The 72,089-nt window shown below is 37.7% G+C and overlaps 4 non-coding genes across 4 annotated transcripts; 1 reads left to right on the forward strand and 3 right to left on the reverse strand.

The window, feature by feature from the left end:
• Positions 1-10,410: 10,410 nt before the first annotated feature.
• LOC148544718 (small nucleolar RNA R71) lies at positions 10,411-10,518 on the reverse strand. The gene has a single exon (XR_015902047.1). It is a non-coding gene; the product is annotated as a small nucleolar RNA R71 (small nucleolar RNA).
• Positions 10,519-20,996: 10,478 nt separating this feature from the next.
• Positions 20,997-21,103, forward strand: LOC148544719 (small nucleolar RNA R71). The gene has a single exon (XR_015900660.1). It is a non-coding gene; the product is annotated as a small nucleolar RNA R71 (small nucleolar RNA).
• Positions 21,104-38,012: 16,909 nt separating this feature from the next.
• Positions 38,013-38,120, reverse strand: LOC148544720 (small nucleolar RNA R71). The gene has a single exon (XR_015902048.1). It is a non-coding gene; the product is annotated as a small nucleolar RNA R71 (small nucleolar RNA).
• A 15,831-nt stretch (positions 38,121-53,951) lies between these two features.
• LOC148544721 (small nucleolar RNA R71) lies at positions 53,952-54,058 on the reverse strand. Its single transcript, XR_015901491.1, has one exon. It is a non-coding gene; the product is annotated as a small nucleolar RNA R71 (small nucleolar RNA).
• Positions 54,059-72,089: the final 18,031 nt, after the last annotated feature.

The following is a 72,089-nucleotide window of genomic DNA, read 5'->3' on the forward strand; positions in this document are numbered from 1 at the left end:
AGTTGGTGTACCACGCCTTCGATACCAAGTGGCACGCTCAGTGTGTGTCCTCTTCTGGCATGCCACGCCCACAAGTTCAAGTGGCACACCCATGGTGTACAATGGAGTTGGCGTGCCACGCCCCCTTTGTGGCCTTCAACTTTGCTCTCTGGAAAATGTAACTGGCGTGCCACGCCCATTTTAAAGCTTTGAGAACCTTTTCTGGAAAATACAACTGGCGTGCCACGCCTGGCTCCTGGCGTGCCACGCCTGGCTCCTGGCGTGCCACGCCCATACACTTTCATGGCGTTTGTTCCAAGTGGCACGCCCAGCTCTACACGCCCAGCCTTATTTTTTGTTTTCTTCCATTTTTATTGCTCTTTCCACCTGAAATTCAGCACAAACCCACTTCAAAGTAATGTACCATAATATTCATCATTTAGTTCATGAATTGCAATGATTTAATGAGATTATGTTCTTTTATGGTCCTTTTTAGATAAGAAAAAAAGGGTAGATGATGCAAGTCATCAAATGTGCACTATCAAACAATGAGGAAGGTCCCAACAGAAGGATGCCTAGGGGATAGAAAAACAACAATATCCCCACTGAAGGCTTCTCAGCAGGGATGAGGGTAGTATTCCCTGCAAGCCCAATCCTGTCTCTTGAGCATATTAAATTGATCCATGAGAGCACAGGAAGGAAGCTCCCAGTGAGGAGTGAGGATTTATTCCTCTATGACTATCTTCCTCCTTAAAGGAACTGACCGTCAAGCTAGTGACGGTAAAGAAGCGCTTGTTGGGAGGCAACCCAACCATAAGTAGCCCATTGTATTTTCTTTTCTATTTTATTTCAGTTATTTTAGTTTGATTTAATATTATTTTATTTTCTCTTGTTTTTCATAGTTTTCTTAGTTTTTCTAACGTTTATGATCATGTGTTGCCATTAGAACAGAAACAGGAACGCATGGGAGAGAAACAGAACATCCTGGAGGGCATCCCCTTTCTGGCATTCAATACCAGAAAGGAGAAGAGAGTTTAGGCGTTCAACGCCCATAAGGGAAGCAGTTCTGGCGTTCAATGCCAAGAGGGACCAAGTTTTCTTTGCTTAGGGATAAGCAAACTTTTTAAGTTTAGTGTTGCAGAGCAAGCTCTAGGTGTATAGTATCATCAATAGCACCAAAGGGAGGTGAATCATCTTCATAGAAGAGCACAGCCTGAGCAACCATCAGCTCTAAGGTGGTTGAGTTTTATTCTCCCTTTCTTTCTATTTTTCAGTATTCTATTATATTTTTTGTTATCTATTCTAGCTCTTGCATGATCACTATTAAGATTTCCTTTGCTTTCCAGTCTAGTAGTTCAATTTTGAAAATTCAAAAAAAAAAAAAATTGGGCAGAAGATATCTCACGCATTACTCATTAAAGCTTAAAAAGAAAATTTTTTAAAATGAAGTAGTAAAATACATAAGATCTTGAGTTATATCATATGTTATTCCAATTACTTTGATGTGGTAGCCTTGCATTTACTTTCTGAATGTATGAATTAACTGTGCATAATTGATATTGAAGTTGAGCATATTGGCTCTTGAAGAACAGTGAATTTAGAGAAGTACTATTGGTTCTCTGAAAATTCAAAAATATTGATTTTTGAAGCAAAAAAAAGTAGCAAAAAAAAAATAAAAGAAAAAGAAAAATAAAAAGCTCAAAAGAAAAAAGACAAGAGCAAGGATCCAAGGGTTTGAGCATCAATGGTTAGGAGGGTCAAAAATTGGCCTAAAAAGCTCAAATGAGTTGCTATCCCTAACTATATGCTTGTGGTGCAAAGGTGTCAAGTAAAAAGCTTTATACTGAGCAGTTAAAGTCGTGATCCAAAGCAATAAATGACTACGCTTAAGAACTATGGGCACCACTGTCTGGGAATTTAAGCAAAGCTAAATTCGAATCAAAAGGGTTCCCTCAGTTAAGTGCCTGTGCCGTTAATGTATCCGGTGGTAATACTTGAAAATAAAATGCTTAGAGTCACAGCTAGGTCTAAAGGTGAAAAGCACAAAAAAGAAGCTGTGTTCAAGAATCAAGAGAATCAATAATATCATCCAGATTCTAGTTCCAAGAGATGCCAATACTTCTGAGCTTCAAAGGAAAGTGAAATACCAAAACTGTTCAGAAGTAAAGAGCTAATAGCCCCATTCAATATTTGGAACTGAGCTTCATTGACAACTCTGAGACTTTAATGACCACGAGCCATTACTTAATCACTTACAGCCTTGCCATTGAATGAATCACTCATCATTAAAGTAGTGAGTAAAAAGTATTAGTCTGGAAGAACAAGCATCTCCGAGGCCTTAACTGATTTCCTATCATTGTTTCAACGTCTTTTTATTATTGTTTTGTTTATGCGCCTACAACAACAACAATCAACTTTTTATTCGCCTTACTCAGATTTGCAGGATAACCACAACTTGCTCAATCCGGTAATCCTCGTGGGATTCAACCATCACTCACCTGAGGTATTACTTGGATGACCTGGTGCACTTGCCGGTTCAGTTGTGCAAGTTCTAATTTCACGAACCAATTATTCACAAAATGAATTACAAGCATGATTCTGAAAACCAGACTTGACCAGCCGGTCAAATTGGTCCAATGTAAATCGGTAGCTATTTGTTGCGTAAGCATCTTATACCCTTTTTATAGTTATTTTTATATTGTTTTTAGTTAGATTTTATTAAATTTTATTATATTTTAGTGAAAAATTCATCTTTGGATGCTACTTTGAATTTTTCTCATGTTTTTATGATTTAGGTGAAATTCGGAGCAGTTTGGAGAAGCCTGGAATAAGAAAGGAAAATGTTGTTAGCTCCCCCCTGGGTGCTGAACTCCCAAAGTGGCGTTCAATGCCAGCAGAGGGGCATCAAGTCAGAGGCGCACTTCCCTTCTGGGCATTCAACGCCCAATCCTGGCGTTGAATACCAGCTTGCTGTCTGAGTTGCACACTTTTGGGCCTCCAAGTGGATTTTGGCACTTGTTAGGCTTATCTTATTTTATCTTTGTAATATTTATATTTAAAATAATATCTTTTAGGTTTATCATTTATTATTAGGTTAGTATTTATAGGAGAAGATCAATTAGGTTTAGGAGATCTTCTTCCTTCCGCACTTTTCAGAACCCTATTTTCTCTGTAAGTTATGAGTAACTAAACCTCTACGTTAAGGAATTGGGAGCTCTATTTATTTCTATGGATTAATATTATTACTCTTCTATTTTAATATATGTTTGATTCAATTCTAAGGTGTGCTCTCATTCTTAATCTAATGAAACTGGGTGGAACGGAAGTATGACCCTTTTTCTACATGAGTTCTTGTGAGACTCGAAAGAGGTATCAAGAACTATAGCTTGAGAACACACCTCCTAGACGTCTAATCCACAACCTATTGGGGACATGGGAACATCTATTCAGCGAGGATCTGGGGTGATTAGGGCCTTTGTGGTATAAACTAGTTTTTTGAATTTCACCCTTTAATTCGAATTGGATGACCACGGAAGTGGCATTTGATGAGGATTAGAGGAGATTAAATTGCTAAGGAATTAGGGTTTAATCACTTACTGTTTACCATAGAATGAATCATTCATTATTAAAATAGTTAGTAAGAAGTTTTGATCCGGAAAGATAAACATCTCCGAGACCTTAACTGTTTTCTTATATTGATTTTACACCAATCTTTTATTGCTTTTCTTATTTATCTGTCTTATGATTTTTCAACAACAACTTTCTTTACTGTTCGCCTGACTAAGCCCAGCAAGATAACTACTACTTTTCAATCCAACAATCCTCGTGGGATCGACCCACACTCACTTGAGGTATTACTTGGATGACCCGGTGCACATGCCGGTAAAGTTATGTGAGTTCTAATTTCACACACCAAGTTTTTAGCGCTGTTGCGGGGGATTGTTCGTGATTGACAACTACCGGTTGTCTTGTGGCTTAGATTAGGTATTTTTATTAGATTTGATTATTTACTTTCTCTTTCAAGTTTCGATTTTTTACTTTTACTTATTTTTCTCTATTTTCGAATTTTTCCTTATCTATTTTCTCTTATTTTTAAATTTTAAGTTTGGTGTCCCGTTAGTGATTTTCTCTTTTTTTGGTTTAATCAATTTTCTTTTTAATTATTGAATCCGATCTTGTTTATTTTTCTTGATTTTTGATCTTTGTTTTATTTATATTTTCCTTGATTTTTGAATTTTATTTTATTTATTTTCATTCAATCTCAAAAATTAAGTTTGGTGTCCTTTAACATTTCCTCTATCTTTTTTAATTTGAAAGTTTTTTTTTTAAATCCTTTTCTTTCTACATTTCGAAAGATTTTTTTAGTTAATTACTCACTTTATTTTATTTTATTTTATTTCTTTTTTAGTGAAAACATGCTTTTTAGGCCTTAAATTCGCCAATTTTAATTCACCTTAATTCCATTCGATGCCTTGATATGTTTGTTGAGTGATTTCAGATTCATAAGGCAAGTATTAGATGGAAGAATTGAAGACAAAACATTGCAAAGTGGAGAATTCATGAAGAAATGAGCATTTGGAGAATTAAGGGCCACGCGCATGTGTCATCCACACGTACGCATGAGAAGAATATCTGAAACCCACGCGCATGCATGATGAGCGGATAATTTATATGCTTTTTGGCATTATTTTTAGTATATTTTAGTTAGTTTTTATTATGTTTTTATTAGTTTTTAAATAAAAATCACTCTTCTGGACTTTACTAGGAGTTTGTGTGTTTTTCTATGATTTCAAGTATTTTCTGGCTAAAATTGAGGGACCTGAGCAAAAATCTGATTCAGAGGCTGAAAAAGGACTGCAGATGCTGTTGGATTCTGACCTCCCTGCACTCAAAGTGGATTTTCTGGAGCTACAGAAGCCGAATTGGCACACTCTCAATTGCGTTGGAAAGTAGACATCCTGGGCTTTCCAGAAATATATAATAGTCTATACTTTTCCCGAGATTTGATGGCCCAAATAGGCGTTCCAAGTCAGCTCAAGAATTTTGGCGTTTAACTCCAAAACTGGCACAAAAGCTGGAGTTAAACGCCCAAACTGGCACAAAAGCTGGCGTTTAACTCCAAGAAAAGTCTCTACACATGAAAGCCTCAATGCTCAGCCCAAGCACACACCAAGTGGGCCCAGAAGAAGATTTCTACATTAATTACTGATTTCTGTAAACCCTAGGCTACCAGTTCTCTATAAATAGGACCTTTTGCTATTGTATTTTACACACTTTTCATATACTTTCATAAATCTTTTCACATTTGGGGGCTGGCCTCATGGCCATGCCTAGACCTTGTTCTTATGTATTCTCAACGGTGGAGTTTCTACATGATGGTATTTTTGTGGAAAACTGAATTTTCCAAAACACCCAAAACTAACCGGCAAGTGTACTGGGTCGTATCAAGTAGTAAAACTCACTTAGAGTGAGCTCGATCCCACAGGGATTGATGGATCAAGCAACTTTAGTGGGTGATTAGTTTTGTCAAGCTAACATTGAGTGATTTGAGTGACAATTGAAGCAGCAGAAAGTAAATGACAAGAGAAATTGAAGTTGCAGAAAATAAATTACATTGAAACTTAAAGAGCAAGAAATGTAAATTGCAAGAATCTTAAATGACAAGAAATGTAAATTGCATAAAATGTAAAGGGCTGGGTGCTGGAAGCAATGTAAACAGAGAAGCAAAATTTCAGTGAATAAGAACTTAGAGCAATTGCAAGAGTTGTAAATTGCAGGAAATGTAAATTGGAAGCAATGCAACAGAAAGTAAAACTGCTTGAAGAATGAAAACAGAAAGACTATGCTTAATTTGCAGCAATTTAAAAGAAGGTTGAAGATCTCAAGAGTGGAAGAGACTAGAAAACAAGTCTAGATCTCAAATCCTTCCTTGATCCAACAAGAAAACAATATTGCAGAAGAAAAAGAAGATGAAAGCAATAAAGGAAACTCAGATTTTATGCAGAAGAGGAACAAAGAGATTTCAGATCAAGTGAAACAGAATTCCTTCAATTCTTGATCCAAAATTTAAAACAGAAATGAAAACTAAGAGAGAGCTCTCAAATTCTAATGCTCCTCAGTGGAGCCAGCCTCCTCCTCTCTCTAATGGAGCTCCTTTAGTGAATTGAAGCAGATGCCTTTTTATAGGCTTTTCACAAAATGAAAATGAAAATGAAAAAGAAAAATAAAATTCTAAACAAATTACAATTAAAAATAAATTCCTAAGCTAACTTGTTCTTGTGCCTTGAAGTGATGGTGTGGGCTTTGCTTGCTTTGGATTTGAGGAGAAATGGGTTTGGTTGGCCTTGATTCAATTTGGTGAGGAATTGAATTTAAATGGAATTTTGGTTGAATTTTTAGCCCATGGGTGTTGCTCCCAGGGCAAAGCTCGGCTCTTGGCAAGAGCTTTGGCCAAGAGCTTTGGTTCCCTTCCTTGCCAAAGTGTGCGCACGTTCCTTCCTTGTGACAAGAGAACAAAGCTCTTTGCAAGAGCTTGAAAGCTCTTGGCAAGGGCTTTACTTGTCCTTGAGGTCCTTGGTTCAAGTCTTGGGTGGAGCACTTTGTGGAGCAAATTTCCTTGGCACAAGAGTAGCGCTTAGTGTCTTCCCTTGGTATCCCTCTTCGAATCCTGGTGGAAGCACTTTGATTCATTTTCGCTTGTTTTTGGCCCTTAAAGATGCCTTTCACCCGTGCCTCAATTCTATGTCAAATATAGATTGCCATATATCGTTGGAAATCTCTGAATGTCAGCTTTCCAATGCAACTGGAAGCACATCAATCAGATATCTGTAGCTCAAGTTATAGCCCTTTGAAGGAGGCATGGTCATGCTGTGAGCGCCCAAGTTTAACTTAGCCAAAATTTTTGCTTCCAAGCTCATTTCCCTTGATTTTTCCTTGAAGAAGCCCGAAAAAGCTCTTGGGCAAGAGCTTTTAAGCTCTTGGCAAGAGCTTGGCTTTTGATTATTTGAAGTAAAGCTCTCCACAAGAGCTCTAAAGCTCTCGGCAAGAGCTTTGTGCTCTTGCTCCTTGTTTTGAGCCACGCTTTTCTTCCTTTGGGCCATGCTTCTCTTCCTTGATTTGGTCATGGGCCACGCTTTTAAAAGTGTGGCCTAAGCCTCTAAAATGTGCTCCAACTTCAAAGTGTGCCCAAAATTCCTCTTTTCTTCTTTTTAGCTTATTTTGTGCTCTTTTTTGCTTCTTTTTCTTCTTATTTCCTACAAAGTTTATCAAATCAAAAGATCAAAGAAATATACCATTTAAGCACCAAAGAATGCAATATTTAAGCACTAATCATAAATTTCTTGTATGAAAAAGCATAGAAAAACATGACATGGTGACATGTCATCACTACATACCATAGATTATGGTGTGGAGCTCTGCTGTTCTTCATGAATTAATACAAAGTACTATTGTTTTTCTATTCAACTCAAGTCTATTTCTTCTCCAAGATATTCATTCGTTCTTCAACTTGATGAATGTGATGATCCGTGACACTCATCATCATTCTCACCTATGAACATGTGCCTGACAACCACCTCTGTTCTACTAGCAATGGCTTGAATGCATATCTCTTGGGTGTCTAATCTAAGATTGGAACCTTCGTGGTATAGGCTAGAATTATTGGCGGCCATTCCTGAGATCCGGAAAGTCTAAACCTTGTCTATGGTATTCCGAGTAGGATCTGGGAAGGGATGACTGTGACGAGCTTCAAACTCGCAATTGTGGGGCGTGTGACAGGCGCAAAAGGATCAATGGATCCTATTCCGACATGATCGAGAACCGACAGCTGATTAGCCGATGTTGTGACAGAGCATCAGGACCATTTTCACTGAGAGGACGGGATGTAGCCATTGACTACGGTGATGCCCAACATAAAGCTTGCCATGGAAAAGAGTATGAATGATTGGAAGAAGGCAATAGGAAAGCAGAGGTTCAAGGGAAACAAAGCATCTCCATACGCTTATCTGAAATCCACCAATGAGTTACATAAGTATCTCTATCTTTATTTTATGTTTATTTTCATCACCTTAAACTCCATAATCATTTGAATTCGCCTGACTAAGATTTACAAGATGACCATAGCTTGCTTCAAGCCGACAATCTCCGTGGGATCGACCCTTACTCACGTAAGGTTTATTACTTGGACGACCCAGTGCACTTGCTGGTTAGTTGTGCAAAATTGTGACAAAGTGTGATTCACGTTTAAGAGCTCCAAGTCTTTGGCGCCATTGTTGATGATCACAATTTCGTGCACCAAGTTTTTGGCGCCGTTGCCGGGGATTGTTTGAGTTTAGACAACTGACGGTTCATCTTGTTGCTTAGATTAGGTACTTTTCAGAATTTTTAAGAATGAATTCTAGAGTTTCAAGGTGATGTTCTTAGCATCACGAAAGCTGATTGATTCTCATCAATTTAGCTGCTGAATGTAATGTCTTGCTGAAGCTTGGCCAAACATGTCTAATCTTTTTAGACTGAAGCTTTAGACTAACATTGCATGATTCCTGGAATTCTCATTAAAAGTTTTGAATCCCGTTATTTTCTTTTCCATATAATTTTTGAAAATCACAAAAAAATTTATAAAACCATAAAAATCAAAACTATTTTATGTTTCTTGTTTGAGTCTAGTATCAATTTTTAAGTTTGGTGTCAATTGCATGTTTTTATTCCTCTTGCATTTTTCGAATATATACATTATGTTCTTCATTAATCTTCAAGTTGTTCTTGATGATTTCATTGCTCTGATCTTTAAATTCTCTTGTTTTGTGTATTTTATTGTTTCTCATATGCATTCTCAATTTGTTAGTGTCTCTTATATGAAAATTTTTAAGTTTGGTGTCTTGCATGCATTGTTTGTTTGATTTGAGTTTCCTAAGATTAATTATATTTTGATTGTTTCTCATCATTAAAAATTCAAAAATACTTTCAAAATTGTGTCTTTTCAGGTCAATAATACAGAGAATTGAAGATTCAGAACATTCAGCAGAGGAATCAAACAGAAAAAGCTGGGCGTTCAAAACGCCCATTGAAGAAGAAAAACTGGCATTTAAACGCCAGCCAGGGTACCTGGCTGGACGTTTAACGCCCAAAAAGGTAGAGATTTGGGCGTTAAACGCCAGAATGGGCACCATTCTGGGCGTTTAACGCCAGGATAACACTAGAGGGAAGATTTTGTTTTTAATTCACATTTTTTTTCAAGTTTTCATAATTTTTCAAAATCAAATCTTTTTCAAATCATATCTTTTCAATCATATCTCTTTCAAAATCAATTTCTTTCCATTTTATATTTATTTTTACTATTTTCAAAAATCCTTGCTATAATTAAAGATTTACTTCAAAATTTTCAAGTTGTTACTTGCCTATTAAGAAAGGATCAAACTTTAAATTTTAAAATCATATCTTTTAATTTCTTGATAGTCAAGTAATCAACTTTAATTCTAAAAATTTTTCTTTTTCTAAATTGATTTACAATCATATCTTTTCAATCACATCTTTTTCAAAATTAATTTTTTTCAATCATATCTTTTTCTAATTTCAAAATCTTTTTCAAAAATCACTTTATTTCTTTCCTAATCTTAGTTTTTGAAAATCTCAATCAAATTTTCAAATTTCTTTTTAATTATTTCAAAATCTTTTTAAATTATTTTCGAAAATTCTTCCCCTCTTTTCACATCCTTCTATTTAAAGGACTAAGACTCCTCATCAAGGTGAAATTCGAACTCTGTCCCTCTTGATAAGTTCGAATTCCCTCTTCTCCACCTCCTCCTTCTATTCTTCTTTTCCTCTGACACCTCAAGGAATCTCTATACTGTGACATAGAGGATTCCCTATTTTTTTGTTCTCTTCTCTTTCATATGAGCAGGAACAAAGATAAAGGCATACTTGTTCAAGCTGATCCTGAACATGAAAGGACCTTGAAGAGAAAGCTAAGAGAAGCTAAAGAACAATTCTCTTTAGAGGGCCTAACAGAACTCTTCAAAGAAGAATAAACCATGGCAGCCGAAAACAACAACAATGGCAACAATGCAAGGAAGGTGTTTGGTGACTTTACTGCACCTACTCCTGATTTCTATGGGAGAAGCATCTCTATCCCTACCATTGGAGCAAACAACTTTGAGCTTAAGCCTCAATTAGTTCCTAATACAACAGAATTGCAAGTTTCATGGACTTCCATTGGAAGATCCTCATCAGTTCTTAGCTGAGTTCTTGCAAATCTGTAACACTGTCAAGACCAATGGGGTTGACCCTGAAGTCTACAGACTTATGCTCTTTCCTTTTGCTGTAAGAGACAGAGCTAGGACATGGTTGGATTCACACCTTAAAGAAAGCCTGAACTCTTGGAAAAAGCTAGTCAATGCCTTCTTGGCAAAGTTCTTTCCACCTCAAAAATTGAGCAAGCTTAGAGTGGAAGTCCAAACCTTTAGACAGAAGGATGGTGAGTCCCTCTATGAAGCTTGGGAGAGATACAAGCAATTGATCAGAAGGTGCCCTTCTGACATGCTTTCAGAATGGAGCATCATAGGAATCTTTTATGATGGTCTGTCTGAACTATCCAAGATGTCATTGGATAGCTCTGCTGGAGGATCTCTTCATCTGAAGAAGACGCCTGCAGAAGCTCAAGAACTCATTGAAATGGTTGCAAATAACCAATTCATGTACACTTCTGAAAGGAATCCTGTGAATAATGGGTCAACTCAGAAGAAAGGAGTTACTACAAGAAAATGGAACATTTGTAACAAAAAATTTGTATCAAATTTAAAATTGTTACAAAAAAATAGTATTTTGTAACTATAATTAGTGATTGTTACAAAAGGATAATGTTTTGTAACAAAGGAAACAAGTTGTTACAAAACATGATAATATTTTGTAACAATCTGTTTTATTTTGTTACAAATAATGTTAGTTTTTGTAATGAGATTGTGTTTTGTTACAAAATATAGTAATATTTTGTAACAAAAAAAAAATAAGTTGCAAAAATTCAGAATATTTTGTAACAAAATAACTTTCTGTTTCAAAAACTCTAATTGTTTTGTAACAAAAATTTAATTTGTCACAAAATTTAATATTGTTTGTAACAAGTTAATTATTTGTCATAAAATATAAGTATATTTTACAACAATTTTTTTTCAAAATGTTAAACACTTTAAGAATAAAAAAAATTGTGTATATATTTTTTTCAAAATAATTTCATTTTGTTTCAAAAAATAAAATTTTAAAAATTATAAATATTATTTTAGATTCTTCTAAAATATTAATATACAATTTTTATTAATAATCAAATTTTAAAATTAATTAAAATTTAATTCATGGAACTTAAAGAAATTTTAAGTTAAATTATAAATATAAATAAAAGTAAATAAATATAAAAGAAAAAAAAAACTACATTACTAAATGCTGAAAGTAAAAAGAAGCTTAGTAGTGCAGTTACTCAGATTTTGAAAAATTAATAATAAATTATTTATGATTTATTTTATTTATTTGAGAACATATTTTTAGAAATTTTTGTGTTAATTAAGTACTTTTTTTATTGATTTAAAACTTTAATGATTTAAAAACAATGAGGATTTTATATGCACTAATTTGAATAATTAGATTTTGAAGATTATTTTATAATTTTAAAAAAAATTAATTTGATTATATCTAATTATTGAATTAGAGTGTTTATTTGAAAATAAATTAAGTTCATAATTAAATAAATATTTTTATAAATATTAGTATTAGATTAAAATTAGTTTTCAATTACTCTATTACCCTAATTTTATTAAAATTATTAAATTATCTAAAATTTCCAATTTCACACACAAAATCCTAATCCCCAAGTTAAAATCCTAACCCTTTTTACCCAATCGACACACACGTAACCTCCCCTCCACTAGTTGTTCAATCTTCAATTAGCCACGTTCAGCCTTTCATCACCGCCACACCGCTTCCCTTTCTTTCAAAATGTTAACACCCAGCAACAGAAATACAAAGAAAGAAAGCAAAGAGAGAGAGAGATATCAGATACGAGAGTGAGGGAAACAGAGGAAGGAGAAGGCTGCTGCACCGGCGTCGCGCCTCACCGCCGTTCAGCTTCCTTCTGCTCACATCTGGTCCGCCGTAGGGGAAGCCGTTCGCGATGTCGCCATCGAATTGGGCTTGTCACTACCGCTGCTGCCGAGCCGCCATCGATGCAAGAAACCGCGCGCGAGAGAGGGAGGACTCGTCGAGGGAGAAGAGGTAGCGCAGAGGAGGGAAGCGTTGCTGCCTGCGCCGCTGCCTTGCCTCCATCGCCGCTGGAGCTTCATTGTCGCCGCCGTGGTTGTCGCGGTGTGCAGGCTTCGCGAAGAGAGAGAGAGAGACGAACGCGAAGGACCAGGGTAGGAGCGAGGCCCTGTTCCGCGCCGCCATGCCTTCACGCCGTCAAACCACCACCGCCACTGCTAGGGTTTGACTCCCTCATGTCCTATTGCCGCCGGAGTTAGCCGCTATTAGAGCTGTTGTTCTGCTATCGTCAAACTTGAAGGAGGACGTCATTGCTGTTGTTGCCAGTAGCACTATTACTATTCTGGTTCTGGTCTATTCTTTTATTTAATTCTGTTTCATTTACACACTTCAATTTGTCACTGCCATGCTTGTGAACGATTTGATTTAGTATATTCCTTGTCCTAAATTTCCAGAGTTGTGTTTGCTCTTGATTTCTATTCAATTCGAATCCTTTGTCCTGGTACAACCATCGTCGCTGCCTTAGGAAATTGACACTGTTGCTATTCTGGTTATGTTGGAATGTCGCCGCTGCTGCAAATTTAGAACAAAAGAGGGTTTGTCATGTTTAATTTCTGAGTTCGACTAGCTGAGGTAGGGGATTTGTTTTGAAAAATAAATGTTTTAAGTTATGAATGCCAATAAAATTAAATGAGTAACTGCAAATGGTTTATGGTTTCTTTGTGTGAATAATTGTTGGAATTGAGTTGAATCATGGCTGTAGTTGGTGATTGGTTTAATGATTTAATGTAGTAATTATTGACGATGTTGTGTATTTTGAAGTTATACTTGCTGCTAGTACTTATTGATATTGATTTTGTGTATGGAATGTTGCTATGGCTGCTGGAAATTGATTTGATGAATCAGAACTTGAGATATGTTATAGATGAGATGCTGAAGAATAGATGTTGTGATAATATGGTTACTTTGCACCTATGATATGAAATTGTGATATATTGAATTAAGAGTTCTTGGGCAACTTTGGTTAGTCAAAATAAAGTTAGAAATGTGATTTTAGATGAATCCTAGGCTTGAATATAGGATTTGGTATGTGATATATGGAATTTATGTTTGCATGCCTTGCCTAGCTTCTTAATCATGCCATTTTTTGTTTTGTTTTGTTTGTATTCTCGCAGTCCTGATTATTCGATGTGTTTTGCTATTGGAATTGGAATACTTCACTATTGCTCTAGTTCTTAGTCTTAATCTTACTATATTTTTCTGCTGCCGTCTAAAATTAGAACAATTGGATGATTAGTATTTTAAATATGGACTGGTAACTGGCAATATCGCAGGGCTTATGTTTTATTGGGTAAACTTTCAGTTTTTGCATTGTTGACGAGGAAATCTTAGGTTCATTTTAAATTCTTAACCATGGAACATCAAGATTTAGTGGATAAGAATGAAGAGAGCGTTCAATCGATCGAAAAGGTTAGCAATACTGAAGATCGGGATAAGATGAATGAGGTTGAAGGTGTGAAATCTGAGTTGATTAATGTTGATGAGAGCAAGGATTTGCAATTTGAAACTAGTTCTATTCAAGAAGTGCAAGGGAGTAATTCCAAGGGATTTGAAGCTGAAATTAAAGTCAATACTAATGCACAAGAGTACTCTTGTCTGAAGGCTAGTATCTAGAAAGCCCAGAGGTATGGATTTAATTACCCTATATACAACTAAAACCCATGCAGAAATCCTCATATATAGTCTTTGTTTCATATTCTTTGATCATTTTATATTTGTTAATCATATGATCAGACAAATCTGCTGAATATTTTAATTGATTATCTTGGTACAATTCTTAGGTGTCATTACTATCTTTGTAATTGTTGTCTGGTGGTGTAGGCTGTTGAGTTTGGACGAAAGCTTGCTAGCAAACTCTTCTTTTATCATGTTCTATGGTGCCTTATTATTTTACTCTAGTGCCTTATTATTTTGATTCTATTTTTTGCATTTTTTTGGTGATTTTGATACTTTTTGTTTTCTTAAATTTTTGTGTTTTTAGGTAACTACATCATCATTATTAACATAGAAATATTAATTCAATTTTGTTATTGATTTTGTGTTTTTTACAATGCATTGAATTAGGATAGTTTGTATTGTGGAGTTATAGAGAACCGCCTTGGAATTTAGTTTACATAGAGCCCTTTGAAAGTGATAGTCGCTGTGATGCTAGGTTATGGCATAAAGGCTTAGAAATCTAAGTTAAGGATTCAATTACAATTTCAAGAGGCAATGCAAGACCGTGAGGAGCTAACAAAGAAAATAGATGTGCTCAAAGAAAAACTTAAAAAGCAACAAACATGCCAAAAGGAAGAATAAACTCGAGTGAAAGCTCAATTGGAAGCTCAACAAGCTATTGTGAACTCTCTCATAGCGCGCTTTGACAATGAAACAAACTAGACCCTAAAGGTACTCCTAAAGTTGCTTATGGTTTTAATACATTTTCGTAGATGATTCCCATTTTATATTAGTATACTTTAATTTGTATATGGATCTATTTATCACATTTTACTTGTGTCATGGTTGAAAAATGACAAATGTCCTATTATTTGGTTTGATAAATTTGGTTGGGTATGGCTAAGACATAAGTTGTGAATTGGTTGTGTTTGTTGGAACTGTGGACGGTGGAAATATCCAAGTTTTAGGGGAGGTTCTGCCGAAATTTTTCTAAACATTTTGGATAAAACTTAGTGAAAAAATTATAATTAGTGTTATATTTTGTTTCTAACTTTTTTGTTTCGGTTTTTCTTATTTTGTTTCACTAAAAATCCACTTGACTCGGTAGCCTCTTCCTCTTGTTTTTCCTCCATCTTCGTTGCACTCACCAATTGAGCTAGCTGCACTTCCATGTTTTTGAGGGAGTTTTCTTGTTCTTTCCAAACTTTTGTTGTCTTCTCCTCATATCTTTTGAGCATGGATTCAAACTTTGAGAACCTTGAGTGGTTCATGGAAGTTTGTGTGGGTGGTGAGTTTTGAAAGGGGCTTTCTGTTGAAGCATGGTCAAGTGATGATAACTTTGGATGAATATCATATGGAGCATTAGAATTCCCTTCCCAGCCACCATTAGAATCATGACTTGTATCATTTTGTGGTGGAAGAAAATATTCCATATGGTTTTCTTGCTCATCTTGTGTCTCTGAAGCAAATCTCCATGAATTGGAGTGCTCAGAATGTGTATTCTCTTGGTGATATTCCCAGTCACCATTAGAGATTGATGATGGTGGGTAATATCCCATAAAACATGTTTGATCATAAGATGAGTTGAACTCCATTTGAGTTTTGTAACACACACAACCAAGGAAAATTGAAATTACTCATATCAGATATGAGAATTTCTTAGTGAGGCAAAAACTCAAACACCTTGGTTTCACTTTGAAACAGAAAACAAAAACAAAGAAAATGCTTGATCTAGACTTCTCACCCACTTAATCATTGTCGATCTAAATCAATCCCCGGCAACGGCACCAAAAACTTGATGGTGTTTTTGTGGAAAACGAATTCCAAACACACAAAACTCACCGGCAAGTGTACCGGGTCGCAGCAAGTAGTAAAACTCACTTAGAATGAGGTCGATCCCACAGGGATTGATGGATCAAGAAACTTTAGTGAGTAATTAGTTTAGTCAAGCTATCATTGAGTAAATTGTGTGAATTTGTAGCCAACAAAATGTAAATAACTAGGAATTTAAAATTGCAGAAAGTAAATTGGACAGAAACTTAAAGAGCAAGAAATATAAATTGGCAAAATATTAAATGACAAGAAATGTAAATTGCATGAAATGTAAATGGGAGTGGGTGCTAGAAATTAAATAAAGTAATAGATCAAGGCTTAGAGCAACTACAGAAAGCTTAAATTGCTGGAAAGTAAACTGAGAGCAATGTAAATAGAGAAGCAAAATTGCAGTGAATCAGAATTTAGAGCAATTGCAGAGGAATTTAAAATTGTGCAGGAAATGTAAATGAGATTTGCAGCAAGCTTAATGTAAATTGAATTGAGGAACCAAACAGAGAGTGAAATGCAGCTCAATTGCAATAACTAAAGGAAAGTTGAAGATCTCAGGGGTTGGATGAGACTAGAGACCAAGTCTAGATCTCAATTCCTTCCTTGATCCAATAGAGAATAATTGCAGAAGAAAATAGAGAGGAAAGCAGTAAAGACAATTTAGATCCAAATCACAATTCCTTGAAATTATGCAAACGAGTAAACAGAGAGAATTCTCAAGGAGAGATTGAAACATAATTTCTTCAATTCTCAACCCAAGATTCAAAACAAAAATGAAAACTAAGAGAGGGAACTCTCAAATCCTAATGCTCCCTAGTGCTCTCTGATGGAGCTCGCCTCCCCTAACAAAGATGAAAATGATGCCTTATATAGGCTTTACAAAATGAAAATGAAAAATGAAATTGAAATTAAAAACAAATTACAATTAAATGAAATTCCTATTTTAACTATCTCTTGTGCCTTTGAGTGATGGTAATGGGCTTAGCTTGCTTTGGATTTGAGGAAGAATGGATCCGGATGGCCTTGATGGAATTGGGATCATTCATGTTTGAGTCAACGTTTAAGGCAAACGTTGACTCAAACGTCTTGTAATGGCATTATGCAGAATGGGGGTTTGCTGTCACTCACGTTTGAGGTCAAACGTGAGCTCAAACGTTAAGTCCTCCTGGGTGTGTTTTTAGCCAACATTTGACCTCAAGTTTGAGGCAAACGCTGGCGCAAACGTGGCTTCCTCCAGGGTGTATATGCTATGCCAACGTTTGCCTCCAAGTTTGAGACAAACTTGGTCGCAAACATTGGTCCCCCCGGTACCCATGCTATGCCAACGTTTGCCTCCAAGTTTGAGGCAAACTTGGACGCAAATGTTGGCTTCCTCCAGGCCTTTTTTTTTTCTTTTTACTTTCGTTCATTGGCATTTAAATGCATGCTTTGAATAATGCTTTGCTTAATGTATGCATGCTTTACCGTGAAGCTTTCTTTTATCAATTCATGCATGCATGTATAATGCTGTTAACGACTTGGCATAAATTTAAATTATGCATTCATTTCTAATTAGCATTAAATGCTTTATGCATGCATGGCCATGGCATTCATTCATTAAATGAATAAGCCAATGAATATATAATGCCAATTACTTTATATTAATGCGTGAAGCTTGATTGGCATTTATTAAATGCATGTATGCTTTAATGAATGCATAAGGCATTACTAAATGCCACGGTTTCATGGTCATGGGCTACGCTTTTAAAAGCGTGGCCTAAGGCTCCAAGGTGTGCTCAATCTTCAAAGCGTGTCCAAAATGTCTCTTTTCTTCTTTTTAGCTTATTTTGTGCTCTTTTGCTTCTTTTTCTTCTTATTTCCTACAAAATTTATAAAATCAAAAGATCAAAGAAATATACCATTTAAGCACAAAAGAATGCAATAATTAAGCACTACTTATAAATTTCTTGTATAAAAAAGCATAGAAAAACATGACATGGTGACATGTCATCACTAATATTATTTTGTTTCAAGACAATTTTAGCTAAAAGGATCTTTTTTGACTTATGTATGTTTTTGCATATTATATAAATGTAAACTTGCATATTAAAATCGTTAATATATTAGATAATTTAAAAAATAATTTAGTAAATTATGCATGTAATTTGTAATAAAAAAAAGTTGTTATAAAATAATTAATTTGCTTTCGTAACTAAAGAAAAAAAATGTTACAAAATCATGTTACATTTTGTAACAAAATTTTTTTATAGGAAAAGAATTGACTGTCACGAAAAATACCTTCAAGATCAAAATTTGTTACCACTTTTGTAACGGCTTTTGGTTTTTTGTATCAGAAAAAATTGTTACAAAATATGGTATTGAATTGTAATAGTTCCATTTTTCGTTACAAAAACTTTTTGTAACGGGACTTACAGCAATGGACCCTTTTTTTGTTACAAAAAAACTTTTGTTTCAAAATTTCGACGTTTTGTAACAATATTTTTTGTTACAAATGCGCCTTTTTCTTGTAGTGAGTTCTTGAGATTGATACTCTGAATGTCATATTGGCTCAGAATAAAATATTGACCCAACAAGTCAATATGATTCCTCAGAGTCTGTCTGGAATGCAAGCAGCAACAGGCAGTACTAAGGAAGCTTCCTCTGAAGAAGAAGCTTATGATCCTGAAAACCCAGCAATGGAAGAGGTGAATTACATGGAAGAATCCTATGGAAACACCTATAATCCTTCATGGAGAAATCATCCAAATCTCTCATGAAAAGATCAACAGAGACCTCAACAAGGTTTCAGCAACAATAATGGTGGAAGAAACAGGTTTAGCAATAGCAAGCCTTTTCCATCATCTTCTCAGCAACAGACAGAGAATTCTAAGCAAAACCCCTCTGACTTAACAACCATTGTCTCTGATCTAATCAAAACCAGTCAAAGTTTCATGACTGAAACAAGGTCCTCCATTAGAAATTTGGAGGCACAATTGGGTCAGCTGAGTAAGAAAATTACTGAACTCCCTCCTAGCACTCTCCCTAGCAATACAGAAGAGAATCCAAAAAGAGAGTGTAAGGCCATAACCACAACCCACACGGCCAAACTTGGAGAGGAGGAAGAAGCAGTGATTCCCACAGAGGAAGACCTCAATGGATGCCCACTGACCTCCATGGAGTTCCTTAATGAGGAACCATGGGAATCTGAGGCTCATTCTGAGACCATAGAGATTCCATTGAATTTACTTCTGCCTTTCATAAGCTCTGATGAGTATTCTTCCTCTAAAGAGGATGAAGATGTTACTGAAGAGCAAGTTGCTAAGTACCTTGGAGTAATCATGAAGCTAAATGCCAAGTTATTTGGTAATGAGACTTGGGAGAATGAACCTCCATTGCTCATCAAAGAACTGGATGACTTGACTAGGCAGAGATTACCTCAAAAGAGACAGGACCCTGGAAAGTTCTCAATCCCTTGTACCATAGGCACCATGACCTTTGAGAAGGCTCTGTGTGACCTAGGGTCAAGCATAAACCTTATGCCTCTCTCTGTAATGGAGAAGCTAGGGATCATTGAGGTACAAGCTGCAAGAATCTCACTAGAGATGGCAGACAATTCAAAGAAACAGGCTTATAGACTTGTAGAGGATGTCTTGGTAAAGGTTGAAGACCATTACATCCCTGCTGATTTCATAGTCCTAGAGACTGGGAAGTGTATGGATGAATCCATCATCCTTGGCAGACCCTTCCTAGCCACAGCAAAAGCTATGATTGATGTTGACAGAGGAGAATTGATCATTCAAGTGAATGGAGACTCCCTTGTGTTTAAAGCTCAAGGATATCCCTCTGTCACCATGGAGAGGAAGCATGAAGAGCTTCTCTCAATACAGAGTCAAACAGAGCCCCCACAGTCAAACTCTAAGTTTGGTGTTGGGAGGCCACAACCAAACTTTAAGTTTGGTGTTGAACCCCCACATTCAAACTCTAAGTTTGGTGTTGGGAGGTTCCAACATTGCTCTGAACATCTGTAAGGCTCCATGAGAGCCACTGTCAAGCTATTGACATTAAAGAAGCGCTTGTTGGGAGGCAACCCAATCGTTACTATTCTATGTTAAATTTCTATTTTCCTTTGTTATTTTATGTTTTCTGTAGGTTGATGATCGTGTGAAGTCACAAAAACAATTGAAAAATAAAAAACAAAGTGAAAAACAGAATGAAAAATAGAACACCCTGGAGGAGAACGACCCGAGGTTTAAATACTCTCGGTTTATATTTTGTACTAAACTTATTATTTGATGGTGAGAATTCATTGTTGGTTTGGACTATGCTACCAACAAATTGATTCTAGTTTTGATTGATTCCAAACTATACAAGAATTTTCTCATCCCGTCGTAGGCTTTGGTATTTGTTTAGACAAGCTCCCTAGTTGTGCTTCCAGTTTTGGAATTGCTGCTGCCCCTTGGTTCCTTATGTTGGATCTGAACTCCTCTTGGTTTGCATCTATCTTCCTATCAGCCTACATTTGTTTCTCCAAAATAGTGGAAACGGTCCCTGTTTGTTGTGCTATGGCAGCCTCCAATTTTGTAAAATTTCTGCTGATATCACATGGTTGCATGGTTGAGGACGATGTATCTTGATGGTGGTTATTGTGTGGTTGTTGGGTGGAGTGGTATGATGCATTTTGTGAGTTGTGGTAGGGTGTATTTTGTGAGTTGTGATAGGGTCTGTTGTTGCCTGATTGATGGTTGGGGTTGTGGTTGTTGTATTGGTTTGATTGGTATGGTTTGTGATCTTGGCTGTGGTTTTGTTGGTTTCTCCACCCAAAATTTGGGTGGTTCTTCCAACTTGGGTTGTATGTCTTGGCATTGGGATCATATGGTGGTCTAGAGGGATTGTTCACAGAGTTAGCTTGCTCCCATTCACATTCAACTTCTGGTGTATCTCCTTCTTGTGGAGGTGCTTGGGCTTGGATAGCTGAGACTTGGTTCTTCTCCATCTTCTTGGTTAAGGCTTCTAGTTGTGCAGTGATCACCTTGTTTTGAGCTAACAAGGCATCCATAGAATTGAGCTCCATCACTCCTCTCTTTTGAGTTCTTTCTAAGGCATAGAAGTACTCATTTTTAGCTACAATCTCTATGACATCTATGGCCTCTTAAATGGTCTTCTTCTGGTTAAGTGAGCCCCCTGAAGAATGATCTACTGCCTATTTTGACTCATATGATAGCCTCTCATAGAAGATGTGCAGTTATACCCACTCATTGAACATATCCGGAGGGAATTTCCTTGTCAAGTGTTTAAATCTCTCCCAGGCCTCATAAAGGGTTTCACCATCTTGCTGTTTGAAGGTTTGCACCTCATCTCTTAATCTATTAACTCTCTGTGGAGGGTAGAATCTTGCTAGAAATTTGTTCACAACATCATCCCAAGTTGTCAAGCTATCATTGGGAAATGCTTCCAACCACTTTGCTGCCTTATCTGTGAGAGAAAAGGGAAACAAAAGTAGTTTTGTAGGTGTCAAGATGTACACCATTTAACTTTACAGTGTAACAAATTCTCAAGAATGTAGTCAGATGTTGGTTAGGGTCTTCTTGGGCACTCCTTCCAAATGAGCAATTCTTCTGGACAAGTGTGATGAGTTGAGGCTTCAACTCAAAGTTGTTAGCATGAATTGTTGGCTTTAGAATGCTACCGCCACAGTTTCCTGGATTTGGGTTGATGTAAGAGCCTAGAACTCTCCTCTCTTGTCCAACATGATTGTCAGCATCCTCTCCAACATGGTTATGCACCTCTTTCTCCATAGTAACTCCCAGATCTTCCTCCACTACTTCCTCTCCAACTATTCCTTTGCCTCTTGCTTCCCTCCTTAATCTAAGGAAGGTCTTCTCAGGTTCACTATCAAAAGAGGATGAAGTTTCTCCTCTTCTACCTGTCATACATCCAACAAACAGCAACAGAGGACAAGTAAAGGAATCACTCCTGTTAAAACTGTTGGTTACTTTGGCTGATGCAATTAATCAAACAGTTAATAGAGCAGTAAAAAAATGGAAGTATAAACAATGAACAACTGAAATGATCAAACCGAAAAAAATAAGAAAATTAAAGAATTGAAATTAAAGTAATTAACAAGGTAATTAAAAGTGCTTAATCTAGCTACCCATCAATTTAATCATTGTCAAATTCAAACCAATCCCCGGCAACAGCGCCAAAAAACTTGATGACCGGAATTCACTCCCCATATAAAATGATGAATCCGTTCTTTTGGCAAGCGCACCAAAAATATCGTCAAGTAGGAAGGAGGGCGCCCCTGCTACTAGTTCTATCCGGGATAGGTGATTAGCTACCTGGTTCTCTGTCCCTTTTCTGTCTCTTATTTCTATATCAAACTCTTGCAGAAGCAACACCCATCTTATGAGCCTGGGTTTTGAATCCTGCTTTGTGAGTAGATATTTAAGAGCAGCATGGTCAGTGTACACAATCACTTTTGATCCTACTAAGTATGATCTAAACTTGTCAATGGCATAAACCACTGCAAGTAGCTCTTTTTCTGTGGTTGTGTAATTTTTCTGTACATCATTTAAAACACGGCTAGCATAATTAATGACATGCAGAAGCTTGTTATGCCTCTGTCCCAGTACTGCACCAATGGCATGGTCACTGGCATCACACATTAGCTCGAATGGTAATGTCCAGTCTGGTGCAGAAATAACTGGTGCTATGACCAGCTTAGCTTTCAAAGTTTCAAACGCCTGCAGACACTCTGTGTCAAACACAAATGGTATGTCAGCAGCTGGCAGATTGCTCAAAGGTTTTGCAATTTTTGAAAAATCCTTTATAAACCTCCTATAGAATCCTACATGCCCCAGAAAGCTTCTGATTGCCTTAACATTGGCAGGTGGTGGTAATTTTTCAATTACTTCCACTTTAGCTTGATCCACCTCTATTCCCTTGTTTGAAATTTTATGCCCAAGGACAATTCCTTCAGTCACCATAAAGTGACATTTTTCCCAGTTTAAGACTAGGTTGGTCTCTTGGCATCTTTTTAGAACAAGTGCTAAATGGTCAAGGCAGGAGCTGAATGAATCTCTAAATACTGAAAAGTCATCCATGAAGACTTCCAAAAATTTCTCTACCAAATCAGAGAAGATAGAGAACATGCACCTCTGAAAGGTTGCAGGTGCATTGCACAGACCAAAAGGCATAATTCTGTAGGCAAACACTCCAGAGGGACATGTGAATGCTGTTTTCTCTTGGTCCTGAGGATCTACTGCAATTTGGTTGTAACCTGAATAGCCATCCAAAATGCAGTAATATTCATGACCTGCTAGTCTCTCTAGCATCTGGTCTATGAACGATAAAGGAAAGTGATCCTTCCTGGTGGCTGTATTGAGCCTTCTGTAATCAATACACATATGCCACCCTGTAACTGTTCTTGTAGGAACCAGTTCATTCTTTTCATTATGAACCACTGTCATGCCTCCCTTCTTGGGGACAACTTGGACAGGGCTCATCCAGGGACTATCAGAAATAGGATAAATAATCCCAGTCTCCAGTAACTTGATGACCTCTTTTTGCACCACCTCCTTCATGGCTGGATTTAGCCACCTTTGTGGTTGAACCACTGGCTTAGCATCGTCCTCCAATAGGATCTTGTGCATGCATCTTGCTGGGCTGATGCCCTTAAGATCACTTATGGACCACCCAAGAGCTGTCTTGTGTGTCCTTAGCACTTGAAGTAGTGCTTTCTCTTCCTGTGAATTTAAAGCAGAGCTTATGATCACCGGAAAAGTGTCACCTTCTCCCAGAAATGCATATTTCAGGAATGGTGGTAGTGGTTTGAGCTCGGGTTTAGGAGGTTTCTCCTCTTCCTGAGGAATTTTCAGAGGCTCTTTTATTTCCTCTGATTCCTCCAGATCAGGCTGCATATCTTTAAAGATGTCTTCTAGCTCTGATTCGAGACTCTCAGCCATGTTGATCTCCTCTACCAGGGAGTCAATAACATCAACACTCATGCAGTCTTTTGATGTGTCTGGATGCTTTATTGCCTCAACAGCATTTAGCCTGAACTCATCCTCATTGACTTTTAAGGTCACTTCCCCTTTTTGGACATCAATGAGGGTTCATCCAGTTGCTAGAAAAGGTCTTTCTAGAATGAGAGTTGCACTCTTGTGCTTCTCCATTTCCAGCACTACAAAGTCAGTGGAAAAGGCAAATGGCTCAACCTTGACAATCATGTCCTTAATTATGCCTGATGGATATTTAATGGAGCCATCAGCAAGTTGAAGACATATGCGGGTTAGTTTGACCTCTTCGGTCAAGCCAAGCTTTCTGATAGTGGATGCAGGGATTAGATTGATACTTACCCCAAGGTCACAAAGAGCTATCTTGGTAAAAGTACCCTCTAATGTGCATGGTATCATAAAGCTTCCGGGATCCTTAAGCTTTTCTGGTAAGCTTTTTAGAATGACTGCACTGCATTCTTCAGTGAGAAAAACTTTTTCTGTTTCTCTTCAATCCTTCTTATGACTTAAGATCTCTTTCATGAACTTATCATAAGAGGGTATTTGCTCAAGTGCCTCTGCAAACAGAATATTTATTTCAAGAGTCCTGAGATAGTCTGCAAAGCGGGCAAATTGTTTATCCTGTTCCGCTTGGCGGAGTTTCTGAGGATAAGGCATTTTGGCTTTATATTCTTTAACCTTAGTTGCTGCAGGTTCATTTCCTACAGAGGTAGGTTGAGAAGCCTTCTTGAGGGAGTTATTATCAGCACTTGTAGGTGTCTGATCCCTCACTGGCGTTTGAACGCTAGAACTGGACATGGATTGGGCGTTTAACGCCAGTTTTTCATCTTTTTCTGGCGTTTGAAGGCCAGACTTATTCCTCTCTGGGCTCTTACTGTCCTTAGAGGGATTTTGGGTAGCAGATTGCTCATCCTCTGTCAGCTGTTCTTTTCTTGGCTTTCTGCTGCTTTGAGTTGAGATATTTAATGTTTTTCCACTTCTTAATTGAACTGCTTGGCACTCCTCGATTATCTATTTTGAAAACTGTTATTTTGTCTGATTCAATTGTGATTCCATATCCTTTTTAGAATTTTTAGTTTCTTGTAGCATCTCCTTAAATTCTGCTAATTGCCTTGTTATAGAAGATAGTTGCTGATTGAGTTCAACAACTTGTTCCTGAGGACTAAAGTCAATTGACACTGCCTTAGCTTCTTCTTTCATGGAGGACTCATTACTTATGTACAGATGCTGATTTCTAGCAACTATATCAATAAGCTCTTGAGCCTCTTCAATAGTCTTTCTTATGTGTATAGATCCAGCAGCTGAGTGGTCTAGAGATATCTGAGCTTTTTCTATAAGCCCATAGTAGAAGATGTCTAATTGCACCCACTCTGAAAACATTTCAGAGGGGCATTTCCTTAGCATCCCTCTGTACCTCTCCCAGGCGTTATAAAGGGATTCATCATCCTCTTGTTTAAAGCCTTAGATGTTCAGCCTTAGCTGTGTCATCCTTTTTGGAGGGAAATATTGATTTAGGAATTTGTCTGATAACTGTTTCCATGTTCTTATGCTTATTGTGGGTTGGTTATTTAACCACCTCTTAGCTTGATCTTTTACAGCAAACGGAAATAGTAACAGCCTGTATACATCTTGATCTACCTCCTTGTCACGCACTATGTCAGCAATTTGCAAGAACTGTGCCAGAAACTCAGTAGGTTCTTCCTGTGGAAGACTGGAATACTGGCAATTTTACTGCACCATGACAATGAGCTGAGGATTTAGCTCAAAACTTCTTGCTTTCATGGGAGGTATACAGATGCTACTCCCATATGCAGCAGTAATGGGGTTAGCATATGACCCCAGAGTCCTTCTGGACTGTTCATTTCCATTTAGGTCCATGATGGATAAAATGGAATTGATATGAATTGCAAACAAAATATATTTTTATTTTTATTTTATTTAAGTAGAAACAAACCGAATTATTAAGAATAAATAAAAATAATAAGATAAAATAAAATAATTAGAAATTAAAATGTAAATTTCAAAAACCAAGAGAAAAATAAAGGAAACAAAAATTTTTAGATCAAAACAAAGGAAACAAACAGGAAAACCTTGAACATCACGATGAACGCTAAGAACAACTTTTGAAAAATTTTTAAGAAAATAGAAACACAAAGGACACCAAACTTAAAAATTTTTATATTCTAAGCACTAATAATTCGAAAAAAATGAAATAAAAATAAAATCATGCAATTGACACCAAAGTTAAAATGTGAAACTAAACTCAAACAGAAAACTCAATTATTAGTTTATAAAAATTTTCAAAAAATTTAAAAAGAGAAAATAAGGATTAAAAAAAATTTTAACCAAAAACAATAATAGAAGACTCTAAACCAAAAGGAAAATTTTTCCTAATCTAAACAACAAAATAAACCGTTAGTTGTTCAAACTCGAACAATCCCCGGCAACAGCGCAAAAAACTTGGTGCACGAATTGTAAATCACACTTTTCACAACTCGTACCACTAACCAGCAAGTGCACTGGGTCGTCCAAGTAATACCTTACATGAGTAAGGGTCGATCCCACGGAGATTGCCGGCTTGAAGCAAGCTATGGTTATCTTGTAATTCTTAGTTAGGATATCACTGATAATTCTTAATTTTAATAGTAAAAAGTAAAAGAGCATCAAATAAATACTTGTTATGCAGTAATTGAGAACAGATTGAGGTTTTGGAGATGCTTCGTCTTTTGGATCTCTGCTTTCCTCCCATCTTCTTCTTCACACATGCAAGGCTCCTTCCATGGCAAGCTGTATGTTGGTGGATCACCGTTGTCAATGGCTACCATCCGTTCTCTCAGTGAAAAGGGTCCATGTACATGGCTAATCATCTGTTGATTCTCATTTGTGTTGGAATAAGATCCATTGATCCTTTTGCGTCTGTCACTACGCCCAATACTTGTGAGTTTGAAGCTCGTCACGGTCATCCCTTCCCGGATCTTACTCAGAATACCACAGACAAGGTTTAGACGTTCTGGATCTCAGGGATGCTGCCAATTGATTCTAGCTTTTACCACGAAGACTCTGGATTAAGCGATTTGAACGCTCTGTTGTCAGGAGAGGCAATCAAACTCCTGAACCAGGAGCCCAAGAGATATACACTCAAGCTATTACAGATAGAACGTAAGTGGTTGTCAGGCACGCGTTCATAGGTTGAGAATGATGATGAGTGTCACGGATCATCACATTCTTCACGGTTAGGTAGGAGTGAATATCTTAGAACAGAAACAAGCGTGTTGAATAGAAAATAGAAGTAATTACATTAATTCATCGAGACACAGCAGAGCTCCTCACCCCCAATCATGGAGTTTAGAGACTCATGCTGTAGAGATACAATGTAAAACTTGAAAATGTCATGAGATGCAAAATAAATCTCTAAAAGTAGTTTTTATACTAAGCTAGTGACCTAGGTTTACAGAAATTAAGTAGACTAAGATAGATAGTGCAGAAATCTACTTTCGGAGCCCACTTGGTGTGTGCTTGGGCTGAGCATTGAAGCTTCCATGTGTAGAGACTTTTTTTGGAGTTAAACGCCAGGTTGTAGCCTGTTTCTGGCGTTTAACTCTAGTTTGCAACCTGTTTCTGTTGTTTAACGCTAGAATAGCGTAAAGACTTGGCGTTAAAGGCCAATTTTTGTGGTCAAAGCTTGGGCAAAGTATGGACTATTATATATTGCTGGAAAGCCTTGAATATCTACTTTCCAAAGCAATTGAGAGCGCGCCAATTAGGTATCTGTAGCTCCAAAAAATTCATTTCGAGTGTAGGGAGGTCAGAACCAAATAGCATCTGCAGTCCTTTTTCAGCCTCTGGATCAGATTTTTTTCTGGTCCCTAAATTTCAGCCAGAAAATACCTAAAATCACAGAAAAATATACAAACTCATAGTAAAGTCCAGAAATGTGATTTTTGCATAAAAACTAATAAAAATATACCAAAAAGTAGCTAGATCCTACTAAAAACTATATGACAATACCCCTAAAAGTATATAAAATATCCGCTCATCAATAACCCACTAGGAGTGGGGTCAAATCCATAGAGATTGGTAGATTTGAGTAATTTTAATTAATGGGTAAATTAGTCAAGCTGAGCAATATAAATTGTGATTGCAAAATTTTAAATTAGCAGAATTATAAATGACTCAAAAGTAAAGAGAAGCAGTAAAGTGCAGAAAAGTAAATGACGAGAATGTAAAGTGCTGAAACATAAATAACTGAATTATAAATGAGAATGGGGAATAACAAAATGTAGAGAAAGCTATAAAGAATATGGAAGATAAGAATAGGGGAAATTCATTGGGGTCAGGAGATATTGTTCTCTTTGGATTAAATCCAGCTCATCTCATCTTCAATCATGCAACTCATTGACCTCTTGGCAATCATGATTGATTGAACCCCAATCCCTTGGTGATTCAATCTCTCAAATTTTGATAATCAGCCAATTCCTTGGTATAATTGCTCATGAAGTGAGATATGCTTGGTCCCTGATTATACCACGCATCCTCATAGATCCAAATAGTGGTTGGATTATATGTCACCAAATCCAATCACCAAAACCTAGATCTACTCAATTGTGAGAAGGGATTTCAAGTATGGTTTCATGTTTCTTTTTCCAAGGTTCCCATGAAACCCATTTTGCATTCAACCTCTTTCCCAAGATGATTGAACACTAGCATTAAAACAAAATTCCTTCTAGCAAATCAAAGAGAAGATGAAGAGAAGAAGAAATTCACAATCATTAATCCATCAAGTACAACAGAGCTCCCTCTCCCAATGAGAGGGAATTTAGCTACTCATAGCTTAGATAAAAGTACAAGAGATGGAAGAGATGAAGTGAAAAGTAAAAGTTAACAACACTACTTGCCAATGAACCAACTACTCACCAACCCCTTTCTCAGTACTTTCCGGGGTTATTTATACTACTCCTATCACTAGAATTAAGAAAATACAAAAGAGAAAAGAAAATTACAGCTGGAGGGAAAGAAAAACTTAATAAATGTGACTCCTCAAGCTTGGCGTGTGCCTGGCGTTTAAGTGGCGTGCCACGCCTAGCCACTAAATTTGGCTTGGCACGCCACGCCCAGCTCCTCAAGTGGCATGCCCTTTGAACCGACTTCCTTGGCATGCCACGCCCTCGAGACCAAGTGGCACGCCCAGGGTCTTTTTCAACCATTGGTTAGCCTGGCGTGCCACGGCTTCGATCCCAAGTGGCATGCCCAGGTTTTTTCTTCTTCTTCTCTTCTCTGGAAAATTGAACTGGCGTGGCACACCCAGGGTCTGGTGTGCCACGCCCACTGTGTGCTTCATCTTCCTCTCTGGGACCTTGAACTGGCGTGTCACGCCTAGGGTTTGGCGTGCTACGCCCATTGTGTGCACCGTTTTCTTCTCTGGAAAATTAAACTAGCGTGGGCCCATTGTGTGTGTTTGGTTCCTTGGTTGGCATGCCACGCCCAAAATTCAAGTGGCATGCCCATGGTCTTCTAGTCTTGGCGTGCCACACCTTGAAGCTCAAGTGGCACGCCCAATCTTCTTCTTGTTGAGTGATGAGGCTGGCGTGCCATGCCTTCGACACCAAGTGGCATGCCCAGTGAGTGGTTTAGCATTAGCGTGCCATGCTTGAGACTCAAGTGGCACGCCTAAGTGAGGAATGATAGTTGGCATGCCACGCCTTCAATACCAAGTGGCACGCCCAAGTGTTTGGCCCTTCACCTCCTCCTCTGGAAACTTGTACTGGCGTGTCACGCCCTGATGTTCAAGTGGCACGCCCATATTGGTGTGTCTCCTTCAAGCTTGGCGTGCCACGCCTAGGTCCTCAAGTGGCACGCCCAAGTGTTGGGTTAGAGTTGGTGTGCCACGCCTTTGATACCAAGTGGCACGCTCAGTGTGTGTCCTCTTCTGGCATGCCACGCCCACAAGTTCAAGTGGCACACCCATGGTGTACAATGGAGTTGGCGTGCCACGCCCCCTTTGTGGCCTTCAACTTTGCTCTCTGGAAAATGTAACTGGCGTGCCACGCCCATTTTAAAGCTTTGAGAACCTTTTCTGGAAAATACAACTGGCGTGCCACGCCTGGCTCCTGGCGTGCCACGCCCATACACTTTCATGGTGTTTGTTCCAAGTGGCACGTCCAGCTCTACACGCCCAGCCTTATTTGTTGTTTTCTTCCCTTTTTGTTGCTCTTTCCACCTGAAATTCAGCACAAACCCACTTCAAAGTAATGTACCATAATATTCATCATTTAGTTCATGAATTGCAATGATTTAATGAGATTATGTTCTTTTATGGTCCTTTTTAGATAAGAAAAAAGGGTAGATGATGCAAGTCATCAAATGTGCACTATCAAACAATGAGGAAGGTCCCAACAGAAGGATGCCTAGGGGATAGAAAAACGACAATATCCCCACTGAAGGCTTCTCACCAGGGACGAGGGTAGTATTCCCTGCAAGCCCAATCCTGTGTCTTGAGCATATTAAACTGATCCATGAGAGCACAGGAAGGAAGCTCCCAGTGAGGACTGAGGATTTATTCCTCTATGACTATCTTCCTCCTTAAAGGAACTGACCGTCAAGCTAGTGACGGTAAAGAAGCGCTTGTTGGGAGGCAACCCAACCATAAGTAGCCCATTGTATTTTCTTTTCTATTTTATTTCAGTTATTTTAGTTTGATTTAATATTATTTTATTTTCTCTTGTTTTTCATAGTTTTCTTAGTTTTTCTAACGTTTATGATCATGTGTTGCCATTAGAACAGAAACAGGAACGCATGGGAGAGAAACAGAACATCCTGGAGGGCATCCCCTTTCTGGCATTCAATACCAGAAAGGAGAAGAGAGTTTAGGCGTTCAACGCCCATAAGGGAAGCAGTTCTGGCGTTCAATGCCAAGAGGGACCAAGTTTTCTTTGCTTAGGGATAAGCAAACTTTTTAAGTTTAGTGTTGCAGAGCAAGCTCTAGGTGTATAGTATCATCAATAGTACCAAAGGGAGGTGAATCATCTTCATAGAAGAGCACAGCCTGAGCAACCATCAGCTCTAAGGTGGTTGAGTTTTATTCTCCCTTTCTTTCTATTTTTTAGTATTTTATTATATTTTTTGTTATCTATTCTAGCTCTTGCATGATCACTATTAAGATTTCCTTTGCTTTCCATTCTAGTAGTTCAATTTTGAAAATTTAAAAAAAAATTGGGCAGAAGATATCTCACGCATTACTCATTAAAGCTTAAAAAGAAAATTTTTTAAAATGAAGTAGTAAAATACATAAGATCTTGAGTTATATCATATGTTATTCCAATTACTTTGATGTGGTAGCCTTGCATTTACTTTCTGAATATATGAATTAACTGTGCATAATTGATATTGAAGTTGAGCATATTGGCTCTTGAAGAACAGTGAATTTAGAGAAGTACTATTGGTTCTCTGAAAATTCAAAAATATTGATTTTTGAAGCAAAAAAAAGTAGCAAAAAAAAATAAAAGAAAAAGAAAAATAAAAAGCTCAAAAGAAAAAAGACAAGAGCAAGGATCCAAGGGTTTGAGCATCAATGGTTAGGAGGGTCAAAAATTGGCCTAAAAAGCTCAAATGAGTTGCTATCCCTAACTATATGCTTGTGGTGCAAAGGTGTCAAGTAAAAAGCTTTATACTGAGCAGTTAAAGTCGTGATCCAAAGCAATAAAAGACTACGCTTAAGAACTATGGGCACCACTGTCTGGGAATTTAAGCAAAGCTAAATTCGAATCAAAAGGGTTCCCTCAGTTAAGTGCCTGTGCCGTTAATGTATCCGGTGGTAATACCTGAAAATAAAATGCTTAGAGTCACGGCTAGGCCTAAAGGTGAAAAGCACAAAAAAGAAGCTGTGTTCAAGAATCAAGAGAATCAATAATATCATCCGGATTCTAGTTCCAAGAGATGCCAATACTTCTGAGCTTCAAAGGAAAGTGAAATACCAAAACTGTTCAGAAGTAAAGAGCTAATAGCCCCATTCAATATTTGGAACTGAGCTTCATTGACAACTCTGAGACTTTAATGACCACGAGCCATTACTTAATCACTTACAGCCTTGCCATTGAATGAATCACTCATCATTAAAGTAGTGAGTAAAAAGTATTAGTCTGGAAGAACAAGCATCTCCGAGGCCTTAACTGATTTCCTATCATTGTTTCAACGTCTTTTTATTATTGTTTTGTTTATGCGCCTACAACAACAACAATCAACTTTTTATTCGCCTTACTCAGATCTGCAGGATAACCACAACTTGCTTAATCCGGTAATCCTCGTGGGATTCAACCATCACTCACCTGAGGTATTACTTGGATGACCTGGTGCACTTGCCGGTTCAGTTGTGCGAGTTCTAATTTCACGAACCAATTATTCACAAAATGAATTACAAGCATGATTCTGAAAACCAGACTTGACCAGCCGGTCAAATTGGTCCAACTGTAAATCGGTAGCTATTTGTTGCGTGAGCATCTTATACCCTTTTTCTAGTTATTTTTATATTGTTTTTAGTTAGATTTTATTAAATTTTATTATATTTTAGTGCAAAACTCATCTTTGGATGCTACTTTGAATTTTTCTCATGTTTTTATGATTTAGGTGAAATTCGGAGCAGTTTGGAGAAGCCTGGAATAAGAAAGGAAAATGTTGTTAGCTCCCCCCTGGGTGCTGAACTCCCAAAGTGGCGTTCAATGCCAGCAGAGGGGCATCAAGTTAGAGGCGCACTTCCCTTCTGGGCATTCAACGCCCAATCCTGGCGTTGAATGCCAGCTTGCTGTCCGAGTTGCACACTTTTGGGCCTCCAAGTGGATTTTGGCACTTCTTAGGCTTATCTTATTTTATCTTTGTAATATTTATATTTAAAATAATATCTTTTAGGTTTATCATTTATTATTAGGTTAGTATTTATAGGAGAAGATCAATTAGGTTTAGGAGATCTTCTTCCTTCCGCACTTTTCATAACCCTATTTTCTCTGTAAGTTATGAGTAACTAAACCTCTACGTTAAGGAATTGGGAGCTCTATTTATTTCTATGGATTAATATTATTACTCTTCTATTTTAATATATGTTTGATTCAATTCTAAGGTGTGCTCTCGTTCTTAATCTAATGAAACTGGGTGGAACGGAAGTATGACCCTTTTTCTACATGAGTTCTTGTGAGACTCGAAAGAGGTATCAAGAACTATAGCTTGAGAACACACCTCCTAGACGTCTAATCCACAACCTATTGGGGACATGGGAACATCTATTCAGTGAGGATCTGGGGTGATTAGGGCCTTTGTGGTATAAACTAGTTTTTTGAACTTCACCCTTTAATTCGAATTGGATGACCACGGAAGTGGCATTTGATGAGGATTAGAGGAGATTAAATTGCTAAGGAATTAGGGTTTAATCACTTACTGTTTACCATAGAATGAATCATTCATTATTAAAATAGTTAGTAAGAAGTTTTGATCCGGAAAGATAAACATCTCCGAGACCTTAACTGTTTTCTTATATTGATTTTACACCAATCTTTTATTGCTTTTCTTATTTATCTGTCTTATGATTTTTCAACAACAACTTTCTTTACTGTTCGCCTGACTAAGCCCAGCAAGATAGCTACTACTTTTCAATCCAACAATTCTCGTGGGATCGACCCACACTCACTTGAGGTATTACTTAGATGACCCGGTGCACTTGCCGGTAAAGTTGTGTGAGTTCTAATTTCGCACACCAAGTTTTTAGCGCTGTTGCCGGGGATTGTTCGTGATTGACAACTACCGGTTGTCTTGTGGCTTAGATTAGGTATTTTTATTAGTTTTGATTATTTACTTTCTCTTTCAAGTTTCGATTTTTACTTTTACTTATTTTTCTCTATTTTCGAATTTTTCCTTATCTATTTTCTCTTATTTTTAAATTTTAAGTTTGGTGTCCCGTTAGTGATTTTCTCTTTTTTTTGGTTTAATCAATTTTCTTTTTAATTATTGAATCCGATCTTGTTTATTTTTCTTGATTTTTTATCTTAGTTTTATTTATCTTTTCCTTGATTTTTGAATTTTGTTTTATTTATTTTCATTCAATCTCAAAAATTAAGTTTGGTGTCCTTTAACATTTCCTCTATCTTTTTTAATTTGAAAGTTTTTTTTAAATCCTTTTCTTTCTACATTTCGAAAGTTTTTTTTAGTTAATTACTCACTTTATTTTATTTTATTTTATTTTATTTCTTTTTTAGTGAAAACATGCGTTTTAGGCCTTAAATTCGCCAATTTTAATTCACCTTAATTCCATTCGATGCCTTGATATGTTTGTTGAGTGATTTCAGATTCATAAGGCAAGTATTAGATAGAAGAATTGAAGACAAAACATTGCAAAGTGGAGAATTCATGAAGAAATGAGCATTTGGAGAATTAAGGGCCACGCGCACGTGTCATCCACGCGTACGCATGAGAAGAATATCTGAAACCCACGCACATGCATGATGAGCGGATAATTTATACGCTTTTTGGCATTGTTTTTAGTATGTTTTTAGTATATTTTAGTTAGTTTTTATTATGTTTTGATTAGTTTCTAAATAAAAATCACTCTTCTAGACTTTACTATGAGTTTGTGTGTTTTTCTGTGATTTCAGGTATTTTCTGGCTGAAATTGAGGGACCTGAGCAAAAATCTGATTCAGAGGCTGAAAAAGGACTGCAGATGCTGTTGGATTCTGACCTCCCTGCACTCAAAGTGGATTTTCTGGAGCTACAGAAGCCCAATTGGCGCGCTTTCAATTGCGTTAGAAAGTAGACATCCTGGGCTTTCCAGAAATATATAATAGTCTATACTTTGCTCGAGATTTGATGGCCCAAATAGGCGTTCCAAGTCAGCTCAAGAATTTTGGCGTTTAACTCCAAAACTGGCACAAAAGCTGGAGTTAAACGCCCAAACTGGCACAAAAGCTGGCGTTTAACTCCAAGAAAAGTCTCTACACATGAAAGCCTCAATGCTCAGCCCAAGCACACACCAAGTGGGCCCAGAAGAAGATTTCTGCATTAATTACTGATTTCTGTAAACCCTAGGCTACCAGTTCTCTATAAATAGGACCTTTTGCTATTGTATTTTACACACTTTTCATATACTTTCATAAATCTTTCCACATTTGGGGGCTGGCCTTACGGCCATGCCTAGACCTTGTTCTTATGTATTCTCAACGGTGGAGTTTCTACACACCATAGATTATGGTGTGGAGCTCTGCTGTTCTTCATGAATTAATACAAAGTACTATTGTTTTTCTATTCAACTCAAGTCTATTTCTTCTCCAAGATATTCATCCATTCTTCAACTTGATGAATGTGATGATCCGTGACACTCATCATCATTCTCACCTATGAACATGTGCCTGACAACCACCTCTGTTCTACTAGCAATGGCTTGAATGCGTATCTCTTGGGTGTCTAATCTAAGATTGGAACCTTCGTGGTATAGGCTAGAAATATTGGCGGCCATTCCTGAGATCCGAAAAGTCTAAACCTTGTCTGTGGTATTCCGAGTAGGATCTGGGAAGGGATGACTGTGACGAGCTTCAAACTCGCGATTGTGGGGCGTGTGACAGACGCAAAAGGATCAATGGATCCTATTCCGACATGATCGAGAACCGACAATTGATTAGCCGATGTTGTGACAGAGCATCAGGACCATTTTCACTGAGAGGACGGGATGTAGCCATTGACAACAGTGATGCCCAACATAAAGCTTGCCATGGAAAAGAGTATGAATGATTGGAAGAAGGCAATAGGAAAGCAGAGGTTCAAGGGGAACAAAGCATCTCCATACGCTTATCTGAAATCCACCAATGAATTACATAAGTATCTCTATCTTTATTTTATGTTTATTTTCATCACCTTAAACTCCATAATCATTTGAATCCGCCTGACTGAGATTTACAAGATGACCATAGCTTGCTTCAAGCCGACAATCTCCGTGGGATCGACCCTTACTCACGTAAGGTTTATTACTTGGACGACCCAGTGCACTTGCTGGTTAGTTGTGCAGAATTGTGACAAAGTGTGATTCACGTTTAAGAGCTCCAAGTCTTTGGCGCTATTGTTGATGATCACAATTTTGTGCACCAAGTTTTTGGCGCCGTTGCCGGGGATTGTTTGAGTTTGGACAACTGACGGTTCATCTTGTTGCTTAGATTAGGTACTTTTCAGAATTTTTAAGAATGAATTCTAGAGTTTCAAGGTGATGTTCTTAGCATCACAAAAGCTGATTGATTCTCATCAATTTAGCTGCTGAATGTAATGTCTTGCTGAAGCTTGGCCAAACATGTCTAATCTTTTTAGACTGAAGCTTTAGACTAATATTGCATGATTCCTGGAATTCTCATTAAAAGTTTTGAATCCCGTTATTTTATTTTCCATATAATTTTCGAAAATCACAAAAAAATTTATAAAACCATAAAAATAAAAAATATTTTATGTTTCTTGTTTGAGTCTAGTATCAATTTTTAAGTTTGGTGTCAATTGCATGTTTTTATTCCTCTTGCATTTTTCGAATATATACATTATGTTCTTCATTAATCTTCAAGTTGTTCTTGATGATTTCATTGCTCTGATCTTTAAATTCTCTTGTTTTGTGTGTTTTATTGTTTCTCATATGCATTCTCAATTTGTTAGTGTCTCTTATATGAAAATTTTTAAGTTTGGTGTCTTGCATGCATTGTTTGTTTGATTTGAGTTTCCTAAGATTAATTATATTTTAATTGTTTCTCATCATTAAAAATTTAAAAATACTTTCAAAATTGTGTCTTTTCAGGTCAATAATACAGAGAATTGAAGATTCAGAACATTCAGCAGAGGAATCAAACAGAAAAAGCTGGGCGTTCAAAACGCCCAGTGAAGAAGGAAAACTGGCGTTTAAACGCCAACCAGGGTACCTGGCTGGGCGTTTAACGCCCAAAAAGGTAGAGATTTGGGCGTTAAACGCCAGCCATTCTGGGCGTTTAACGCCAGGATGACACTAGAGAGAAGATTTTGTTTTTAATTCACATTTTTTTTCAAGTTTTCATAATTTTTCAAAATCAAATCTTTTTCAAATCATATCTTTTCAATCATATCTCTTTCGAAATCAATTTCTTTCCATTTTATATTTATTTTTACTATTTTCAAAAATCCTTGCTATAATTAAAGATTTACTTCAAAATTTTCAAATTGTTACTTGCCTATTAAGAAAGGATCAAACTTTAAATTTTAAAATCATATCTTTTAATTTCTTGATAGTCAAGTAATCAACTTTAATTTTAAAAATTTTTCTTTTTCTAAATTGATTTTCAATCATATCTTTTCAATCATATCTTTTCAATCACATCTTTTTCAAAATTAATTTTTTTCAATCATATCTTTTTCTAATTTCAAAATCTTTTTCAAAAATCACTTTATTTCTTTCCCAATCTTAGTTTTCGAAAATCTCAATCAAATTTTCAAATTTCTTTTTAATTATTTCAAAATCTTTTTAAATTATTTTCGAAAATTCTTCCCCTCTTTTCACATCCTTCTATTTAAAGGACTAAGACTCCTCATCAAGGTGCAATTTGAACTCTGTCCCTCTTGATAAGTTCGAATTCCCTCTTCTCCACCTCCTCCTTCTATTCTTCTTTTCCTCTGACACCTCAAGGAATCTCTATACTGTGACATAGAGGATTCCCTATTTTCTTGTTCTCTTCTCTTTCATATGAGCAGGAACAAAGATAAAGGCATACTTGTTCAAGCTGATCCTGAACCTGAAAGGACCTTGAAGAGAAAGCTAAGAGAAGCTAAAGAACAATTCTCTTTAGAGGGCCTAACAGAACTCTTCAAAGAAGAAGAAACCATGGCAGCCGAAAACAACAACAATGGCAACAATGCAAGGAAGGTGCTTGGTGACTTTACTGCACCTACTCCTGATTTTTATGGGAGAAGCATCTCTATCCCTACCATTGGAGCAAACAACTTTGAGCTTAAGCCTCAATTAGTTTTCCTAATGCAACAGAATTGCAAGTTTCATGGACTTCCATTGGAAGATCTTCATCAGTTCTTAGCTGAGTTCTTGCAAATCTGTAACACTGTCAAGACCAATGGGGTTGACCCTGAAGTCTACAGACTTATGCTCTTTCCTTTTGCTGTAAGAGACAGAGCTAGGACATGGTTGGATTCACAACCTAAAGAAAGCCTGAACTCTTGGGAAAAGCTAGTCAATGCCTTCTTGGCAAAGTTCTTTCCACCTCAAAAATTGAGCAAGCTTAGAGTGGAAGTCCAAACCTTTAGACAGAAGGATGGTGAGTCCCTCTATGAAGCTTGGGAGAGATACAAGCAATTGATCAGAAGGTGCCCTTCTGACATGCTTTCAGAATGGAGCATCATAGGAATCTTCTATGATGGTCTGTCTGAACTATCCAAGATGTCATTGGATAGCTCTGCTGGAGGATCTCTTCATCTGAAGAAGACGCCTGCAGAAGCTCAAGAACTCATTGAAATGGTTGTAAATAACCAATTCATGTACACTTCTGAAAGGAATCCTGTGAATAATGGGTCAACTCAGAAAACAGGAGTACGTTCTTGAGATTGATACTCTGAATGCCATATTGGCTCAGAATAAAATATTGACCCAACAAGTCAATATGATTCCTCAGAGTCTGTCTGGAATGCAAGCAGCAACAGGCAGTACTAAGGAAGCTTCCTCTGAAGAAGAAGCTTTGATCCTGAGAACCCAGCAATGGAAGAGGTGAATTACATGGAAGAATCCTATGGAAACACCTATAATCCTTCATGGAGAAATCATCCAAATCTCTCATGAAAGGATCAACAGAGACCTCAACAAGGTTTCAGCAACAATAATGGTGGAAGAAACCGGTTTAGCAATAGCAAGCCTTTTCCATCATCTTCTCAGCAACAGACAAAGAATTCTAAGCAAAACCCCTCTGACTTAACAACTATTGTCTCTGATCTAATCAAAACCAGTCAAAGTTTCATGACTGAAACAAGGTCCTCCATTAGAAATTTGGAGGCACAATTGGGTCAGCTGAGTAAGAAAATTACTGAACTCCCTCCTAGCACTCTCCCTAGCAATACAGAAGAGAATCCAAAAAGAGAGTGTAAGGCCATAACCACAACCCACACGGCCAAACTTGGAGAGGAGGAAGAAGCAGTGATTCCCACTGAGGAAGACCTCAATGGATGCCCACTGACCTCCATGGAGTTCCCTAATGAGGAACCATGGGAATCTGAGGCTCATTCTGAGACCATAGAGATTCCATTGAATTTACTTCTGCCTTTCATAAGCTCTGATGAGTATTCTTCCTCTGAAGAGGATGAAGATGTTACTGAAGAGCAAGTTGCTAAGTACCTTGGAGTAATCATGAAGCTAAATGCCAAGTTATTTGGTAATGAGACTTGGGAGAATGAACCTCCATTGCTCATCAAAGAGCTGGATGACTTGACTAGGCAGAAATTACCTCAAAAGAGACAGGACCCTGGAAAGTTCTCAATCCCTTGTACCATAGGCACCATGACCTTTGAGAAGGCTCTGTGTGACCTAGGGTCAAGCATAAACCTTATGCCTCTCTCTGTAATGGAGAAGCTAGGGATCATTGAGGTACAAGCTGCAAGAATCTCACTAGAGATGGCAGACAATTCAAAGAAACAGGCTTATGGACTTGTAGAGGATGTCTTGGTAAAGGTTGAAGACCATTACATCCCTGCTGATTTCATAGTCCTAGAGACTGGGAAGTGTATGGATGAATCCATCATCCTTGGCAGACCCTTCCTAGCCACAGCAAAAGCTATGATTGATGTTGACAGAGGAGAATTGATCATTCAAGTGAATGGAGACTCCCTTGTGTTTAAAGCTCAAGGATATCCCTCTGTCACCATGTAGAGGAAGCATGAAGAGCTTCTCTCAATACAGAGTCAAACAGAGCCCCCACAGTCAAACTCTAAGTTTGGTGTTAGGAGGCCACAACCAAACTTTAAGTTTGGTGTTGAACCCCCACATTCAAACTCTAAGTTTGGTGTTGGGAGGTTCCAACATTGCTCTGAACATCTGTAAGGCTCCATGAGAGCCACTGTGAAGCTATTGACATTAAAGAAGCGCTTGTTGGGAGGCAACCCAATCGTTACTATTCTATGTTAAATTTCTATTTTCCTTTGTTATTTTATGTTTTCTGTAGGTTGATGATCGTGTGAAGTCACAAAAACAATTGAAAAATAAAAAACAAAGTGAAAAACTGAATGAAAAATAGAACACCCTGGAGGAGAAACTTACTGGCGTTTAAACGCCAGTAAGGGTAGTAGAATGGGCGTTAAACGCCCAGTCTGGCACCATTCTGGGTGTTTAACGCCAGAAAAGGGCACCAGACTGGCGTTTAACGCCAGGAATGGGCAAGAAGCTGGCGTTAAACGCCAGAAATGGGCAGCAACCTGGCGTCTAACACCAAGATTGGCAGAAAGGGGCGTTTTGCACGCCGCTTAGTACAGGGATGAGATATCCTTGACACCTCAGGATCTGTGGACTCCACATGATCCCCACCTACCCCACCACTCTCTTTCTTCTTCACCCATTCACCAATCACCTCAATACCTCTTCCCCAAAAAACTCCTCACCTATCAAATCCCACCATTCTCTTCACCACTCACATCCATCCTTTATAAAACCATACACACCCCTCTCACCCCTATATAAACCCATCTTCACTCCTTCATTTTCACACAACCTAAACACTACTTCTCCCCCTTGGCCAAAACATAAAGCCCACTCTATCTCCTCTATTTCTTCTTCTACTCTCTTCTTTCTTCTTTTGCTCGAGGACGAGCAACCTTCTAAGTTTGGTGTGGTAAAAGCTAAAGCTTTTTGTTTTTCCATAACCATTTATGGCATCAAAAGCCAGAGAAACCTCTAGAAAGAGGAAAGGGAAGGCAAAATCTTCCACCTCCGAGTCATGGGAGATGGAGAGATTCCTCTCAAGGGTGCATCAAGACCACTTCTATGAAGTTGTGGCCAAGAAGAAAGTGATCCCCGAGGTCCCTTTTAAGCTCAAAAAGGGCGAATATCCGGAGATCCGACATGAGATCCGAAGAAAAGGTTGGGAAGTTCTCACCAACCCCATTCAACAAGTCGGAATCTTAATGGTTCAAGAGTTCTATGCTAATGCATGGATCACCAAAAATCATGATCAAAGTATGAACCCGGACCCTAAGAATTGGCTTACAATGGTTCAGGGGAATTACTTAGATTTTAGTCCGGAAAATGTAAGGTTGGCATTCAACTTGCCTATGATGCAAGGAGATGCACACCCATACAAAAGAAGGGTCAACTTTGATCAAAGGTTGGACCAAGTCCTCATGGACATATGTGAAGAGGGCACTCAATAGAAGAGAGACTCAAGAGAGAAGCCGGTTCAACTAATAAGGCATGACCTCAAGCCTGTGGCTAGGGGATGGTTGGAGTTCATCCAACGCTCAATCATTCCCACTAGTAACTGGTCCGAAGCTACTATAGACCGGGCTATCATGATACATAGCATCATGATTGGAGAGGAAGTGGAAGTTCATGAGGTTATATCTCAAGAACTCTACAAGGTGGCGGACAAGTCCTCTCCTTTGGCAAGGTTAGCCTTCCCTCATCTCATTTGTCACCTTTGCAATTCGGTTGGAATTGACATAGAGGGAGACATTCTCATTGATGAGGACAAGCCCATCACTAAGAAAAGGATGGAGAAAACAAGAGAACCTCATCAAGAGCATGAGGAAATTCCTCATCATGAAATTCCTGAGATGCCTCAAGGGATGCATCTTCCTCCACAAAACTATTGGGAGCAAATCAACACCTCCCTAGGAGAATTAAGTTCCAGCATGGGACAACTAAGGATGGAGCACCAAGAGTATTCCATCCTCCTCCATGAAATTAGAGAAGATCAAAGAACCATGAGAGAGGAGCAACAAAGGCAAGAAAGAGACATTGAGGAGCTCAAGCACTCCATAAGATCTTCAAGAGGAAGTACAAGCCGCCATCACTAAGGTGGACCCGTTCTTTAATTTTCTTGTTCTTTATTTTCCTGTTTTTCGAATTTTTATGCTTATGTTTATTTATGTTTGTGTCTTTATTACATGATCATTAGTGTCTAAGTGTCTATGCCTTAAAGCTATGAAAATGAATCCATCACCTTTCTTAAATGAAAAATATTTTTAATTGAAAAAGAAAAAGAAGTGCATGAATTTCAAATTTTAAAACAGTTTAATTATTTTGATGTGGTGGCAATGCTATTGTTTTTCTGAATGAATGCGTGAACAGTGCATATTTTTGAATTTGTTGATTCATGAATGTTAAAATTGTTGGCTCTTGAAAGAATGAAAGGAAAAGGAGAAATGTTATCTGATGATCTGAAAAATTATAAAATTGATTCTTGAAGCAAGAAAAAGCAGTGAAAAGCTTGCAAAAAAAAAAAGAAGAAAAGCAAGCAGAAAAAGCCAATACCCCTTTAAACCAAAAGGCAAGGGTGATAAAAAAAAGGATCCAAGGCTTTGAGCATCAGTGGATAGGAGGGCCCACAAGAATAAAATCCTGGCCTAAGCGGCTAAACCAAGCTGTCCCTAACCATGTGCTTGTGGCATCAAGGTGTCAAGTGAAAACTTGAGACTGAGCGGTTAAAGTCGAGGTCCAAAGCAAAAAGAAGAGTGTGCTTAAGAACCCTGGACACCTCTAATTGGGGACTCTAGCAAAGTTGAGTCACAATCTGAAAAGGTTCACCCATTTATGTGTCTGTGGCATTTATGTATCCGGTGGTAATATTGGAAAACAAAGTGCTTAGGGCCACGGCCAAGACTCATAAAGTAGCTGTGTTCAAGAATCAACATACTTAACTAGAAGAGTCAGTAATACTATCTAGATTCTGAGTTCCTATAGATGGCAATCATTCTAAACTTCAAGGGATAAAGTGAGATGCCAAAACTGTTCAGAAGCAAAAAGCTAAAAGCCCCACTCATCTAATTAATACTGATCTTCATAGATGTTTTTGGAATTCATTGTATATTCTCTTCTTTTTTATCCTATTTGATTCTTAGTTGCTTGGGGACAAGCAACAATTTAAGTTTGGTGTTGTGATTAGCGGATAATTTATACGCTTTTTGGCATTGTTTTTAGTATGTTTTTAGTATATTTTAGTTATTTTTTATTATATTTTTATTAGTTTTTAAATAAAAATCACTCTTCTGGACTTTACTATGAGTTTGTATGTTTTTCTGTGATTTCAGGTATTTTCTGGCTGAAATTGAGGAACCTAAGCAAAAATCTGATTCAGAGGCTGAAAAAGGACTGCAGATGCTGTTGGATTCTGACCTCCCTGCACGCAAAGTAGATTTTCTGGAGCTACAGAAGCCCAATTGGCGCGCTCTCAATTGTGTTGGAAAGTTGACATCCTGGGCTTTCCAGTAATATATAATAGTCCATACTTTGCTCGAGATTTGATGGCCCAAACAGGCGTTCCAAGTCAGCTCAAGAATTCTGGCGTTTAACTCCAAAACTGGCACAAAAGCTGTAGTTAAACGCGCAAACTGGCACAAAAGCTGGCGTTTAACTCCAAGAAAAGTCTCTACACATGAAAGCTTCAATGCTCAGCCCAAGCACACACCAAGTGGGCCCGGAAGAAGATTTCTGCATAAATTACTGATTTCTGTAAACCCTAGGCTACCAGTTCTCTATAAATAGGACCTTTTGCTATTGTATTTTGCACACGTTTCATATACTTTCATAAATCTTTTCACGTTTGGGGGCTGGCCTCACAGCCATGCCTAGACCTTGTTCTTATGTATTCTCAACGGTGGAGTTTCTACACACCATAGATTAAGCTATGGAGCTCTGCTGTTCTTCATGAATTAATACAAAGTACTATTGTTTTTCTATTCAACTCAAGTCTATTTCTTCTCCAAGATATTCATTCGTTCTTCAACTTGATGAATGTGATGATCCCTGACACTCATCATCATTCTCACCTATGAACATGTGCCTGACAACCACCTCTGTTCTACTAGCAATGGCTTGAATGCGTATCTCTTGGGTGTCTAATCTAAGATTGGAACCTTCGTGGTATAGGCTAGAATTATTGGCGGCCATTCCTGAGATCCAGAAAGTCTAAACCTTGTCTGTGGTATTCCGAGTAGGATCTGGGAAGGGATGACTGTGACGAGCTTCAAACTCGCGATTGTGGGGCGTGTGACAGACGCAAAAGGATCAATGGATCCTATTCCGACATGATCGAGAACCGACAACTGATTAGCCGATGTTGTGACAGAGCATCAGGACCATTTTCACTGAGAGGACGAGATGTAGCCATTGACAATGGTGATGCCCAACATAAAGCTTGCCATGGAAAGGAGTATGAATGATTGGAAGAAGGCAATAGGAAAGCAGAGGTTCAATGGGAACAAAGCATCTCCATACGCTTATCTGAAATCCACCAATGAATTACATAAGTATCTCTATCTTTATTTTATGTTTATTTTCATCACCTTAAACTCCATAATCATTTGAATCCGCCTGACTGAGATTTACAAGATGACCATAGCTTGCTTCAAGCCGACAATCTCCGTGGGATAGACCCTTACTCACGTAAGGTTTATTACTTGGACGACCCAGTGCACTTGCTGGTTAGTTGTGTGGAATTGTGACAAAGTGTGATTCACGTTTAAGAGCTCTAAGTCTTTGGCGCCATTGTTGATGATCACAATTTCGTGCACCAACGCGTTATCCACGCGTACGCATGAGGATGAATTTTGGCCAGCGACGCGCACGCGTCATCCACGAACACGCGTGACGAGCGACACGTGACTCACTTAAAGTGAAAATGCTGGGGGCAATTTCTGAGCTGCCCAGGCCAAAATCCAACTCATTTCTGAATCTATTTGATACATAATTGAAGATTGGACAAAGGGGGGGAGCAATTAGTTAGTGTAGGAATCACGCTTTAGGTAGTTTCTAGAGAGAGAATTTCCCTCTTCTCTCTAGAATTAGGGTAGTTTAGGTTAATTTTTTCTTAGATGTAGCTTTAATTCTTGTTTTTGTCTTGTTTTCCTTTTAATTTCTTGTTATTACATCTTTCCTCTCTTAGTTCCATGGTTAATTTTTCTTTTATGTCATTTTTGTGTCGATGAACTCTTGTTAATTTTCCTTTTCGTTTAATGCAATTTATGTTTTATGTTCCTTTATTGTTTAATTGAGTTGTTATTATTGTTTCCTTTCAATTGGTAGTTGTAGATTTTATTCTTTCTTGCAATTTTACCATGCTTTCCTTTTATGCCTTCCAAGTGTTTCACAAAATGCTTAGTTAGATGTTAGAGTAGTGTTTGAGCATTCTTGTCTTGGAAAGAGAAATTAGGTAATCTTGAGTCATTATTACCCAATTTAGATTGGTGATCTAGAGTTGTTAGTTAATATTGTTTCCATTGACTCTAATCTCTTACTAATTCAATTAGTAAGTTGATTAGGACTTTTGGATTGAGATTAACTAGTCTTATTAGACTTTCTTCGAGTGTTGGAGATGACATTGTACCTTCTCTCGTTGGGGATGACTTAATAGGATAAACTCTTGCTAATCATTGTATGATAATTAATGACTAGGATAGAAAGCTTATATTCTCAATCCTTGCCATGAATGCCTCTTTTTAGTATTTGTTTTCTTAAATTGCTTGCTTTACTTTTGTTGTCATTTATTTTCTTGCCTTTTACCAACCCACCCCTTGGATACCATAACCAATAATACGCATACCTCACTGCAATTCCTTTAGAAGACGACCTTGGACTAATACTCTCGGTTATTTTTATTGGGTTGGACTTGTGACAACAACAAATTAAACTTTGATTTGAGGATCGATTATCGGTTTGGGTTATGCTCACAACGAAATTATTTTGTTAAATTCTGAACCGGTATAAATCTTTCACATTAAGTTTTTAGCGCCGTTGGGAGTTACAATGTGTGCTTGTTATTAGTTATTGTATATATGTGAATATTGTGGATATGTTTGCCTTTTGTTTCTTTGTTAGTTTTTACATGTTTTAAGATTTGGTTTTCTTTGTTTCTTATTAGATTTTATTTTCATTTGCTTTTGCTACTATAAATTCTCACCCATTTGGCTATGAGTTTGGTTCTAACTATGTTGTAGGGAATGAAAGCTACAATGACAACATGCATCAAGGATGGGACAATCAAAGGTGGGAGGAGCCTCAAGCATTTGATCAACCTTCATGGCAATAACCTCCACCAATGTACTATGATCAAGAAACATACCATGATGCATACCAGTCTAATGTGTGTGGTGACCTTCATTGTGATTCTCAACTACAACCACCACATACATATGACCCTTCCCTCAACATAGTCCTCAACAATCTTACTCACAAGCCTCATACCACTGAACACCTCCTTATGATCCTAACCCATATCCACCATACCAACAACCATATGAGCCATACTTAGAGCCACCACCATTCCAACATCAATATTCTCAAGAACCATCAATTCTATATACATCACCTCCATACCCTTACCAAGATGAACCACCTTCTAATTATGAACCCTTTTCCCCAAACAACGAACCCTCTCTTCCACCCACACTTTCATTGGACCAATCTCTCCAACCCCTAATGCAAGAACAACAGGAACTTCTAATTTATTGCCAAAAGTAAGGGGAATATACCATTATTGTAAAATGTAGAGGATTAGTTGAGAAGGACAATGAGAAGGAGAATTTGGAGCTTCAAGGTGGAGAAGAGGAGTTGAAGCAAGAAGTGCAACAAGAGGAGCAAGTTAAGATAATTGAGTCGAAAGGAGCGGTTGAAGAATTGGGAGAGGTCATCAAGAGTTGGACTCAATCTTTGATGAGTTATTGTCCACACTAACAACTCACCTCGAGGATCCTATTGAACTTTCTTCCATTGAGCTTGAAAGCAATGTCAAGAAGGGTGCGTAACCTCTAAAGCATATTGTGAATGATGAAGAAGTGGAAGAAGGTGAGCAAGCAACAAATCTTCCTCTTGAAGATGATCCCACACCAACGCATGATCCTTTTGAAATTGAGGAGTCTTCTCCCATTAAAATTGAGGTAAATGTTGAGATAAGTTCCACATTACCTCTAAGTTGTGACATGAAGGATGGAGAAGAGCTAGAAGAAATTAGTGAGGAAGTTGTTGAATGTGAAGAACTTTGTCAAGAAGTGGACATGGAAGATGCTTGTCAAGAGGTAGAAGTTGCCGAAGAAGAGTACAAGGGAGTAGACCTTTGATGAGGGAAAAACGATTCCACACAAAACTCACTGGCAAGTGTACCGGGTCGCATCAAGTAGTAATAACTCACAAGAGTGACGTCGATCCCACAGGGATTGATGGATCAAGCAACTTTAGTGAGTGATTAGTTTAGTCAAGCTAACATTGGTGAATTGAATGAAATCGAAGCAACAGAAAGTAAATTGCATGAATTTAATGTGCAGAAATTAAATTTAGCAGAAGCTTAAAGAGCAAGAACAGCAAATTGCAGAAAATGTAAAGGGGGTTGGGTACTGGAAATTAAAGAAAGCAATAAAGCAAGCAATCAGAGAGATCTTGAGAACAAGTAACAGGAAATTTAAATTATAGAAAAATTAAATCAAGCTGAATCATGAATAGAATTGTAAAACTGCAGAAAGTGAAATTACAGAGAAGGAAATCATGACTTAGAGCAATTGCAGAAAATTAAACTTGCAGGAAGAGTAAATCAAATTGAATCATGAACAGAAATGTAAAGTTGCAGAGAAGTAGAAGTGCAGAAGAGTAAATCAAGCTCAATGAAAATGAAACTGTGAAATTGAATTCAAGACTGAAATATAACAATTGCAAAAAGATAAAAGTGTATCAAAGAGAGTTTTCTATTCTACTCCTACTCCTACTCCTATTGCTCTCTAGCAGAGCCAGCCTTCTTAATGAAATGAAATTAATGCCTTTATATAGGCTTTTACAAAAATGAAAATGAAATTGAAATTGAAAACAAATTACAATTAAATGAAATTCCTAATCTAACTGATCCTGGTGCCTTTGAGTGATGTCAATTGGGCTTTGCTTGCTTTGGGACTTCAATGAAATGGGTTGATTTAGATTTGGCCTTGAATGAAAATGGGTTGGAATGGCTTGTTGGCTTCAGTGGGGCGCTCTGTTTCATTAGTGAACGTTACGTTCACTGCCCCAAGCATGTTCCTTGTGTGCTTCCTTTGTTCCCTGGCGTTCATTTAGTGAACTCCACGTTCACTTATTGAACGTTGTTCCTTGTGGTGCGCGAGTTCTTCATGAGCGTTCACTTTAATGAACGCTGTGTTCAATTCCTTTGAATGCCACCTTGCTTCCAAGCCAAAATCATGAAAAAAGTGAACAGTGTGAATGCCACGTTCACTTTGGAATTGAACGCTAGGCTTCCTTGCTTTCCTTTGCTTTTATTAACGCCTTAGCTTTAATAATATATGCATGCTTTCATTAACTTCTTTAGTAATGCCGTAGCATTCATTCATTGCATTCATTCACTTGGCATTAATGATTTAATGTTTCATGCATGCATGCTTTTATTTGTTTAATTAATTAGTAATGCCATTTGCTTATCTTTAGCGTTCATTCATTTTAACGCTAGCGTTTATTCCTTGGCATTATTAATTAAATGTTTCATGCATGCATAAACATTAATACATGATAATTCATGATAATTCATGCATAAAGCATTAATAATCAAATGCATGCATGCTTTAGTTATTAATGCATATGTATCATGTTACTAATGCCAAGGCTTCATGGTCATGGGCCACGCTTTCCAAAGCGTGCTCAAACTTCAAAGTGTGTCCCAAAATTCTTCTTTTTTCTTTTTGAGCTTAATTTGTGCTTTTTTTGTTTCTTTTTCCACTTATTTCCTACAAGATTTATAAAATCAAAAGATCAAGGAAATATACTATTTAAGCACAAAAACACTCAACATTTAAGCATTAATCATTAATTTCTTGTATGGAAAAGCATAGAAAAATATGACATGATGGCATGTCATCACAACACCAAACTTAAATCTTGCTTGTCCTCAAACAAGAAAAGAATCATGCAATAAATTTTGACAAACCAAGGTGGGAAGAATAGCAACTCAATGTTCATGGTTGGCTAGTTTTCTATGCATGCCACAATCACAAAAGAAATGTAAATGATTGATGCTTCTATCTAGGTCAATTTATGAAATCTTTTCCTTATATTTCTTCCTTAAAACAAGCTTTTGATTTTCTTATTAGCTTCTCCTTTTGGGTGTTTTACCCCATGAGTTGATAACAAAGCTACAACTCTAAGTGCTTTATTTTCAAGTATTACCAATTGATACACAAGCACCACAAGCATTTAATTAGAGGACTTCTTTAAGCTCATTTGTTTCTTTTCTTTACTCTCTAATCATTGATGCTCAGAGCCTTGAGCTTTGAGGGAGTGCATTTGCACTTGAGCCTAGCCTTGACTCTAAGTGTTTTGTTTTCAAGCTTTTTTCCTGATACATAAACACCACAAGTACTTAACAAATGAATTGCCATTGGTACTCAGAGCCTTCAACTTTCTTGCCTTTTTTGCATTTGATTCCTTCAAGGTTTTCATGATTTCAAAAAGATTTCATAAAATGTCCTAGATGAAAACTTTAATTAAATAAAATCTAAGGTAATTGAGCAACAATTAACCATACTAGCCTTCCAATACTTGTATGCACATGCTAAGTTCTTCTTTAATGCCTTGTTTGTTTATGATCATGATACTTTATTGCTTTTGAATTCACAAAACTAAAGTTGGTAGTCATAACAGCAACATGTTAGAAATCAGTAATCAAACTATGCTTATTCATAACACACATGCATACAAAGAAGATAAAGATAATCATTCAATTTACAGTACTGGAAGTAAGTAGGAGGAGAAAGGAACGTTACCACCTTGTAGTTCATCTTCCTTGTTGTTGTCCTTTTCCTCCCATTCTTCCCTTTCCCTTGCCAAACTCAGAATGCTTGCTCATCCTCAAGCAACAATTAGAACAATGGCTATGGGGCTAAGATGGATCATGAATGTCATATACAATGAAATGTTAGTAGTACATGTGTTTTAAGCAAGCAAAATTAAAGATAACAATCAAGGCACAGGAAACAGAGACATTGTGATTGCAAACATAAGAGGGTGTGCATGATACATTGCATAAAAATATAAGTGGCACACCAAACTTAGTGTGACACTCTCACTTGGAATTGATGCAAGTATCTAGTATGGATTGGAAACAAATTTTGTTGCATAGCAACACCAAACTTAGAATGCAATCCCATGTCAATTTATTTGAAATAAAACTAAGAAAATAAAACTGTTGTATGTTAAATACAATCACCAAGCCAAGAATCTGTCATAAGTAAGGATTTCTTGGTGAGGTATTTAACAAAAAACAGTCAAAGAGCAAAATAAATGAAAGCATAAAAAACAAAGAATTGACTAAAACAAAGATAACAATAAAAATGTTAAACCAAAGGAAAGATAACTTTGCAGAGGCATTATGATTATGCAGACAAGTGGTGTTGCTGAATGACTTGCATAGAAAAATAAGTGGCACACCAAACTTAGAATCTTAGTGTGACACTTTCAATTAGAATTGATGCAATCATCCAGAGGGATTGCAAACAAATTGTTGCAGGGCAACACCAAACTTAGAATGTAATCATATGCCAATTTATTGAAATTTAAACAAAGAAAAGAAAGAAAATAAACCAAGCAGATAAATGAAATGTTACCTAAGGTTGGGTTGCCTCCCAACAAGCGCTCTTTTAGTGTCATTAGCTTGACATGCTGTTCTTCACTTTCTTCCTTTTCTTCCAGTTTGTTAAGAGGAATGCCTCAAGGGGAGAGATGAACCAGCTAGTGTCCCCTGTCTTGGTCTCTCCTCAACAAGCTTTCTTTTGTTAATGACTTGATTGAGCTTTGATGCCAGGGCATTTTGGTTAGTTTCACCGACCTTTTCTTTACTGTTTTAGGGTAGTTTCATGCATTTTCTTAGTTAATAAGCAAGTTTTGGGTAGATAATCACTTACATCTTGATTCAAGCAAACATTGTGAATTTCATGTAGTTTTATGAGAATTATGCATGAATTGAATGACAAATTGGATAATGCATGTCTCATAACTTAGATTAGAGCTTTGATGCACTTTATTTGCTTGATTTCAGGACAAAGGAAGCAAGGAAGAGCCACATTAGCAGCCACGTTAATCTAATTAACGTGACCACTAACGTGGAATGGGAATAAACTTGCAACGTTAATGAGAAAAGTGATTGCTAATAACGCCTTCGAAACCATCATGGCCCATGTTAATTGCCACGTTAACTACATTAACGTGGTAGTTAACGTGGAGAGAAAGGGAGCTCCAGCGTTAGTGGTAAAAGTGAATACCACTAACGCTCCAAATTGGCAATTGGCCACGTTAAGAGTCACGTTAACTCAGTTAACGTGAACTCTAACGTGGAAAAGGAAGACAATGCCAACGTTAGTGACACTCACCTTTGTCACTAACGTTGGACTAAGCCCAATTGGCCACGTTAAGAGTCACGTTAACTACATTAACATGAACTCTAACGTGGGAGGAGCAAGGAATCGCCAACGTTAGTGACACTCACCTTTGTCACTAACGTTGGACCAAGCCACTATGAGCCACGTTAGTTGCCACGTTAATTGCATTAACGTGGAAGCTAACGTGGAGGAAAGAAATGATGAGCCAACGTTAGTGACACTCACCTTTGTCACTAACGTTGGAGATGGCAATCACCACCACGTTAGTGGCCACGTTAAGACAATTAACGTGAGGCACTAATGTGAGAAGGGGCGTTTGGAGCGTTAGTGACAAAGGTAAGTGTCACTAACGCTCTCGAGGCTAAGGCATGCCCACGTTAGTTATACTAACCTGGACTCTAACATGAGAAAAGAGGGGCTAAGAGTAACGTTATTGGCAAAGGTGAACGCCAATAACGCTTGCGATGGACCAAGAGGCAACGTTAGTGGTCACGTCAGTGCCACTAACGTTGAAGTTAACGTGAACCATCTTGGGCTAGGAACGTTAGTGAAAAAGGTGATTGTCACTAACGTTCTCGAACCCACATTTTCACTTAACGTTAACGCCACTAACGTCCTAGCTAAAGTCCATGCCTACTTCACACTTTCTCTGCAAGTAAAGCTGAGCCCACTGAAGATTCCAAACTGCTTCAACTCAAGATCCAAAGGCCCATATCCAAAGACTTGAAGAGCCAACTAGAAGATCAGAAGAGTAGTATATATAGGAGTAGTTTTGAACTAGAGAGAGAGCTTTTTGGCCATTGGGAGAACTACTCTCTATAGAATTTTACTTTTTCTGCACTTTTAGTTCTGCTTTTGAGAATGTATTTTCCATCTTTGTTTTCCATTCCCAGAGCTATGAACAACTAAACCCCTTTCATTGGGTTAGGGAGCTCTGTGTAATTTGATGGATCAATAATAGTTTTCATTATTCTTCTTCTTTCTTTTCTCTTGATTTTACTAGAAAGATTTCAATCTTCATCCAATTGGGTAGTTGTCTTGGAAAAGAAGCTATTCATACTTGGATCTCTTCGGAACCTTAGAAGAGGAATGAAGAGATCATGCTAGAAATGCTTTCTCATGTTGGACCAAATTGGGGTTTGGATGGATATAGTGACATATAATCCTACCAACATTTTGATTTGGGAATACATGTGGTATAATCAGTGACCACACTTCATCTCTTCTTATGAGCAATTAGACCAAGGAATTGGCTATTGATCAAGATTTGAGAGATTGAATTACCAAGGAATTGGAATTCAATCACTTAAGATTGCCAAGGAGATCAATGAATGCATTGATTGAGGAAGAGATGAAAATGAACTTGATCCGGAGAATACAACATCTCCTGAGCCCAATGAACTCCCAATTTCTGATCTTACCCATTCTTTTTACTTTCTGCCATTTACTTTTATGTTCATCTTCCCCATTCCCCATTTAAGACTCTGCAATTTACTTTCCGTCATTTACATTCAGTCCTTTATTTCCAGTAATTACATTTTTCGCCATTTACTTTTCGCCATTTAATTTCCTACAATTCTCCAATCAAATTTTGCTTAGCTCAACTAGAATATTCCTCCAATTAAAGTTGCTTGACCAATCAATCCCTGTGGGATTCGACCTCACTCTATTGTGAGTTTTTACTTGACGACAATTCGGTATACTTGCCGAGGGAAAATTGTTGAGAGACATGTTCCGTGCATCAAGTTTATGGCGCCGTTGCCGGAGATTGATTTTGTATCAACAATGATTAAATTGGTGGATAACTAGATTGAGCATTTTTCTTTTGTTTGATTTAAATTCTGTTTGAGTAATTTACTTTCAGTTTTAGTTATTTTCTTCCCTTTACCCCTACCCGTTTGTGGTGTTCTCGTATTTGTTACAATTCAGTTCATTAACCCACTAACTATTTGATATATTGCATCACTCACACTAACAGCATTTTTAACAAGAATATTCTCTATCTCCCTTTTGCTTTGGCCTTGTTGGTTGTATGATAGGTAGAAGAAGCGGGGCTTCAACTTCTGTTGATTCTAAACCTGAGAGGACCTTCCTTAGATTAAGGAAGGAAGCAAGAAGAAAGAGAGTTGTTGGTGCTGAGGAAGAGGAAGAGTACTTTGAACCAGACATAGATGAGAATATGGAGAACCATCATGAAGAAGAGGCTCATAACCATGGCAGAGAAGGTCCAGTGCATCATGCTGGGCAAGAGAGAAGAGTTATGGGATCCTACATAAATCCAAACCCAGGAAACTGTGGAAGTAGCATCCAAAAGCCAACCATACATGCTAATAATTTTGAACTAAAGCCACAGCTCATCACCCTTGTTCAGAACAACTGTTCATTCGGAGGAAGTGTCCAAGAAGATCCCAATCAATATCTCACCACATTCCTGAGGATATGCAATACTGTGAAGTCTAATGGTGTTCATCCTGACACCTATAAACTGCTTCTGTTTCCCTTCTCACTCAAGGACAAAGCATCCAAATGGCTGGAGTCCTTCCCGAAGGAGAGTTTAACAACTTGGGAAGATGTGGTGAACAAATTCTTGGCGAGATTCTATCATCCTTAAAAAATCAACAGGTTAAGAGCTCAGGTACAAACCTTCAGGCAACAAGATGGTAAAACTCTATATGAAGCATGGGAGAGGTTTAAGGACTTGACAAGAAGGTGCCCGCCAGATATGTTCAATGAATGGGTGCAGTTACACATTTTCTATGAAGGTCTTTCTTATGAATCAAAGAAGGCAGTGGACCACTCATCTGGGGGATCTCTGAATAAGAAGACCATTGAAGAAGCCATAGATGTCATTGAGACTATAGCTGAGAATGATTACTTCTTTGCTGTTGAAAGAGGCAACACTAGAGGACTAATGGAGCTAAATAATGTGGATGCATTGCTGGCCCAGAACAAGCTGATTACCAAGCAGTTGGCTGACCTTACCAAGAAGATGGAGAGGAACCAAGTGGCAGCAATCACCACCTCATCAGCAACCCAAGAAGGAGTGAATGCAGAAGTAGAGGGTGAGCAGAAACAAGCCAACTACATTAGAAACTCACCTAGGAAGACCCATGATCCATACTCCAAAACTTACAATCCTGGTTGGAGGAACCACCCAAACTTTGGGTGGGGAAATCAACAAGATCAAGGCTAAGATCAGAGACGTCACAACCCCAATAACAATGCAGCTCACCAACATTCCACACAGAGTTCATATCAGCACCCACCTAACAACACCTCTTAACATCCATATCAAAACCAAAATGGCCATTCTCATCCCTCCAACTCTAACTCACCATCATCCGAAGATAGACTCTCAAGGATTGAGACCCTACTTGAAGGCATATGTAAGGAACTCCAAGAGAACAAGGTGTTCAAGGAGGAGGTGCGAGCTAATATCAAAAACCAGGGAGACACCATTAAGAGGCTAGAATTTCAAGTGAGATACCTCTCTGAGAAGATTCTCGAACCTACTGACAGCTTCCCAAGTGACACAGAGAAAAACCCAAGAGGTGAAGCAAAGAAAGTAAGATGGGAAGAATGCAAGATGGTCACTATAAGTGATAAGGGGACTGAGGAAGAGCTGAACAAACCCTTCGAACACTCTGGAGATACTTCAGCAGAGAAGCAAGAAGAGGGTCACCAAGAAACCAAAATTACACAGAAGGAGATGCTGAAACTCTATGCACCTTTTCCCCAAAGACTCAAGGGTGGTGTGGAAAAGAGAATATACTCAAAGTTCCTTGATATGTTTGCATCTCTCCATGTAAACATACCATTCATCAAGGCTCTCCAACAAATGCCCTCGTACATTAAGTATATGAAAGAGCTGCTGACCAGGAAAAGCTCACTCAAAGGAGGGCAAACAATAGTGATGAATAAGGAGTGCAGTGCTCTCATTCAACCAGAGTTTCCTACAAAAAGGAAGGACCCATGGAGTTTTCACATCCCCTGCACCATAGAAGAAACAATGTTTGACAAAGGACTCTGTGACCTGGGAGCAAGCATCAACTTAATGCCTTTATCCCTTATGAAGAAGCTGCAGATCAATGAGCTAATGCCCACAGACGTAATCATCAGGCTGGCTGACAAAACTCAAAAACAAGTAGTAGGAGTGGTTGAAAACGTGTTGGTAAAGGTTGGAAACTACTTCCTTCCCACAGACTTTGTCATATTGGAAATGGAAGAGAGTCACCTTCACCCAATCATATTGGGAAGACCATTCCTAGCTACAGCCAGAGCGCTCATAGATGTGGAGCGAGGAGAGCTAATACTGAGAATACATGACGAACAACTCGCATTCAATATCTTCAAACCCTCACAAGAAGCAGATCAGGAAAGCAAAGAACCAAGGGGAGAGCACAACAAAGCACTGGTGAAAGAAACAAGCATTGAAGCACAAGCTGTACACCCGGGAATCCCTTTGGTTGATGAACAAGACAGTCAACAGTTGTCACAGCAAAAGGAAAAGCAGGAGGAACCTAAACCACCAGAGTCATATGAGACCAGGAACAAAATTTCCTTGGAAAAAGAGGTCACAAAGAGCAGGGCAACATCAAAAGGAACTAAGAAGAAGGCACCAAGGAGGTGGATGATGTGGCGAAAATTGGCGAGTTAAGAATTGATATAAGTTGTGCGTTGCAAGTATAGTTCTTAACCAACCAGAAATCCGCTTATCAATTTAGAAGGGTTGTCACAAAATTAGAATTAAAATACTGGGAGTATGAATCCCAGGTCGTCTCCCAACGAGTTGCAGAAAGGTGTGCTAATTTATTAATCAGAGGTTTTCAAAAAGAGTTTGAGTTGAATAAGCAAGAAATTAAATTAGAGAAATTAAGTAATTTAAATAAAAGCCTTGACTAGGAGTAGATTAGTTGGAAGCCCTATTCTTGTTGCAGTACTCTCAAGATTAATTGATAATTGAAGGTTGTTCTGTTTAGTTAACCCTTACTAGGTAAGGGAAAGTAAAACAAGTTGGAATGCTGTTCCTATTCACAAGTCCCAATCCGCTTACTTGGAAGGACTGGCGTTAGTGGCTGGAGAGCAATCCAACAATAAACCCAATTACAATTTCTCTTTTGAGAATTCCAACTCAAGGGTTCCTTTCAATCAACTCCCCATCAAGTTAGGGAACTACTCGCTCATTGTGAATGTAGAACTCATAACATAGGGAAGGGAATTAAAGAAAGACATGATAAATAAAACTCAAAGGAATCAATTAAAAATAAAAGTAACTCTTGTATTAATAAATTCTAAAATAATCCAATAGTAAAATTGAGTAAAGCAAAGGACATGGAAGAGTAAAGCCAAGTAAAGAAAACGAACTAGAATGACGAAGTCTTGTTGAGGTAATAACTCTTCTCAATATCCCAATGCAAAGAGCAATAGAAATAAAAATTCTAAGAACTATGAATGTGTAGAGAGAAAAACCTAGAGGAGGAGTAAAACTAGATCTAAAAACTAAAAAAACTGTGTAGAATGAATGTTGTCTTTGGTTTCTGCATGTTCTCTAGCTCTAGTCTGCTTTTCTGGGCCGAAAACTGGGTCAAAACAGGGCCCAAAATCGCCCCAGCGAATTCTGCAGATTATGCAGATCGCGCATGTCACGCGATCGTGTCATTCATGCGGACGCATCATTCGGCGTTTTTCTTGGCCACGCGGGCGCGTCGTCTACGCCTCTGCGTCACTTGTGCTATTCCAATCCACGCGGTCGCGTGAGCCAGCGACCGCGTCACTGCGATTTCCTCTCTTTCGCGCGGTCGCGTGAGCCATGCGGCTGCGTCACTTCTCGCCGGTCATCTCCTCAATTTCTTGTGTTCCTTCCATTTTTACAAGCTTCCTTTCCAATCTCCAACTCATTCATGCCCTATAAAGCCTGAAACACTTAATACACAGATCACGGCATCAAATAGAATAAAGGAGAATTAAAATACATAATTAAAAGTCTCTAGGAAGCAAATTTTCAATCATGTAATAATTTTAGGAAGGAAATATAAATGCATGCTAATCATATGAATAAGTGGGTAAAGATCATGATAAAACCACACAATTAAACACATTATAAACTATAAAATAGTGGTTTATCAGTGGAGGAACAAGAAGATCCCTACAGAGGACTTCTCTCCAGGGGATAAAGTGATCTCAGCTTATTTTCCAATTATCCCACCTCATCTCCCCACCATCCCATCTCAGCTACCTAAAGTTTTCACCATCAACAGGATTCTCTCCTTAGAACATGTGGAGATCCTTGATGAAGCCAATGGAGATAGATTTACTGCGATGGGGGGGAAGATTTGAAGCATTACCAACCACCCTGACAAAGTCAGAACGTCAAGCTAGTGATGCTAAAGAAGCGCTTCATGGGAGGCTGATGCACGGAAACTTGTCTCTCAATAAATTTCCTTTGGCAAGTATACCGAATTGTCATCAAGTAATAACTCACAAAAGATTGAGGTCGAATCCCACAGAGATTAACGGATTAAGCAATCAATGGTTAATTGATTATCCTAGTCAGACGGTTCAGATTTGGATGATGAGCAGCAGGAATTGTAAATTGACAGAAAAGAAAGAAAAAGCAATGAAGTGCAGAAAAGTAAAATGGCAAGGAAAATAAATGTAAGAACTAAAAATAAAATGAACATTGGGATCAAGAGATATTGCAATCCTCCGGATTAAGTTCATTCTCATCTCTTCCTCAATCAATGCATTCATTGATCCCCTTGGCAATCTTAAGTGATTGGATCCCAATTCCTTGGCAATCCAATCTCTCTAAGCTTGAACAATTTCCCAATTCCTTGATTTAATTGCTCATGGAAAGAGATGAAGTTTGGTCACTGATTATACCACACACATTCATAGATCAAAGTATTGGTAAGATTAAATGTCACAATATCCATCCAACCCCCAACCTAATCCAATGTGAGAGAGCTTTTCTAGCATGATTTCCTCATTCCTCTTCCAAGGTTCAGAGGAAATCCAAGTATGAGCAATTTCTCTTCCGAGACAATTATCCAATTGGATGAAGATCGAAAGCTCTCTAGTAAAATCAAGAGAAAAGAAAGAAGAAGAAGAATAAGAACTACAATTGATCCATTGAATCACAATAGAGCTCTTTAACCCAATGAAAAGAGTTAGTTGATCATTGCTCTACCAAAATAGAAAAGAAAGAAAGTGCAGAAAAGTAAAGATGAAAATTAAAACTGGAATTAAAACTTCAAAATTCATAAATGAAAAGTACAAAGAAAAGAAAGGGAAGGAAAAGTGTGTGAGGGGAGGGGAGTCCGAAGACCCCTCTCTAATCCCCCATTCCAGAATATCTTGAATGTAAAAACTAAGGCCTTTATATAGGCTCTCCTAAATTACAAAATGAAATGAAATTAAAAGCAAATTACAATTAAATGAAAATTTCTATTCTAGATGCTTCTTGTGGCCTTGATTGGTTAACACTTGTGGGCTTGCTTCCTTGAGGTTGGGTGGTCCTTGAAAGTGAATCAAGTTAAGGTCCAGGTACTAATGTCAGTGCTAACATTAGCCACACTAACGCTACAAGTGTGGCGTTAATGCTGGAGTTAGTGTGGCTAACGTCACACTTGCTATCCAGTTGGTGTTTTTGGGGCTTAAAAGATACCTCTGGTTTGTGCTCCAATTTCATGCTCACTATAAAGTATTATATATTGTTGGAAAACTCTGAATGTCAGCTTTCTAACGCAACTGAAATCACCTCAATTGGACTTCTGTAACTCAAGTTATGCTCCTTTGAAGGAAACATGGTTGCTGGCATAGTGGCTGGCGTTATTGGAAAACGCGAGTCACAATAACGTTAGCGATCAGGGGCTTAATATTGTCAGGTTCTGGAGCTCAAACTTAATGTCCACCCCATACTATTATATATTGTTGGAAAGTCCTGGATGTCTACTTTCTAACACCTTTGAAAGCGCATCATTTGGAGCTCTACAGCTCGAGTTACACTTCTTGGAAGGTGAAGAGGTCAGCTGGCCTTACTACAGGTTGATACCATGTTCATCTTTGCACTTTCGGGGCAGGTTTTCTCCCTCAAATTCAGGTTTTCACTAACGTTGGCACTTTCCTTTCCTTCCACGTTAGTTCTCACATTAAAGTAACTAACGTGGGTCTTCTTTTGCTTCGCTAGCATTATTGGCACTCACTTTTGCTAATAACATTGCTCCTTCTTCAAAGTTAATGCCATTAACTTTCTCACTAACGTTGGGGCTTCTCTTTTCTTCCACGTTAATGCCCACGTTAGTGGAGCTAACGGGGTCGCTAACGTGGGTCTTCTTGCCCTTCGCTAACGTTAGTGGTGTTAATGTTCTCACTAACTTTCCAAGCTTTCCTTCCTTCCACTTCAATGGCCACGTTAGTGGCACTAACGTAGCCACTAACGTAGCTCTTCTCTGCTTCTTGTTACCTGAAATCAATCAAACAAAGTATATCAAAGTCTTGCTCTTAATCATGAGATCATGCATCATCCAATTTATCATTCAATTCATGCATAATTCTCATGAAATCATTCAAAATTCACAATGTTTGCTTGAATCATGGTATGAATGCATTTTCAACCAAATACTTGCTTATTTCCTAAGAAAATGCATGAAACCAACCTAAAGCATACAAAAAATGGCTAATAAAACTAGCCAAGATGCCCTGGCATCAGAGGCAACCCATGTTTTATATGCTTTAAAGTAGTTAATAATGCAAGGTTCATGAATTCCAAATCAACTTTGACATATACTTGAATGAATCCTTTTATGCAGCACATAGTGAAGAACAAGTTTGGTGTTCAAGGCATACTAAGAAGAGCATAAATGCAATTCATATCATGTTACTCTTAGAGCCTTGAACAAAACTTTGTACACCACATGGACACAAACTAAGTTTGGTGTCACCAATGTTGCATACATGAACAATTAAAAAGTCAGTTGGTTTGCATTCATGAATAGCACTTAGTTAGTTAGAAACAAAAACTTTAAAAAGTAGTTATCCCAATTTTTTTAAATTTTGCCGCTACTTTCCACAATTCCATTAATCACATCCCTTTTGTTTTGTAGGAGAATTGATGGGACAATTGAAGGAGGAGGGTTCGGCCACCACAAAAGGAGAGGACTATACATGTGTCTTCAAGGGGAATGCATTGGGAAATGTTGCCATGCAACATTGAAAGAATGACACGCTTGGAAATCGAACCAACCCCATCATAAAGTTGATGATCCTTGTGCTCATCCCATGCTAAACCCCATCCGTTCATCATACACCCACTCCATCAATCCACACCTTTCATTCACTCACCACTTCCCTATATAAGTGGTTCTTATTCCATACTCCCTTTCACATTCCAATTCCATTCTTTTTACTTCCCACTTTCGGAACCCAACTCCTACTACCCCATCAAAAACACTCTCACCCACTCCCTTAACTACACCCCATCTTAATTGGTCGAAGTCCATCATTAACCAATAATTCTCAACATCTTCCCATCTCAAAAATCACTTATGGCGTTATCAAGCTCCAAAAGGCGAAAGGGAAAGACACCAATGGAGAGCATTCCTTTTGACGAAGGAAGGTTCAAGACTGCTTTCCATGAGCTTCAATTTGAACGTATCAAGCACAAGAAAGTATTGCCAGAGCTGACATTCCAATTCAACTATGATGAGTGCCCGCAGATTGGAGAAAAGATTGAACAGAGGGGTTGGCAAGAACTCACGAACCCAGAAACAAGAATAAATGCTAATCTTATTAAGGAGTTCTATGCCAATGTGGCCAGCACTACAAGAAAAATGGCCTATGGCCACGCTTTTTTTTTGCCACGCTTTAAAAGCGTGGCCAAAAGTGGTCAATGGCCACGCTTTTATGAGGGTGGCAATTGAAGAGAGATTTGGCCATGTTTTTTTTTTTTGCTACGCTTCAAAAGCATGGCGAAAAAGGTCAATGGCCACGCTTTTATGAGGGTGGCAATTGATTAGAGATTTGGCCACGCTTTTTTTTGCTACACTTAAAAAGCATAGCCATAGAGAGAAACAGGCACGCTTTTAAAGCGTGGCGATAGAGTTTCATTATTGTGTCATTTTAAAAGCGTAGACATTTCCTGCAAGTCTTTTTGCACGCTTCAAAAGCGTGGCCAAAAGGTTCCAAAGGAAAAAAAACGTTTCAATTAAGTTCCTTCGAAATGACCTTGACTTACACAATTGGCACACCCTCTCTCTTGAAAACTTCATCTTTCTCCATCTTCATGGTGCACTGGCCGTATCCCGTTTCTCCCTCTTTCAAAGAACCTAAACCCTAACTCGTTCAGATGGCAGTGGTTAACCCTCTCTTCATTATCCCTCACGCTAAACACTGACGATTAACCTTCTCTTCAGCACTCCAAAGAACATCGAAGAACCCTAGCACTCCGTGAAGAACCACAGCACTCTGCGAAGAACATCGCTGACGCTGCAATGCCTCCGTCGATGCTCCCTTCGCCGCCGCTCCCTTCTTTGCTGCAAACCCCTAACCCCTTTCCATTTTTCACTGGGCTATCGAGCCAGCAGGTAGCAGCGTCTTCATCCCCTGCGCCATCGCGTCGAGCCCCTTCGCCCTCCATCGTCGTCCAGCGCCTCTCCCTTTCTGACAGCCACCGCGTCTTACTCCACTTCCTACACTACAGTCCTTTCAACACAGAGCTAGGGCTCGGACATTGCAAGGTTCATGGAAACTTCACAACTTTGAACTTCTGTATTTCCAATTTTTTTTCTTCTTTTCATCATTCTCAATCTTCGATCTCTCCAAAAATCTCATTCTCCTCTCTTCCTTCTGTGATTCAAAGGAGTTTTGCTTCGGATTTTTTTCCTTTTTCCCAGTGAGGGTTTTTGTGTTACGAAGAGAGCGAGAGAGAGAGAGAGAATGATGATGAAGCCTCTGACTCAGGTTGGTTCTTGATTTTTTTTGTCTGATTTTTCATTGCTTCTATTTGTTTTTCTGTTCTGTTCTTGAGTTAATTCTGGTCTGTTCCTAAGTATTTCAGATCTTGATTTTTGTTATGATTTTTAATTTGTTCTTGATTCTTGGTTGGCATATTTTCTGTAGTTCTCTAGTATTCTCTTGGTTGCTATTCTTGATTCTTGATTTTTGTTATGATTTTTTAATGCTTCTATTTTTTCCTGTTCTGTACTTGAGTTGATTCTATTCTTGATTTTTGGTTCTTGATTTTTTACTGCATCTATTTTTTCATTGCTCGATTCTGCTCTTGATTTCTGTTCTTGTATTTTGTCTGCATCATTTTTTCACTGCCAGTTTCTGTTCTGTTCTTCATTCTTGATTTTTGTTGATTTTGAATTTGTTTTCTAACATTTGGACAAATACTGTGCTGATTTCACTGTCTACATAATGCATTGGAAATTTCTTTGGAGTTATGTTAAGTTTATAGCCTCTAATGGATAATGAATTTGGATAAACCAAAGTGAATCTTCCCTCTAATTTACCTCATATTTTTCACTAAGAAAGTTAATCCATACATATATATCCACCAAGAAATTCTAGTTATGTCTTTCAACATTATAATGGAAAGTCCCAAAAATGGATAGGTTCATCTATCTTTTAACTATTGTAAAATATTCTTAGGTAAAATACTTTTATTTATGAATAATAGTAGAATGTCATGATACCTCTGATTTTTCTGTCTTGTTTGCCATCAGTTGACTTAGCTAAAGAACTTATAATATCATGTTATTTTAAAAAACATGTACTGTGCTGCATATCAAAGATGGTTTCTATATGTATTTTGTAAAAACCATCATTCTAATATAATGGTTTGGTTATTTAGGTCCTGCTCAGTCAGTGGTTTGGGAAGCCATGGTGCCTTCCAAAAAGGGACTTGTGTGGGTCGTCCTAAGGCTTCTTCTGTTGAGAAGCTAACAAAAGACTTATGCACTAGTTAATTGATGAGCAATGATGTCAATGATGTAGTTAATTGAGCAAAACATCTCTTTGCAAAACATCATATTCATATTTTTCTGCATTTGATTTCCAGGGTTTCTACAATGCAAACAAATTTGCCAAGCTTGTGAGAAGAAGAGAGTTCATGGCCAGCGCCGCTGAGGGAACCACCGGGGCTCTTACCTGCGCCACTTGTAGCTGCCATAGAAACTTCTATAGAAGAAAGGAACTAGCTGCACCATCCAGGTAGCTGCTACCTCGTTTCTTTCTTTCTTAACACAGACATGGATACTTCAATTCTACTTAGCTTCTAAAATTAAACAAAATGTTTGAAACTACTACTGCTTCAATTATCTAGTTTTATTATTATTATTCAATTGTGGGGATTCTTGTTTTGTTATTGTTAAAGTGGGGTTTGATTTATTGATGGGGCTCATCAATGTGTAGAGTTCCATTTTGCTTTGTTGTATGTTGAAATTTAATAGAAAAGTGTGGGCTTAAATGAGAGTGTTTATTTTTAGGCAGGAGTATTATTATGATAAAATAAATTAAATATATATGGTGGGATCCTAGATTCTTAGGAGAAATGTTACTTTAAGTAGCCATCATTTTGTAGTTCTATTCACGCTTTTGTCCTAAAGTAAGACCAAATTAAAATTTAATGGCAAATTTGAATTTCTGATGAAAGAAATAATTAACTTATCCCAAGCTTGATGTTATGAGAAAACTATCAATCAACAACTTGATCCTTTATCCCAACTCTAATAATATGTATTTGGATGGTAATTAACTTATCCCAGCTTGAATGTTTTTTTTTTTTCTATTTTCTTTCAATTCTCAGTCAGGTGCAGGCTCCAGCTGTGCAAATTCAAGAGCCAAAATCTAAATCTGATTGCTATGGAGTTTTCTGCCTCACCTATGATTTGAAGGCTGAGTAGTAACCCCTTCCCATTTCTTCTTTATTCCGTACATATGCTTTGTTTGTTCTATTTTTCATCTTTTTCTTGAATCTGAATTGTAGGTTTTGTGCATGTTTCTAGTAGGCTCATTGCATGATTTATGAGTTTTGCTGTGAGGCTTGTTTGGTAATTTTGGAGCCACAATTTTAACTTAGTTAGTATTCCTCTTATCACTTCAAATGGATAAGTCTTCAATTTCTTGATCTAATTGGAGATCACAGATCACCAACACCGGATAAGTACATGAGAAGAATATAATAGTGCCTTCTATTGGTTGCTGTCCACTCATTTAGGGTCAATGTAATTGAAACTCTTACCTTACTACTGGATTGAGACCATGTCTTCTTATGAGTACTTTGATGGAGGGGAGAGAAAAACCTATGTCCATGTGAAAGTTTAATGACTTTTATATGCTTACAGTTAAATTTATTAATCTAAATTAAATATATCTTGAAACATTTGGCATGTGTTGGCAGGAAGAGACAAAATCCTGGAAGAAATTAATTAACATTGCAGTCTCAGGTGCTGCTGGAATGATTTCCAATCATCTACTTTTCAAGGTGAATATCTTGGACTTGAATTTGTGCCATGTCGGTTAAGCACATTAACTCCAAACTTATCTATTAATGGAATGGGAATGAATTAGCAAATTGTTTAATTAGTAATTGATTTTTTATGTCTTATTTTAAAGATTCAGACTATTTATTTAATTATTTTTCCCCTCTAAATACTATTTAGTTATAATTCGTATTTTTGCTACTTTCCTAAGAAAATCATTTACAAATTATCACTAAATGTGAAATACACTTATATTATATCAATTTATATTTCATTAAAAAAAAGTTCCCTCTTTTTGGGCTATTATTTGCTTGGTACTATGTTTAATAGAGGGAGGGGCTGAATTTAATGATAGTCATAAGTCTCGTGAGAGGAGCAATAATAAGATACCACTAGTTTAGATGGTTGGATATTTATTGTAGCTCAAATTCAATATTGCATTATAGGAATATTCTATCTTGCATGTTCTTATCTTATAACTTACTTCACTGAACTTAACAGTGCAGTTAAAAACTGAAATTTGGTTCAGCCATCAATTTACTAAGTTTAGCTTTTGTGTTTTTTCATTGACCGAGCTTGTTCCCTAAGATTGTGTTGGAGTTCTAGCACTGTTAGTATTTCAAATTAGTTCATGATTACTTCAATTTGTACTATTTTGTTCGCTTTAGTATTAATCTTTGATTTGGCTTTATAATATGACTAGTTGAGCTGTTTATGTAGCCTTATATTAAGTTGAAAGTGAGAAAATTTTGTCTAGTTGGTCTAAACAGAACACAGCAAGGTTCATTCTCTTACCGTGCCTTCATTCTTATTCCACTAAGTTATACATAATATTTTATTGATTAATTGTTTTTTCCTTGGAAGAGTCATATTCATTGTTTTATTATTCTAGATGTTCAAAACTTTGGTGCTTATATTTGTTTATCCTGTTTAGTAGAACCAGTGCAGGCCTAGGGGAAGCGAGGCATTACCTGCTGGTATAGTGTCCAGTACTTCCAGCTTTGAAACGCGACCTCTATGGGATATTCCTGCCGTAAGGAAGAAGCATCATCAGCGTAGACAAGTTGTAAGTTTCAGTCAGTCATGAATAACTGAGTGAATATGATAATATAAAATTTTTACAGGACATTAAAATTAAGCTCTTTAATAAATGTGCTCATATACGAGGCCAAGATACTTAGGCAAGTGTCCATAATTAAAATTGAAATCATTTTGGAGATACCCTGCTCTGTTTGAGTTGGGCAAGATCACCACCATATACTGATATGGGAGCGTTTGGATATATATCTTTTAAAAGTTTGTCCTCTCCTTATAGATGCATTTTTATTCTTTATTGTTTGTGTTTGAAGTTATTGATATAGCTTACATAATATTTTTAATTGACACTTCAATGGCATGAAACATGTATCATGATATAATAGTCTTAGTTACTTTTCATTTCTTTATAGTATGCCTGACTTGCTTATACTTTATCAGAAGGAGGTAAACATGACTAGAAACTTGGAGTTTAAGAGTTCCATCAGCTTGTTGCAACCCAATTAATTCTGCCCTTAAGTTTGACTATAATCTTTGATGAAAGTGCAGCCTTTTGGTTAATATTGTGTTCTGCTATGGATATTTGTGTTAGTTTCTTAATCTACATCTGCTATTGTGCTTTTAGATATTCTCTCTTGTCAAAGTTGGGTTGTCCCAGAATTGATGAAAAATGAGTAATTGCTTACAATTAGCTTTTCTAGATTGTCTTACAATTCCTGTGCTTTTGGTTGCAGGCATGTGTGGAAAAGGTTCACAAGGCCTAGTGAATGCAGTTTAGAAAATTTAGCCACTTAATTTGTGGATTCTATTTTAGGAATTGTTATTTATTGTCTTAGATGTGTATTATGTTTCCTTACACCCAGATTTTTGTTTTAGGATGAGGACATTTTCCTTTAGGATGAGGACTTTGGAGTTTAAGAGTTCCACCCAGATAAGAATGTTGAAAACCATCTCTGATTTCTGAAAACTAGAAAAAATATTTGATGCCCTTAGATTGTTTAATTAAAAACAAAATTGGTGGAAATTACTTCTATTTTATTTTTTTTAAATGGACACTCCTATAATGTTACAAAATTTTAATGATTCTCAAATGATTTTTTAGTTATATATCTATCATTAAAAGTGAAGGGCTGGAGATTTCACAACCAGCACTTGATCCTCAACTTTCTGAAAGGTCTTGCTGTGGAGATTTCACAACCAGCTCTGGAGATTTTTCAATTACTTACTGTGCTTAGAACTGGGCTTCGACTTTCTTGGTATCCAAAATGAAAGGTCTTGCTGAGAGAAAAAAGCTAGAGGACTTGACAATTGGTCCAGTTCTCACTGTAAGTACATGTCTTTCATTTTCTTAAATTTAAAATTAAAATAAGTGTTGGCAGCTTCATACATTTGTGTATTATTCTCCCTAAGATATGATTTGTGGAGAGAGAACTACTCTTGAGTGCAGTAAGTGAGAAGATATGAACGAATTCTAGAGTTAATTGAAATAAGTTATACATAACTATTCTAGTGTAAATAGAGAAAATTAAATAGAAGAAAAGTATAGCTTAACGAAAAGCTTTTTAAGATGCATATACTCACAATCATGTTCTTACATACTTTTGGTTGTTGTGCTTGCAGAAGGACATACAAAATTGGAGGTTGTGATTTAAGCAGCACTGCTCCTCCTTGTACCAGGTAAAGTTTCGGTAATAATTAATTCAATTGGCTTTCTCTTTACTTTCCTAGACTTGAAGGAAGATTATCTATTTTCTTTAGGTGGATTGAAATGATGGCTCCTATTTTCTCAAGAGCTGCATGGCATTGCGTTTGGTATATGATCCAGGTGGATTGAAATGATGGCTCTTGGATTAGTAATATGTAATTCAAGGATGGTAGCTTGCTTAGAATCTTCGTTAGCTTGGGTACTAGTAGTGTTTTTTTGTTTCAGTAAAAACTAGTGGTCTCTTTTGTAACTTCCTACTGATTCTAAAAATTTTTCTCTTATGTAATAGTATGTAAAGGAAGTAGATAATGTAATAGTTGTTGTAATGATTTTGATTTTTGTTATTTTGTTAGAGCATGTCATGTGATCAATCACACTATATTTGGTGACAAGTTTATAAAGATTGGATTAGTTGATTTAAAATTAATGGTTATTGTATAAATTTTACAATTATCTATGAATTTTATAAGATTTTATTACAAAGATTAGAAAAAGAACAATAGAACCTGAACAAAGTTATAGCTACGCTTTAAAAGCATAGCCATATTGTACAACAGTCATTAATAGCTACGCTTTAAAAGCGTAGCCATATCTCTTGCTATTGACACGCTTTAAAAGCGTAGCCATATCTTTTTCTACTGGCACGCTTTAAAAGCGTAGCGATATCTCTCGCTGTTGGCACGCTTTAAAAGCGTAGCCGTATCTCCAGCTATTGGCACGCTTTAAAAGCGTACCGATATCTTTCACATACGGCCACGCTTAAAAGCGTGGCAATAGATAAAAGCGTGGCGACAGAAAAAGCGTGGCCATAGGTCACCAAAAGCGTGGCAATAGAGCAACCGGCACGCTAGCAGTTGTGACCCTTTCAAAAGCATGCCGGTAGCTCAAAAAGCGTGGCGAAAAGCTATCACTACGCTTTTTTCAACTTTTTGCCACGCTTTAAAAGCGTAGCAAAATCCTGGTTTTCTTGTAGTGCAGGGAAGACAATACCAAGGCTCCAACCTTCAAAAGTTATGTGAGAGGAACAGAGGTAGACTTCAGTCCTAATGCGATCATGAGGACTCTTCATCTGAAATCACAACCCTCTGATAAGCCAAGCTACCAAGCAAGGATAAGTAATGGGCCAGACAATGATGCGCTTGAAGAAATTGTGAATGACATGTGTGTCATAGGATCAGATTGGGAAAGGTATGCAGATAAGAGGCCACGGTTCATCAGAAGAGGAGACCTCATCCCGGAAGCCAAGGGATGGTTTGAGCTCGTGAGAAGATCTATCCTCCCAGCCTCAAACAATTCTGAAGTCAACATTGCTCGAGCTACTATGCTACATTGCATTATGAGCGGTGGAGACATCAATGTACATGAAATCATAGCTGAGGGAATCCAAGAAGCAGCCGAAAAGAGTGTTCCGAGCACTCGGCTTTTGTATCCCAGCACCATCACGAGACTATGTAAGAAAGCCAAGGTGATCTTCGAGGACAGCAATCCAAATTGGGTAAACCCTGGGAGGAGTTACGCTACAGCGTATAACTTATGTGGCACCCGCCCAACAACAAAGAAGGCCTCAAATAGGGAAAAGAACATCACAAGAAGGACCTCACCGAGAAGAATCTCATCAAGAAGAATACCAGCAAGAAGAGTACTACGATCCAACCAACATAAGCTTGAATCACATTCACGGAGCCATTGAGGAGCTAGCAAGGAGTTATATGGATGGACAATAACAACAACCTGTACATTCAAGCCAAAAGGATGGATTGTCAAGAAGAACTGCTCTCTAATTGGATGGGTCAGCAAAGGGAGTGGCAAAAGCAAATAATGGAACAACAACTGGAACAAGAGAAACAATGGGGTGAATCCTTCCACAGGATAGAGCAAAGACAGGATCCAAAACAAGAAGCCATCCAAAAGCTAATCAACATCCAAGCACATCAAGGTGCACACATACATGAAATGCATCGGAAACAATTGGAATAGGCAGAACTCTTTGACGAAAACAGAGCGTTCGCAGAGGGGGTTTACATGAACGAGACTGGACATCATGTGAACACTCAAGCCAGGCTCGGGTACTTAGTTGGACAACTGCCAATATTGCATCCGGGAATCACAAGATATGAAGAGGTGAAATATGACTTAGCGCGAGAAGAAAGAGAGAGGGTAGAAAAGAGTCATGAATCAGTAAGGAAGGCACTTGAGGAGTGGAAAAAAGCCAGACTGGCGCGGATACAAGGAAACACAAGTGGACACAAAGAGGACAAACAAGAGGGAGAGCATGGGTGATGAGCGGATAATTTATACGCTTTTTGACATTGTTTTTAGTATGTTTTTAGTAGAATCTAGTTACTTTTAGGGATGTTTTCATTAGTTTTTATGTTAAATTCACATTTCTGGACTTTACTATGAGTTTGTGTGTTTTTCTGTGATTTCAGGTATTTTCTGGCTGAAATTGAGGGACTTGAACAAAAATCAGATTCAGAGGTTGAAGAAGGACTGCTGATGCTGTTGGATTCTGACCTCCCTGCACTCAAAGTGGATTTTCTGGAGCTACAGAACTCAAAATGGCGCGCTTTAAATTGCGTTGGAAAGTAGACATCCAGGGCTTTCCATCAATATATAATAGTTCATACTTTGGCCAAGTTTAGACGACGCAAACTGGCGTTCAACGCCAGTTTTCTGCCCAATTCTGGCGTCCAGCGCCAGAAAAGGATCCAAAACCAGAGTTGAACGCCCAAACTGGCACAAAAGCTGGCGTTCAACTCCAAGAAGGACCTCTACACGTGCAACACTCAAAGCTCAGCCCAAGCACACACCAAGTGGGCCCCGGAAGTGGATTTATGCATCAATTACTTACTTCTGTAAACCCTAGTAGCTAGTTTATTATAAATAGGACATTGAACTATTGTATTTGACATCTTTGGATTATATTTTGATCTATTGATCACGTTTTGGGGGCTGGCCATCTCGGCCATGCCTGGACCTTTCACTTATGTAATTTTAACGGTAGAGTTTCTACACTCCATAGATTAAGGTGTAGAGCTCTGCTGTTCCTCAAAGATTAATGCAAAGTACTACTGTTTTCTATTCAATTCATCTTATTTCGCTTCTAAGATATTCATTCGCACTTCAACCTGAATGTGATGAACGTGACAATCATCATCATTCCCTATGAACGCGTGCCTGACAACCACTTCCGTTCTACCTTCGACTGAATGAGTATCTCTTAGATCTCTTAATCAGAATCTTCGTGGTGTAAGCTAGAATGATGGCGGCATTCAAGAGAATCCGGAAGGTCTAAACCTTGTCTGTGGTATTCTGAGTAGGATTCAATGAATGAATGACTGTGACAAGCTCCAAACTCGCGATTGCTGGGCGTAGTGACAGACGCAAAAGGATAGTAAATCCTATTCCAGCATGATCGAGAACCGACAGATGAATAGCCGTGCCGTGACAGGGTGCGTTGACCATTTTCACTGAGAGGATAAGATGAAACCATTGACAAGGGTGATGCCTCCAGACGATTAGTCGTGCCGTGACAGGGCATTTGGATCATTTTCCCGAGAGAAGACCGAAAGTAGCCATTGACAATGGTGATGTATCACATAAAGCCAGCCATGGAAAGGAGTAAGACTGATTGGATGAAGATAGCAGGAAAGCAGAGGTTCAGAGGAACGAAAGCATCTCTATTCGCTTATCTGAAATTCTCACCAATGAATTACATAAGTATCTCTATCCTTTATTTTATGTTTATTTAATTATTATTCGAAAACATCATTATCAATTTATATCTGCCTGACTGAGATTTACAAGGTGACCATAGTTTGCTTCATACCAACAATCTCCGTGGGATTCGACCCTTACTCACGTAAGGTATTACTTGGACGACCCAGTGCACTTGCTGGTTAGTTGTGCGAAGTTGTGAACCATGGTATTGGCATCATGTTTTTGGTGCCATTACCAGGGAAAGAAAGAGCGATGAATTTTACATAATCAAAGTGTAATCACAATTTCTGCGCACCAAGTTTTTGGCACCGTTGCCGGGGATTGTTCGAGTTTGGACAACTGACGGTTCATCCTGTTGCTCAGATTAGGTAATTTTCTTTTTGTTTTGTTTTCAAAAATTTTTCAAAAATCTTTCAAAAATTTTTCCTTTGTTTTCGAAAAAAAATATTTTTTTTAAAATAAAAATGTTTTCAAAAATAAATTATTCTATGGCTTCAAAACTTTCAAGAATGAATTCTAGTGTTTCATGAAGCATGTTGAAGCCTGACTGGCTGTAAAGCCACGACTGTAGGGCATGTTAGGCTTGTCATGTCTGAGTTACATACTAAAGCTTGGCTGGCTATTAAGCCATGCCTGACCCTTTGATTGGAGCTTTAGAGCATAAGATTCCTGGAATTCATATTAAAAATTTTGAATCCTTATTTTTCTTTTTCATAATAATTTTCGAAAAAATACAAAAAAATTTAGAAAAGCATAAAAAATTAAAAATATTTTTGTGTTCTTGTTTGAGTCTTGAGTCATGTTATAAGTTTGG

Source organism: Arachis ipaensis, chromosome B9 (assembly GCF_059453495.1).
Source record: "Arachis ipaensis isolate K30076 ecotype BB chromosome B9, ASM5945349v1, whole genome shotgun sequence".
Taxonomy (NCBI): Eukaryota; Viridiplantae; Streptophyta; class Magnoliopsida; order Fabales; family Fabaceae; genus Arachis; species Arachis ipaensis.